Source organism: Anser brachyrhynchus (assembly GCF_964034855.1).
Source record: "Anser brachyrhynchus genome assembly, contig: SCAFFOLD_199, whole genome shotgun sequence".
Lineage (NCBI taxonomy): Eukaryota > Metazoa > Chordata > Aves > Anseriformes > Anatidae > Anser > Anser brachyrhynchus.
The window spans coordinates 82856-153806 of record NW_027663815.1 but is presented as its reverse complement, the minus strand read 5'-3'; the positions used below and the strand labels follow the sequence as shown (position 1 = coordinate 153806).

The 70951-nt window shown below is 54.6% G+C and overlaps 1 protein-coding gene and 2 long non-coding RNA genes across 3 annotated transcripts; all 3 read left to right on the top strand.

The window, feature by feature from the left end:
* The first annotated feature begins 17229 nt into the window (after positions 1–17229).
* On the top strand, positions 17230–20272 carry LOC308186790. Its single transcript, XR_013944298.1, has 2 exons — positions 17230–20015; positions 20051–20272. It is a non-coding gene; the product is annotated as an uncharacterized lncRNA (long non-coding RNA).
* A 20606-nt stretch (positions 20273–40878) lies between these two features.
* On the top strand, positions 40879–41940 carry LOC308186789 (small nuclear ribonucleoprotein E-like; the record flags this gene model as incomplete). The annotated part of the gene is made up of 3 exons (XM_080608958.1): positions 40879–40977; positions 41184–41262; positions 41885–41940. Coding segments are annotated over 3 exons (234 nt in total), but the record flags the coding sequence as incomplete, so codon positions are not given.
* An 11009-nt stretch (positions 41941–52949) lies between these two features.
* On the top strand, positions 52950–54817 carry LOC308186788. The gene is made up of 4 exons (XR_013944297.1): positions 52950–53117; positions 53590–53709; positions 54218–54298; positions 54713–54817. It is a non-coding gene; the product is annotated as an uncharacterized lncRNA (long non-coding RNA).
* Positions 54818–70951: the final 16134 nt, after the last annotated feature.

Here is a 70951-nt window from a genome sequence, read left to right as displayed (position 1 = left end):
CAGTGCAGTGAGTCCAGAGAGTGCACTGGCACCAATGGGGATGCACAGCAGTGAGTCCACAGAGTGCACTGGCACCACTGGGGATGCAGTACAGTGAGTCCAGAGAGTGCACTGGCACCACTGGGGATGCAGTGCAGTGAGTCCAGAGAGTGCACTGGCACCACTGGGGATGCACTGCAGTGAGTCCAGAGAGTGCACTGGCACCACTGATGATGCAGTACAGTGAGTCCAGTGAGTGCACTGGCACCATTGGGGATGTAGCGCAGTGACTCGAGAGAGTGCACTGGCACCACTGGGGATGCAGTGCAGTGACTCCAGAGAGTGCACTGGCACCACTTGGGATGCAGTGCAGTGAGTCCAGAGAGTGCACTGGCACCACTGGAGATGCAGTGCAGTGAGTCCAGAGAGTGCACTGGCACCACTGGGGATGCAGTGCAGTGAGTCCAGAGAGTGCACTGGCACCACTGGGGATGCACTGCAGTGAGTCCAGAGAGTGCACTGGCACCACTGATGATGCAGTACAGTGAGTCCAGTGAGTGCACTGGCACCACTGGGGATGTAGTGCAGTGACTCGAGAGAGTGCACTGGCACCACTGGGGATGCAGTGCAGTGACTCCAGAGAGTGCACTGGCACCACTTGGGATGCAGTGCAGTGAGTCCAGAGAGTGCACTGGCACCACTGGGGATGCAGTGCAGTGAGTCCAGAGCGTGCATTGGCACCACTGGGGATGCAGTGCAGTGAGTCCAGAGAGTGCTCTGGCACCACTGGGGATACAGTGCATTGAGTCCACAGAGTGCACTGGTACCACTGGGGATGCAGTGCAGTGAGTCCAGAGAGTGCACTGGCACCACTGGGGATGCAGTGCAGTGAGTCCAGAGAGTGCACTGGCACCACTGGGGATGCAGTGCAGTGAGTCCAGAGAGTGCACTGGCACCACTGGGGATGCAGTGCAGTGAGTCCAGAGAGTGCACTGGCAGCACTGGGGATGCAGTGCAGTGAGTCCAGAGAGTGCACTGGCACCACTGGGGATGCACTGCAGTGAGTCCAGAGAGCGCACTGGCACCACTGGGGATGCAGTGCAGTGAGTCCACAGAGTGCACTGGCACCACTGAGAATGCACTTCAGTGAGTCCAGAGAGTGCACTGGTACCACTGGGGATGCACTGCAGTGAGTCCAGAGAGTGCACTAGCACCACTGGGGATGCAGTGCAGTGAATCCAGTGAGTGCACTGGCACCACTGGGGATGCAGTGCAGTGAGTCAAGAGAGTGCACTGGCACCACTGGGGATGCAGTACAGTGAGTCCAGAGAGTGCATTGGCACCATTGGAGATGCAGTGCAGTGAGTCCAGAGAGTGCACTGGCACCACTGGGGATGCACAGCAGTGAGTCCAGAGAGTGCATTGGCACCACTGGGGATGCAGTGCAGTGAGTGAAGAGAGTGCACTGGCACCATTGGAGATGCACTGCAGTGAGTCCAGAGAGTGCACTGGCACCACTGGGGATGCAGTGCAGTGAGTCCAGAGAGTGCACTGGCACCACTGGGGATGCAGTGCAGTGAGTCCAGAGAGTGCACTGGCACCACTGGGGATGCACTGCAGTGAGTCCAGAGAGTTCACTGGCACCACTGGAGATGCACTTCAGTGAGTGCAGAGACTGCACTGGCAGCACTGGGGATGCAGTGCAGTGAGTCCAGTGAGTGTACTGGCACCAATGGGGATGCAGTGCAGTGAGTCCAGAGAGTGCATTGGCACCACTTGGGATGCACTGCAGTGAGTCCAGAGAGTGCACTTGCACCACTGGGGATGCAGTGCAGTGAGTCCAGAGAGTGCACTGGCACCACTGGGGATGCAGTGCAGTGAGTCCAGAGAGTGCACTGGCACCAATGGGGATGCACTTCAGTGAGTCCAGAGAGTGCACTGGCTCCACTGGGGATGCAGTGCAGTGAGTCCAGAGAGTGCACTGGCACCATTGGAGATGCAGTGCAGTGAGTCCAGAGAGTGCACTGGCACCACTGGGGATGCAGTGCAGTGAGTCCAGAGAGTGCACTGGCACCACTGGGGATGCAGTGCAGTGAGTCCAGAGAGTGCACTGGCACCACTGGAGACGCACAGCAGTGAGTCCAGAGAGTTCACTGGCACCACTGGGGATGCACTTCAGTGAGTGCAGAGACTGCACTGGCACCACTGGGGATGCAGTGCAGTAAGTCCAGTGAGTGTACTGGCACCACTGGGGATGCACTGCAGTGAGTCCAGAGAGTGCATTGGCACCACTTGGGATGCACTGCAGTGAGTCCAGAGAGTGCACTTGCACCACTGGGGATGCAGTGCAGTGAGTCCAGAGAGTGCACTGGCACCACTGGGGATGCAGTGCAGTGAGTCCAGAGAGTGCACTGGCACCAATGGGGATGCACAGCAGTGAGTCCACAGAGTGCACTGGCACCACTGTGGATGCAGTACCGTGAGTCCAGAGAGTGCACTGGCACCACTGGGGATGCACTGTAGTGAGTCCAGAGAGTGCTCTGGCACCACTGGCGATGCAGTGCAGTGAGTGCAGAGACTGCACTAGCACCACTGGGGATGCAGTGCAGTCAGTCCAGTGAGTGTACTGGCACCACTGGGGATGCAGTGCAGTGAGTCCAGAGAGTGCACTGGCACCACTGAGAATGCACTTCAGTGAGTCCAGAGAGTGCACTGGCACCACTGGGGATGCACTGCAGTGAGTCCAGAGAGTGCACTGGCACCACTGAGAATGCACTTCAGTGAGGCCAGAGAGCGCACTGGCACCACTGGGGATGCAGTGCAGTGAGTCCAGAGAGTGGACTGGCACCACTGAGAATGCACTTCAGTGAGTCCAAAGAGTGCACTGGCACCACTGGGGATGCACTGCAGTGAGTCCAGAGAGTGAACTAGCACCACTGGGAATGTAGTGCAGTGAATCCAGTGAGTGCACTGGCACCAGTGGGGATGCACTGCAGTGAGTCCAGAGAGTGCACTGGCACCACTGGGGATGCACTGCAGTGAGTCCAGAGAGTGCACTGGCACCACTGGAGATGCAGTACAGTGAGTCCAGTGAATGCACTGGCAACACTGGGGATGCAGTGCAGTGAGTCCAGAGAGTGCACTGGCACCACTGGTGATGCAGTATAGTGAGTCCAGTGAGTGCACTGGCACCACTGGGGATGCAGTGCAGTGAGTCCAGAGAGTGCACTGGCACCACTGGGGATGCAGTGCAGTGAGTCCAGAGAGTTCACTGGCACCACTGGGGATGCACTTCAGTGAGTGCAGAGACTGCACTGGCACCACTGGGGATGCAGTGCAGTAAGTCCAGTGAGTGTACTGGCACCACTGGGGATGCACTGCAGTGAGTCCAGTGAGTGTACTGGCACCACTGGGGATGCACTGCAGTGAGTCCAGAGAGTGCATTGGCACCACTTGGGATGCACTGCAGTGAGTCCAGAGAGTGCACTTGCACCACTGGGGATGCAGTGCAGTGAGTCCAGAGAGTGCACTGGCACCACTGGGGATGCAGTGCAGTGAGTCCAGAGAGTGCACTGGCACCACTGGGGATGCACTGCAGTGAGTCCAGAGAGTGCACTGGCACCACTGATGATGAAGTACAGTGAGTCCAGTGAGTGCACTGGCACCACTGGGGATGTAGTGCAGTGACTCCAGAGAGTGCACTGGCACCACTGGGGATGCAGTGCAGTGACTCCAGAGAGTGCACTGGCACCACTTGGGATGCAGTGCAGTGAGTCCAGAGAGTGCACTGGCACCACTGGGGATGCAGTGCAGTGCGTCCAGAGAGTGCACTGGCACCACTGGGGATGCAGTGCAGTGAGTCCAGAGAGTGCACTGGCACCACTTGGGATGCAGTGCAGTGAGTCCAGAGAGTGCACTGGCACCACTGGGGATGCAGTGCAGTGAGTCCAGAGAGTGCATTGGCACCACTGGGGATGCAGTGCAGTGAGTCCAGAGAGTGCACTGGCAGCACTGGGGATGCACTGCAGTGAGTCCACAGTGTGCACTGGTACCACTGGGGATGCAGTGCAGTGAGTCCAGAGAGTGCACTGTCACCACTGGGGATGCAGTGCAGTGAGTCCAGAGAGTGCACTGGCACCACTGGGGATGCAGTGCAGTGAGTCCAGAGAGTGCACTGGCACCACTGGGGATGCAGTGCAGTGAGTCCACAGAGTGCACTGGCAGCACTGGGGATGCAGTGCAGTGAGTCCAGAGAGTGCACTGGCACCACTGGGGATGCACTGCAGTGAGTCCAGAGAGCGCATTGGCACCACTGGGGATGCACTGCAGTGAGTCCACAGAGTGCACTGGCACCACTGAGAATGCACTTCAGTGAGTCCAGAGAGTGCACTGGCACCACTGGGGATGCACTGCAGTGAGTCCAGAGAGTGCACTGGCACCACTGGAGATGCAGTACAGTGAGTCCAGTGAATGCACTGGCAACACTGGGGATGCAGTGCAGTGAGTCCAGAGAGTGCACTGGCACCACTGGTGATGCAGTATAGTGAGTCCAGTGAGTGCACTGGCACCACTGGGGATGCAGTGCAGTGAGTCCAGAGAGTGCACTGGCACCACTGGGGACGCACTGCAGTGAGTCCAGAGAGTTCACTGGCACCACTGGGGATGCACTTCAGTGAGTGCAGAGACTGCACTGGCACCACTGGGGATGCAGTGCAGTAAGTCCAGTGAGTGTACTGGCACCACTGGGGATGCACTGCAGTGAGTCCAGAGAGTGCATTGGCACCACTTGGGATGCACTGCAGTGAGTCCAGAGAGTGCACTTGCACCACTGGGGATGCACTGCAGTGAGTCCAGAGAGTGCTCTGGCACCACTGGCGATGCAGTGCAGTGAGTGCAGAGACTGCACTAGCACCACTGGGGATGCAGTGCAGTGAGTCCAGAGAGTGCACTGGCACCAATGGGGATGCACTTCAGTGAGTCCAGAGAGTGCACTGGCTCCACTGGGGATGCAGTGCAGTGAGTCCAGAGAGTGCACTGGCACCATTGGAGATGCAGTGCAGTGAGTCCAGAAAGTGCACTGGCACCACTGGGGATGCAGTGCAGTGAGTCCAGAGAGTGCACTGGCACCACTGGGGATGCAGTGCAGTGAGTCCAGAGAGTGCACTGGCACCACTGGGGACGCACTGCAGTGAGTCCAGAGAGTTCACTGGCACCACTGGGGATGCACTTCAGTGAGTGCAGAGACTGCACTGGCACCACTGGGGATGCAGTGCAGTAAGTCCAGTGAGTGTACTGGCACCACTGGGGATGCACTGCAGTGAGTCCAGAGAGTGCATTGGCACCACTTGGGATGCACTGCAGTGAGTCCAGAGAGTGCACTTGCACCACTGGGGATGCAGTGCAGTGAGTCCAGAGAGTGCACTGGCACCACTGGGGATGCAGTGCAGTGAGTCCAGAGAGTGCACTGGCACCAATGGGGATGCACAGCAGTGAGTCCACAGAGTGCACTGGCACCACTGGGGATGCAGTACAGTGAGTCCAGAGAGTGCACTGGCACCACTGGGGATGCACTGCAGTGAGTCCAGAGAGTGCTCTGGCACCACTGGCGATGCAGTGCAGTGAGTGCAGAGACTGCACTAGCACCACTGGGGATGCAGTGCAGTCAGTCCAGTGAGTGTACTGGCACCACTGGGGATGCACTGCAGTGAGTCCAGAGAGTGCACTGGCACCACTGAGAATGCACTTCAGTGAGTCCAGAGAGTGCACTGGCACCACTGGGGATGCACTGCAGTGAGTCCAGAGAGTGCACTGGCACCACTGGGGATGCAGTGCAGTGAGTCCAGAGAGTGCACTGGCACCACTGGGGATGCACTTCAGTGAGTCCAGAGAGTGCACGGGCTCCACTGGGGATGCACTGCAGTGAGTCCACAGAGTGCACTGGCACCACTGGGGATGCAGTGCAGTGAGTCCAGAGAGTGCACTGGCTCCACTGGGGATGCAGTGCAGTGAGTCCAGAGAGTGCTCTGGCACCACTGGGTGTGCAGTGCAGTGAGTCCAGAGTGTGCACTGGCACCACTGGGAATGCAGTGCAGTGAGTCCAGAGATCGCACTGGCACCACGGGGGATGCACTTCAGTGAGTCCAGAGAGTGCACTGGCACCACTGGGGATGCAGTGCAGTGAGTCCAGAGAGTGCACTGGCACCACTGGCGATGCACTGCAGTGAGTCAAGAGAGTGCACTGGCACCACTGGGGATGCACTGCAGTGAGTCCAGAGAGTGCACTGGCACCAGAGGGAATGCACTGCAGTGAGTCCAGTGAGTGCACTGGCACCACTGGGGATGCAGTGCAGTGAGTGCAGGGAGTGCACTGGCACCACTGGGGATGCAGTGCAGTGAGTCCAGAGAGTGCAGTGGCACCACTGGGGATGCAGTGCAGTGAGTCCAGAGAGTGCACAGGCAGCACTGGGGATGCAGTGCAGTGAGTCCAGAGAGTACTCTGGCACCACTGGGGATGCAGTGCAGTGAGTCCAGAGAGTGCACTGGCACCAATGGGGATGCACTTCAGTGAGTCCAGAGAGTGCACTGGCTCCACTGGGGATGCAGTGCAGTGAGTCCAGAGAGTGCACTGGCACCATTGGAGATGCAGTGCAGTGAGTCCAGAAAGTGCACTGGCACCACTGGGGATGCAGTGCAGTTACTCCAGAGAGTGCACTGGCACCACTGGGGATGCAGTGCAGTGAGTCCAGAGAGTGCACTGGCACCACTGGGGACGCACTGCAGTGAGTCCAGAGAGTTCACTGGCACCACTGGGGATGCACTTCAGTGAGTGCAGAGACTGCACTGGCACCACTGGGGATGCAGTGCAGTAAGTCCAGTGAGTGTACTGGCACCACTGGGGATGCACTGCAGTGAGTCCAGAGAGTGCATTGGCACCACTTGGGATGCACTGCAGTGAGTCCAGAGAGTGCACTTGCACCACTGGGGATGCAGTGCAGTGAGTCCAGAGAGTGCACTGGCACCACTGGGGATGCAGTGCAGTGAGTCCAGAGAGTGCACTGGCACCAATGGGGATGCACAGCAGTGAGTCCACAGAGTGCACTGGCACCACTGGGGATGCAGTACAGTGAGTCCAGAGAGTGCACTGGCACCACTGGGGATGCACTGCAGTGAGTCCAGAGAGTGCTCTGGCACCACTGGCGATGCAGTGCAGTGAGTGCAGAGACTGCACTAGCACCACTGGGGATGCAGTGCAGTCAGTCCAGTGAGTGTACTGGCACCACTGGGGATGCACTGCAGTGAGTCCAGAGAGTGCACTGGCACCACTGAGAATGAACTTCAGTGAGTCCAGAGAGTGCACTGGCACCACTGGGGATGCACTGCAGTGAGTCCAGAGAGTGCACTGGCACCACTGGGGATGCAGTGCAGTGAGTCCAGAGAGTGCACTGGCACCACTGGGGATGCACTTCAGTGAGTCCAGAGAGTGCACGGGCTCCACTGGGGATGCACTGCAGTGAGTCCACAGAGTGCACTGGCACCACTGGGGATGCAGTGCAGTGAGTCCAGAGAGTGCACTGGCTCCACTGGGGATGCAGTGCAGTGAGTCCAGAGAGTGCTCTGGCACCACTGGGTATGCAGTGCAGTGAGTCCAGAGTGTGCACTGGCACCACTGGGAATGCAGTGCAGTGAGTCCAGAGATCGCACTGGCACCACGGGGGATGCACTTCAGTGAGTCCAGAGAGTGCACTGGCACCACTGGGGATGCAGTGCAGTGAGTCCAGAGAGTGCACTGGCACCACTGGCGATGCACTGCAGTGAGTCAAGAGAGTGCACTGGCACCACTGGGGATGCACTGCAGTGAGTCCAGAGAGTGCACTGGCACCAGAGGGAATGCACTGCAGTGAGTCCAGTGAGTGCACTGGCACCACTGGGGATGCAGTGCAGTGAGTGCAGGGAGTGCACTGGCACCACTGGGGATGCAGTGCAGTGAGTCCAGAGAGTGCAGTGGCACCACTGGGGATGCAGTGCAGTGAGTCCAGAGAGTGCACAGGCAGCACTGGGGATGCAGTGCAGTGAGTCCAGAGAGTACTCTGGCACCACTGGGGATGCAGTGCAGTGAGTCCAGAGAGTGCACTGGCACCACTGGGGATGCACTGCAGTGAGTCCAGAGAGTGCACTGGCACCACTGGTGATGCACTGCAGTTACTCCAGAGAGTGCACTGGCACCACTGGGGATGCGGTGCAGTGAGTCCAGAGAGTGCACTGGCACCACTGGTGATGCACTGCAGTGAGTCCAGAGAGTGCACTGGCACCACTGAGAATGCCCTTCAGTGAGTCCAGAGAGTGCACTGGCACCACTGGGGATGCACTGCATTGAGTCCACAGAGTGCACTAGCACCACTGGGGATGCAGTGCAGTGAGTCCAGAGAGTGTACTGGCACCACTGGGGATGCACTGCAGTGAGTCCAGAGAGTGCACTGTCACCACTGAGAATGCACTTCAGTGAGTCCAAAGAGTGCACTAGCACCACTGGGGATGCACTGCAGTGAGTCCAGAGAGTGAACTAGCACCACTGGGAATGTAGTGCAGTGAATCCAGTGAGTGCACTGGCACCAGTGGGGATGCACTGCAGTGAGTCCAGAGAGTGCACTGGCACCACTGGGGATGCACTGCAGTGAGTCCAGAGAGCGCACTGGCACCACTGGGGATGCACTGCAGTGAGTCCACAGAGTGCACTGGCACCACTGAGAATGCACTTCAGTGAGTCCAGAGAGTGCACTGGCACCACTGGGGATGCACTGCAGTGAGTCCAGAGAGTGAACTAGCACCACTGGGAATGCAGTGCAGTGAATCCAGTGAGTGCACTGGCACCACTGGGGATGCAGTGCAGTGAGTCAAGAGAGTGCACTGGCACCACTGGGGATGCACTGCAGTGAGCCCAGAGAGTGCACTGGCACCACTGGGGATGCGTTGCCGGGAGTCCAGAGAGTGCACTGGCACCACTGGGGATGCAGTGCAGTGAGTCCAGAGAGTGCACTGGCACCACTGGGGATGCAGTGCAGTGAGTCCAGAGAGTTCTCTGGCACCACTGGGGATGCAGTGCAGTGAGTCCAGAGAGTGCACTGGCACCACTGGGATGCAGTGCAGTGAGTCCAGAGAGTGCACTGGCACCACTGGTGATGCACTGCAGTTACTCCAGAGAGTGCACTGGCACCACTGGGGATGCGGTGCGGTGAGTCCAGAGAGTGCACTGGCACCACTGGGGATGCAGTGCAGTCAGTCCAGTGAGTGTACTGGCACCACTGGGGATGCACTGCAGTGAGTCCAGAGAGTGCACTGGCACCACTGAGAATGCCCTTCAGTGAGTCCAGAGAGTGCACTGGCACCACTGGGGATGCACTGCAGTGAGTCCACAGAAGGCACTAGCACCACTGGGGATGCAGTGCAGTGACTCTAGAGAGTGCACTGGCACCACTGGGGATGCACTTCAGTGAGTCCAGAGAGTGCACTGGCACCACTGGGGATGCAGTGCAGTGAGTCCAGAGAGTGCATTGGCACCACTGGGGATGCAGTGCAGTGAGTCCAGAGAGTGCACTGGCACCACTGGGGATGCACTGCAGTGAGTCCACAGAGTGCACTGGTACCACTGGGGATGCAGTGCAGTGAGTCCAGAGAGTGCACTGGCACCACTGGGGATGCACTGCAGTGAGTCCAGAGAGTGCACTGGCACCACTGGGGATGCAGTGCAGTGAGTCCAGAGAGTGCGCTGGCACCACTGGGGATGCAGTGCAGTGAGTCCAGAGAGTGCACTGGCACCACTGGGGATGCAGTGCAGTGAGTCCAGAGAGTGCACTGGTGTTGTCGACGGAGGGAAGACACAAACGCTCAATATGAGTGTTAAGTATGCTTCAGCTTTAATGGATAGCTCAATTGTCTTTTATCGTGTACAGGATAATTAGCTCATACATATTGCAAAAGCCAAGCTCCTTATTGGTTAGCGTAATCTCCTGCCCTACCGGTTAGTTCCGCATTCTTTTAGCCGCTAGTTCCCTTTTCTAGTCTAACTATAACTCCAAGGGCAGTATGCCCTCTACTGTCATTGGTTCTAACTGCCTGGGATTTCTCGCAAGAGTTCCCGGACAAGCCTTGCGTACGTGCCTTTGCTCTTGCTCCTCTAGACCAGCTGGGTGCGGCAATCCGCCACCTCCCCACCCTGCAGCTGCACGAGATCAATGTGACCACGCGCAGCGAGCCAGTCCTCAACAATTCCCCCGTTTTTATTTTGTGCTAGAAAAACCTTATTAGTTAGTTGCTCGAGCCTTTTTGTTAGACAACTAAATATTACTCGCGCCGCTACTATGATTAGTGCGATTATTAGCAGTAAGCGTAGCCCTTCTTTTATGAGACCCAATATCCAGCCTCCCATGTTCCCAAACCAACTCGCAAATAGTTCATCAAGCCAATTATTCTGGACCACTATCTTCTTGGTGTGGTCTCTCAGCCATTTCAGCTGCTCGTGGATTGACTCGCCATGGTCCGAGAGATTAAAACAGCACATTCCTTCGAGCTCTTCACACCCGTGGCCCTGTGCCAGCAGTAGAAAATCAATCGCCGCTCTGTTCTGTAATACAGCGTGTCGCAGGCTATCCAGGTCCTGGGCCATTTCTGTGAGTATCTGCGTAGTCACATTTGCTTGTTTTACAGTCCAACAAGCTAGTTTCCCAAGGCTAGCCATAGCATGGGCTACCGCCACTCCAGGCACAAGTGCCGCCGAAAAGAATCTTTCGGCAGGACCCCAGAGTTCGACCTGGTCATCACAGTCACTCCCCAAAGTTTTTAGACTGCGTCTCGTCCGGCGTCTCCATTGTTGAGTAATGTTTCACAACTCTTGAAACCCCGGTAACTCTTTATAACAATCTATATCTGGTGTCTTACGCTTTTCTAAAAAGCACTTAAGTAAATCAACTGCCGCTTGTTTCTCCATTCTTACTTACGGTGCCGTTGCCCCCGTGTAAAGCTTCTGTTCGCGGCGTTCCGGCGGGACCCACTATGGGTTCGTCCCGGGCGCTCTTCCCGAGTCGCCTTCTGCTCGCCCCAATCTTGTGTTCCGCGGAATCCGGGTTACGTAGTCAGAACCGGCTTTCCCTTTTTCTCCGTCACCTAAGACCGGCTTACTCGTTTCGGGTCCTCGTCCAGCAAGGGTCCCTGTTCGGGCGCCATTTGTTGTCGACGGAGGGAAGACACAAACGCTCAATATGAGTGTTAAGTATGCTTCAGCTTTAATGGATAGCTCAATTTTCTTTTATCGTGTACAGGATAATTAGCTCATACATATTGCAAAAGCCAAGCTCCTTATTGGTTAGCGTAATCTCCTGCCCTACCGGTTAGTTCCGCATTCTTTTAGCCGCTAGTTCCCTTTTCTAGTCTAACTATAACTCCAAGGGCAGTATGCCCTCTACTGTCATTGGTTCTAACTGCCTGGGATTTCTCGCAAGAGTTCCCGGACAAGCCTTGCGTACGTGCCTTTGCTCTTGCTCCTCTAGACCAGCTGGGTGCGGCAATCCGCCACCTCCCCACCCTGCAGCTGCACGAGATCAATGTGACCACGCGCAGCGAGCCAGTCCTCAACACACTGGCACCAAGGGGATGCACTGCAGTGAGTCCAGAGAGTGCACTGGCACCACTGGGGATGCGGTACCGGGAGTCCAGAGAGTGCACTGGCACCACTGGGGATGCACTGCAGTGAGTCCAGAGAGTGCAGTGGCACCACTGGGGATGCACTGCAGTGAGTCCAGAGAGTGCACTGGCACCACTGGGGATGCACTGCAGTGAGTCCAGAGAGTGCACTGTCACCACTGGGGATGCAGTGCAGTGAGTCCAGAGAGTGCACTGGCACCACTGGGGATGCACTGCAGTGAGTCCAGAGAGTGCTCTGGCACCACTGGGGATGCAGTGCAGTGAGTCCAGAGAGTGCACTGGCACCACTGGGGATGCAGTGCAGTGAGTCCAGAGAGTGCACTGGCACCACTGGGGATGCAGTGCAGTGAGTCCAGAGAGTGTACTGGCACCATTGGGGATGCACTGCAGTGAGTCCAGAGAGTGCACTGCCACCACTGAGGATGCCCTTCAGTGAGTCCAGAGAGTGCACTGGCACCACTGGGGATGCACTGCAGTGAGTCCACAGAGTGCACTAGCACCACTGGGGATGCAGTGCAGTGAGTCCAGAGAGTGCACTGGCACCACTGGGGATGCACTTCAGTGAGTCCAGAGAGTGCACGCGCTCCACTGGGGATGCAGTACAGTGAGTCCAGAGAGTGCATTGGCACCACTGGGGATGCAGTGCAGTGAGTCCAGAGAGTGCACTGGCAGCACAGAGGATGCAGTGCAGTGAGTCCAGAGAGTGCTCTGGCACCACTGGGGATGCAGTGCAGTGAGTCCAGAGAGTGCACTGGCACCACTGGGGATGCAGTGCAGTGAGTCCAGAGAGTGCACTGGCACCACTGGGGATGCACTGCAGTGAGTCCAGAGAGTGCACTGGCACCACTGGTGATGCACTGCAGTGAGTCCAGAGAGTGCACTGGCACCACTGGGGATGCACTGCAGTGAGTCCAGAGAGTGCACTGGCACCACTGGGGATGCAGTGCAGTGAGTCCAGAGAGTGCACTGGCACCAGAGGGAATGCACTGCAGTGAGTCCAGTGAGTGCATTGGCACCACTGGGGATGCAGTGCAGTGAGTCCAGAGAGTGCACTGGCAGCACTGGACATGCAGTTCAGTGAGTCCAGAGAGTGCAGTGGCACCACTGGGGATGCAGTGCAGTGAGTCCAGAGAGTGCACTGGCAGCACTGGGGATGCAGTGCAGTGAGTCCAGAGAGTGCACTGGCAATACTGGGGATGCAGTGCAGTGAGTCCAGAGAGTGCACTGGCACCACTGGGGCTGCAGTGCAGTGAGTCCAGAGAGTGCACTGGCACCACTGGGGATGCAGTGCAGTGAGTCCAGAGAGTGCTCTGGCACCACTGGGGATGCACTGAAGTGAGTCCAGAGAGTGCACTGGCACCACTGGGGATGCAGTGCAGTGAGTCCAGAGAGTGCACTGGCAATACTGGGGATGCAGTGCAGTGAGTCCAGAGAGTGCACTGGCAACACTGGGGTTGCAGTGCAGTGAGTCCAGAGAGTGAACTGGCACCACTGGGGATGCAGTGCAGTGAGTCCAGAGTGTGCACTGGCACCACTGGGGATGCAGTGCAGTGAGTCCAGAGATTGCACTGGCACCACTGGGGATGCAGTGCAGTGAGTCCAGAGATTGCACTGGCACCACTGGGGATGCACTGCAGTGAGTCCAGAGAGTGCACTGGCACCACTGGGGATGCAGTGCAGTGAGTCCAGAGAGTGCACTGGCACCACTGGGGATGCAGTGCAGTGAGTCCAGTGAGTGTACTGGCACCACTGGGGATGCAGTGCAGTGAGTCCAGAGAGTGCACTGGCACCACTGAGAATGCACTTCAGTGAGTCCAGAGAGTGCACTGCCACCACTGGGGATGCAGTGCAGTGAGTCCAGAGAGTGCACTGGCACCACTGAGAATGCACTTCAGTGAGTCCAAAGAGTGCACTGGCACCACTGGGGATGCACTGCAGTGAGTCCAGAGAGTGCACTAGCACCACTGGGAATGCAGTACAGTGAGTCCAGAGAGTGCACTGGCACCACTGGGGATGCACTGCAGTCACTCCAGAGAGTGCACTGGCACCACTGATGATGCAGTACAGTGAGTCCAGTGAGCGCACTGGCACCACTGGGGATGTAGTGCAGTGATTCGAGAGAGTGCACTGGCACCACTGGGGATGCACTGCAGTGAGTCCAGAGAGTGCACTGGCACCACTTGGGATGCAGTGCAGTGAGTCCAGAGAGTGCACTGGCACCACTGGGGATGCAGTGCAGTGAGTCCAGAGAGTGCATTGGCACCACTGGGGATGCAGTGCAGTGAGTCCAGAGAGTGCACTGGCACCACTGGGGATGCACTGCTGTGAGTCCAGAGAGTGCACTGGCAGCAGTGGAGATGCACTGCAGTGAGTCCAGAGAGTGCACTGGCACCACTGGGGATGCACTGCAGTGAGTCCAGAGAGTGCAGTGGCACCACTGGGGATGCAGTGCAGTGAGTCCAGAGAGTGCACTGGCACCACTGGGGATGCACTGCTGTGAGTCCAGAGAGTGCACTGGCACCACTGGGGATGCAGTGCAGTGAGTCCAGAGAGTGCACTGGCAGCACTGGGGATGCAGTGCAGTGACTCGAGAGAGTGCACTGGCACCACTGGGGATGCACTGCAGTGAGTCCAGAGAGCGCACTGGCACCACTGGGGATGCACTGCAGTGAGTCCACAGAGTGCACTGGAACCACTGAGAATGCACTTCAGTGAGTCCAGAGAGTGCACTGGCACCACTGGGGATGCACTGCAGTGAGTCCATGTTGAGGACTGGCTCGCTGCGCGTAATCACATTGATATCATGCAGCTGCAAGATAAGGAAATGGCGGATTACCGCACCCAGCTGGTCTAGAAAAACAAGAGCAAAGGCACGTACGCAAGGCTTGTCTGGGAACTCTTGTGAGAAATCCCAGGCAGCTTGTCTGGGAACTCTTGTGAGAAATCCCAGGCAATTAGAAACAATGATAGTAGAGGGCATACTGCCCTGGGAGTTATAGTTAGATTAGAAAGGGGAACTAGCGGATAGAAGAATGCGGAACTAACAGATAGGGCAGTAGATGACGCTTACCAATAAGGAGCTTGGCTTTTGCAATATGTATGAGCTAATTATCCTGTACACGATAAAAGACAATTGAGCTATCCATTAAAGCTGAAGCATACTTAACACTCATATTGAGCGTTTGTGTCTTCCCTCCGTCGACAACAAATGGCGCCCGAACAGGGACCCTTGCTGGACGAGGACCCGAAACGAGTAAGCCGGTATTAGGCGACGGAGTACAAGGGGAAAGCCGGTTCTGACTACGTAACCCGGAATCCGCGGAACATAAGATTGGGGCGAGCAGAAGACGACTCGGGAAGAGCGCCCGGGACGAACCCATAGCGGGTCCCGCCGGAACGCCGCGAACGGAAGCTTTGTACGGGGGCAACGGCACCGTGAGTAAGCATGGAGAAACAAGCGGCAATAGATTTACTTAAGTGCTTTTTAGAAAAGCGTAAGACACGCTTTGCACGGGGGCAACGGCACCGTGAGTAAGCATGGAGAAACAAGCGGCAATTAATTTACTTAAGTGCTTTTTAGAAAAGCGTAAGACGCCAGATATAGATTGTCATAAAGAATTACAGGGGTTAGTGGCCTATGGGGTGGCGAAGGGCTGCTTTATTAACCCTGACACATTGTTTGAGGAGGATGAGTGGCGTAAGTTTGGTGATATATTGTTTGAGGAAATGATTAGTGAGAATAAGACGGCTAAGAAGCTGGCAAAACCGTGGCGGGCTGTTACGAATGCTTTAACAATACATCGGGTAGAACAGAAAGTAGCAGCCGCTGCAACAGAGCGGCTGGGCAAAACGTTGAGGGCGGATGAAGAGGCCAATCCGTACCCCCTCCCTCCGTCGGTCCAACAATTCACCATGAAGGCACCCGGGGGATGGGGAGAGGGGGCACGACCCAGTGCACCTCCTCTACCCCTGGAAACTCCCGAGGGAGAGGCGGCAGGCGAGGGGAGAAATAAGAATCCATTTTTGAAAGATATGCGACTCGAATCAGGGGGGTCGGAGAGAGCAGGACTCTGGGCGAAAATAGCAGGGGAGGCGTTACGTGAAGGTGATGTGGGGGCAGCGACAGAGCTTGTAGGCGCCTTCCCCGTGGTGTACTCTCCACCAGACGCCCAGGGCCAGATAACTGTTACTATGACAAATCTGGACTGGAAAATACTGACCCAATTGCGTGCCACGGTAAATGAGTCAGGAATACGTGGGGAGCCAACGAAACAGATGTTAGACTATCTGTGGTCCACTAACGTGTTGCTCCCCGGCGATATTCGTAATATCATGAAACTAATACTGACGCAGCATCAGATCCTGCTGTTTAATGCCCATTGGCATTCAGCTTGTCAGGAGGCAGTCGCGGTGCAGCGTCAGCCCGGAGATCCATTATACGGGGTCACGCTGGAGGAGCTTTTGGGGGTCGGTGCATACAATCGCTTGGAGGCCCAGGCCCTAATGGGGCCGGATAAGGCAAAAGCGACCATGACGCTAGCTAGGAGAGCACTGGACCAAATTAGGGAGCCTGGAGGAATGCCCTCCTATATGTCCATCAAGCAAGGGCGAGACGAAGCGTTTGGAACATTTATTGATAGGGTTGCCGCAGCTATACAGGTAGCTGGGTTACCCGAATATCTCAAAGGCCCTATTCTTAAACAATGCGCCCTTCAAAATTGTAATCAAACCTCTCGAAATGTTCTAAATACGCTGCCCAGTACCTGGACTATAGAAGAGGCTCTTGATCGATTGTCGCGGATACCGATAGGCTCGCAAGCGCTATTGGTTGACGCTATTCGAAAGGTAGGGGAAAGTATTACTCAGGGACTGCAGGCTAGTCAGTCGCAGGTATTCGCCGCCCTTGCCCCCCTGCAAAGTGGAAAAGGACCTCACTCGTCGAGAAGACCTGCACTACGCTGCTATCGGTGTGGCATCGCGGGTCATATAAAGAGGCAATGTGGGACGGCTAATGTGTGGTGTCCCTCTTGCCGATCTGATACGCATAATGAAACCGCTTGCCGGCGGAAGACCCAGGGAAACGGGAAGACCAGCGGGAACCGCCGCCCCGCGATGACACAAAAAGCGGCTTTCCCCTCAACAGCGGCGGCAGCTGCGGAGACTCCAACCGAGACGAATCCTTTCACCTCCAACCAGCCACCAGAGGGAGCCTGGGGATTGGACTTGGCAACCGCAGTAAATGTGACTTTGATGGACAATAAGCCTGTTGGGGTGAAAACAGGCGTTATGGGACCTGTAAAAATTAATAATGAGCCTGTTGGAGCACTTCTGATTGGAAGGTCATCGGCGACATTAAATGGGGCTTTAGTGTTAACAGGACTTATTGATAAGGACTTTACTGGGGAGATACAAATTATGGTATCAGCCATGTTCCCTCCGCTACATATACCGAAGGGAACTCGATTGGCTCAATTCTGCCTGTCTCTTGCCAAAGCGACTGATCCCTTCCGCACCTGTTTGTTCGGGGTCCCAATAGGGAACAAGGAGGAGCTGAAACAACTGTTAGCACCATATTCCGCAAGTACTGATTTGTTCGATCTTTCGTCCAACCTCTCCGACGCCGTTGTGGCGGCGCTAGTGGCTCTGAACACGAGCTTGCCATGGGATCCCCAGGAACTGGATTTGTTGGGATCAGTGGCGGTAGGGAACACCAGTAATAACTGGACACAGACGTGCTTTATGTGGAATAAAGGAAAACAAAATATGACTCAATGGACTAATGTGACCTCTCACACAAGGGGGTTCGAAGCTAATAGCAGCTATTGCGGGTACAACGACACCACCAACACCACCATGGGGGCATACGGGAACAAGTCAAGCACATGGCCAAGGCAAACTGCTAAGGCCTTACCACCTGGTATATTCCTGATCTGTGGAGATCGAGCCTGGCAGGGAATCCCAGCAAATGCGCACGGGGGGCCATGCTATTTGGGACGCTTGACTTTGTTTGCCCCTGACCTACACAGTCAAGAATTGCGAAACATTACTCAACAATGGAAACGACGGACGAGACGCAGTCTCAAAAACTTTGGGGAGTGACTGCGATAACCAGGTCGAACTCTGGGGTCCTGCTGAAAGGTTCTTTTCAGCGGCACTTGTGCCTGGAGTGGCTGTGGCTCATGCTATGGCTAGTCTAGGGAAACTAGCTTGTTGGGCTGTAAAACAAGCAAATGTGACATTTGAAAAAAAAAAAAAAAAAAAAAAAAAAAAAAAAAAAAAAGGGAGAGAGAGAAACTAGCTTGCACATTTTAGGTCTGTGAAATTTTGTGAGAATTTTTTCCTGCACTGGACAGTTGAGAGAAAAAAAAAAAAAAGGAAAGAAAAAAAAAAAAAAAAAAAAAAAAAAAAAAAAAGCACATAGGGAATTATGTTAATTGTGTTTGTGTCTTTAGGCAAAGCTGTGGAAGTCTTGAAATGTCACAGTAGTAAATAACTTTTATTACTTTTTGGCTAATTCTTTTTCTGTTGGAACACTGAATTCTGTGCATATGTATATATGAACACAAATTGAAGGCCTCTACCTCCTGGAGTATACAACTTGGTTTGTTTACCTCCACATGATTTTTTTTTTTTTTTAAGTTCAGTGTGGAGACTTGAAACTTGAATGTCCCTTCCAACTTTTATATTTAAAACAAGACTAGAAAATTGAAGACTGTTTTTCACCTGTACATAGAAATATTAAAGGGTGGTCTTAAAATTTGAACATTGGTCTGGAGAAAAACCATGGTGTTTGTTATGGACAATTAACTGTTAAAGTTATTGTAAGTTATCTGTATTTAGCAGAGTATTTTCAACGAGTGATCTGAGCTGAAATTGGAGACTATTAGTAAGTTATGTTTGGAAGTTTTAACTTCAATGAAGTAATTATTTGCTGTGAAAGAGACGAACATTGAATGACTGAACAAAGAGGGTGCAATATCTTTGTTTTTTATGAGGCTCCTGAGAATAAAACCAACTGAAGCATTTCAATTCACTTGAATGAGAAACGTGTTTAATTAAAAGAGCCCAAGAAGACACTGGTATGAAAGGTAAAATCTCAGAGGTTGGTCAGTTAATGTGGCACACTTGCTGGTCACTTTGTAAAATGTAGATTTGAAGTACAGTGGTGAAAACATTAAATGTGACTACGCAGATGCTCACAGAAATGGCCCAGGACCTGGACAGCTTGCGACACGCTGTGTTACAGAACAGAGCGGCGATTGATTTTCTACTGCTGGCACAGGGCCACGGGTGTGAAGAGCTCGAAGGAATGTGCTGTTTTAATCTCTCGGACCATGGCGAGTCAATCCACGAGCAACTGAAATGGCTGAGAGACCACACCAAGAAGATAGTGGTCCAAGATAATTGGCTTGATAGACTGTTTGCAAATTGGTTTGGGAACATGGGGGGTTGGATATTGGGTCTGATAAAAGAAGGGCTACGCTTACTGCTAATAATTGTCCTAATTATAGTAGCGGCGCGAGTAGTATTTAGTTGCCTAATAAAAAGGCTCGAGCAGTTAACTAGTAGGGTTTTTCTAGCAACAGTAATAGCATGTGTAAGGTGTAATTGCTCGAAAAAGAAAAAAAAAAAAAAAAAAAAAAAAAAAAAAAAAAAAAAAAAAAGGGGTCAATGCCACACGTGCTCCTTATTGCAATGCATCTCTTTGCTGTCATTATACAAACTATAATAGCATCCTTCCTTGCGCCAGGAGCCGCTCTGCTCGGCTGTGGGATCGACTGTGGAACGGACGCCCCTAGGTGCACCCCGAGCATTTTTTCCTCGGAGGGGTCTCCACTCTCAGCCGCTCACCACGGGAGCAGACAAGGACCTCCTGAAGCTGCACACAAATTATTTTCAGTGATATTGTCTTGTGGTATGAATGAGAAGTGCAAGAGGCCTCTCTGCGTGATTGTGTGATTGTGTGATTGTGCTGTGCGAGTAAGAAGCAGTATCGCTGCGAAGCAACATTCCTAGCGCTTAGTGGCTTGTTGACTGATGTAGATTCTAGTAGGCACACTACTTTACAATCGTAGTTCTGCATGAGATTTTTGACCCTGTTGCTTATTGTACCTTGCTTATTGCAGTGTGTGCGGTGATTGATAGAAAAATCTATAGAAAGCTTTTGGTTCAAAATAAAAACGGGGGAATTGTTGAGGACTGGCTCGCTGCGCGTAATCACATTGATATCATGCAGCTGCAAGATAAGGAAATGGCGGATTACCGCACCCAGCTGGTCTAGAAAAACAAGAGCAAAGGCACGTACGCAAGGCTTGTCTGGGAACTCTTGTGAGAAATCCCAGGCAGCTTGTCTGGGAACTCTTGTGAGAAATCCCAGGCAATTAGAAACAATGATAGTAGAGGGCATACTGCCCTGGGAGTTATAGTTAGATTAGAAAGGGGAACTAGCGGATAGAAGAATGCGGAACTAACAGATAGGGCAGTAGATGACGCTTACCAATAAGGAGCTTGGCTTTTGCAATATGTATGAGCTAATTATCCTGTACACGATAAAAGACAATTGAGCTATCCATTAAAGCTGAAGCATACTTAACACTCATATTGAGCGTTTGTGTCTTCCCTCCGTCGACAACAAGTCCAGAGAGTGCACTAGCACCACTGGGGAATGCAGTGCAGTGAGTCCAGTGAGTACACTGGCACCAATGGGGATGCAGTGCAGTGAGTCAAGAGAGTGCACTGGCACCACTGGGGATGCACTGCAGTGAGCCCAGAGAGTGCACTGGCACCACTGGGGATGCGGTGCCGGGAGTCCAGAGAGTGCACTGGCACCACAGGGGATGCAGTGCAGTGAGTCCAGAGAGTGCACTGGCACCACTGGGGATGCAGTGCAGTGAGTCCAGAGAGTGCACTAGCACCACTGGGGATGCACTGCAGTGAGTCCAGAGAGTGCTCTGGCACCACTGGGGATGCAGTGCAGTGAGTCCAGAGAGTGCACTGGCACCACCGGGGATGTGTTGCCGGGAGTCCAGAGAGTGCACTGGCACCACTGGGGATGCAGTGCAGTGAGTCCACAGACTGCACTGGAACCACTGAGAATGCACTTCAGTGAGTCCAGAGAGTGCACTGGCACCACTGGGGATGCACTGCAGTGAGTCCACAGAGTGCACTAGCACCACTGGGGAATGCAGTGCAGTGAGTCCAGTGAGTACACTGGCACCAATGGGGATGCAGTGCAGTGAGTCAAGAGAGTGCACTGGCACCACTGGGGATGCACTGCAGTGAGCCCAGAGAGTGCACTGGCACCACTGGGGATGCGGTGCCGGGAGTCCAGAGAGTGCACTGGCACCACTGGGGATGCAGTGCAGTGAGTCCAGAGAGTGCACTGGCACCACTGGGGATGCAGTGCAGTGAGTCCAGAGAGTGCACTAGCACCACTGGGGATGCACTGCAGTGAGTCCAGAGAGTGCTCTGGCACCACTGGGGATGCAGTGCAGTGAGTCCAGAGAGTGCACTGGCACCACCGGGGATGTGTTGCCAGGAGTCCAGAGAGTGCACTGGCACCACTGGGGATGCAGTGCAGTGAGTCCAGAGAGTGCACTGGCACCACTGGGGATGCAGTGCAGTGAGTCAAGAGAGTGCACTGGCACCACTGGGGATGCACAGCAGTGAGCCCAGAGAGTGCACTGGCACCACTGGGGATGCGGTGCCGGGAGTCCAGAGAGTGCACTGGCACCACTGGGGATGCGGTGCAGTGAGTCCAGAGAGTGCACTGGCACCACTGAGAATGCACTTCAGTGAGTCCAGAGAGTGCACTGGTACCACTGGGGATGCAGTGCAGTGAGTCCAGAGAGTGCACTAGCACCACTGGGGATGCAGTGCAGTGAATCCAGTGAGTGCACTGGCACCACTGGGGATGCAGTGCAGTGAGTCAAGAGAGTGCACTGGCACCACTGGGGATGCACAGCAGTGAGCCCAGAGAGTGCACTGGCACCACTGGGGATGCGGTGCCGGGAGTCCAGAGAGTGCACTGGCACCACTGGGGATGCAGTGCAGTGAGTCCAGAGAGTGCACTGGCACCACTGGGGATGCACTGCAGTGAGTCCAGAGAGTGCACTGGCACCACTGGGGATGCACTGCAGTGAGTCCAGAGAGTGCTCTGGCACCACTGGGGATGCAGTGCAGTGAGTCAAGAGAGTGCACTGGCACCACTGGGGATGCAGTGCAGTGAGTCCAGAGAGTGCACTGGCACCACTGGTGATGCACTGCAGTTACTCCAGAGAGTGCACTGGCACCACTGGGGATGCGGTGCGGTGAGACCAGAGAGTGCACTGGCACCACTGGGGATGCAGTGCAGTCAGTCCAGTGAGTGTACTGGCACCACTGGGGATGCACTGCAGTGAGTCCAGAGAGTGCACTGGCACCACTGGGGATGCAGTGCAGTGAGTCCAGAGAGTGCACTGGCACCACTGGGGATGCACTGCAGTGAGTCCAGAGAGTGCACTAGCACCACTGGGGATGCACTGCAGTGAGTCCACAGAGTGCACTAGCACCACTGGGGATGCAGTGCAGTGAGTCCAGAGAGTGCACTGGCACCACTGGGGATGCACTTCAGTGAGTCCAGAGAGTGCACTGGCACCACTGGGGATGCAGTTCAGTGAGTCCAGAGAGTGCACTGGCACCACTGGGGATGCAGTGCAGTGAGTCCAGAGAGTGCACTGGCAACACTGGGGTTGCAGTGCAGTGAGTCCAGAGAGTGCACTGGCACCACTGGGGATGCAGTGCAGTGAGTCCAGAGTGTGCACTGGCACCACTGGGGATGCAGTGCAGTGAGTCCAGAGATTGCACTGGCACCACTGGGGATGCAGTGCAGTGAGTCCAGAGAGTGCACAGGCAGCACTGGGGATGCAGTGCAGTGAGTCCAGAGAGTGCACTGGCACTACTGGGGATGCAGTGCAGTGAGTCCAGAGAGTGCACTGGCACCACTGGGGATGCAGTGCAGTGAGTCCAGTGAGTGTACTGGCACCACTGGGGATGCACTGCAGTGAGTCCAGAGAGTGCACTGGCACCACTGAGAATGCACTTCAGTGAGTCCAGAGAGTGCACTGGCACCACTGGGGATGCAGTGCAGTGAGTCCAGAGAGTGCACTGGCACCACTGAGAATGCACTTCAGTGAGTCCAAAGAGTGCACTGGCACCACTGGGGATGCACTGCAGTGAGTCCAGAGAGTGCACTAGCACCACTGGGAATGCAGTACAGTGAGTCCAGTGAGTGCACTGGCACCACTGGGGATGCAGTGCAGTGAGTCCAGAGAGTGCACTGGCACCACTGGGGATGCAGTGCAGTGAGTCCAGAGAGTGCACTGGTACAACTTGGGATGCAGTGCAGTGAGTCCAGTGAGTGCACTGGCACCACTGGGGATGCACTGCAGTGAGTCCAGAGAGTGCACTGGCACCACTGGGGATGCACTGCTGTGAGTCCAGAGAGTGCACTGGCAGCAGTGGAGATGCACTGCAGTGAGTCCAGAGAGTGCACTGGCACCACTGGGGATGCACTGCAGTGAGTCCAGAGAGTGCAGTGGCACCACTGGGGATGCAGTGCAGTGAGTCCAGAGAGTGCACTGGCACCACTGGGGATGCACTGCAGTGAGTCCAGAGAGTGCACTGGCACCACTGGGGATGCAGTGCAGTGAGTCCAGAGAGTGCACTGGCAGCACTGGGGATGCAGTGCAGTGAGTCCAGAGAGTGCACAGGCACCACTGGGGATGCACTGCAGTGAGTCCAGAGAGCGCACTGGCACCACTGGGGATGCAGTGCAGTGAGTCCACAGAGTGCACTGGAACCACTGAGAATGCACTTCAGTGAGTCCAGAGAGTGCACTGGCACCACTGGGGATGCACTGCAGTGAGTCCAGAGAGTGCACTAGCACCACTGGGGAATGCAGTGCAGTGAGTCCAGTGAGTACACTGGCACCACTGGGGATGCAGTGCAGTGAGTCAAGAGAGTGCACTGGCACCACTGGGGATGCACTGCAGTGAGCCCAGAGAGTGCACTGGCACCACTTGGGATGCGGTGCCGGGAGTCCAGAGAGTGCTTTGGCACCACTGGGGATGCACTGCAGTGAGTCCAGAGAGTGCACTGGCACCACTCAGGGTGCAGTGCGGTGAGTCCAGAGAATGCACTGGCACCAATGGGGATGCAGTGCAGTGAGTCCAGAGAGCGCACTGGCTCCACTGGGATGCAGTGCAGTCATTCCTGTGAGTGTACTGGCACCACTGGGGATGCAGTGCAGTGAGTCCAGAGAGTGCACTGGCACCACTGAGAATGCACTTCAGTGAGTCCAGAGAGTGCACTGGCACCACTGGGGATGCAGTGCAGTGAGTCCAGAGAGTGCACTGGCACCTACGGGGATGCACTGCAGTGAGTCCAGAGAGTGCACTGGCACCACTGTGGATGCACTGCAGTGAGTCCAGAGAGTGCACTGGCACCACTGGGGATGCACTGCAGTGAGTCCAGAGAGTGCACTGGCACCACTGGGGATGCACTGCAGTGAGTCCAGAGAGTGCACTGGCACCACTGGGGATGCACTTCAGTGACTCCAGAGAGTGCACTGGTACCACTGGGCATGCAGTGCAGTGACTCCAGAGAGTGCACTGGCACCACTGGGGATGCACTTCAGTGACTCCAGAGAGTGCACTGGCACCACTGGGGATGCAGTGCAGTGAGTCCACAGATTGCACTGGCACCACTGGGGCTGCAGTGCAGTGAGTCCAGAGAGTGCACGGGCACCAGTGGGGATGCAGTGCAGTGAGTCCAGAGAGTGCACTGGCACCACTGGGGATGCAGTACAGTGAGTCCAGAGAGTGCACTGGCACCACTTGGGATGCACTGCAGTGAGTCCAGAGAGTGCACTGGCACCACTGGGGATGCACTACAGTGAGTCCAGAGATTGCACTGGCACCACTGGGGATGCAGTGCAGTGAGTCCAGAGAGTGCACTGGCACCACTGGGCATGCAGTGCAGTGAGTCCAGAGAGTGCACTGGCACCACTGGGGATGCACTTCAGTGACTCCAGAGAGTGCACTGGCACCACTGGGGATGCAGTGCAGTGAGTCCAGAGAGTGCACTGGCACCACTGGGGATGCTGTGCAGTGAGTCCAGAGATTGCACTGGCACCACCGGGGCTGCAGTGCAGTGAGTCCAGAGAGTGCACTGGCACCACTGGGGATGCAGTTTATTGAGTCCAGAGAGTGCACTGGCACCACTGGTGATGCAGTACAGTGAGTCCAGAGAGTGCACTGGCACCACTGGGGATGCACTGCAGTGAGTCCAGAGAGTGCACTGGCACCACTGGGGATGCACTACAGTGAGTCCAGAGATTGCACTGGCACCACTGGGGATGCAGTGCACTGAGTCCAGAGAGTGCACTGGCACCACTGGGGATGCAGTGCAGTGAGTCCAGAGAGTGCACTGGCAGCACAGAGGATGCAGTGCAGTGAGTCCAGAGAGTGCACTGACACCACTGGGGATGCAGTGCAGTGAGTCCAGAGAGTGCACTGGCACCACTGGGGATGCAGTGCAGTGAGTCCAGAGAGTGCTCTGGCACCACCGGGGCTGCAGTGTAGTGAGTCCAGAGAGTGCACTGGCACCACTGGGGATGCAGTGCAGTGAGTCCAGAGAGTGCACTGGCACCACTGGTGATGCAGTACAGTGAGTCCAGAGAGTGCACTGGCACCACTGGGGATTCACTGCAGTGAGTCCAGAGAGTGCACTGGCACCACTGGGGATGCACTACAGTGAGTCCAGAGATTGCACTGGCACCACTGGGGATGCAGTGCACTGAGTCCAGAGAGTGCACTGGCACCACTGGGGATGCACTGCAGTGAGTCCACAGAGTGCACTGGCAGCACAGAGGATGCAGTGCAGTGAGTCCAGAGAGTGCACTGACACCACTGGGGATGCACTGCAGTGAGTCCAGAGAGTACACTGGCACCACTGGGGATGCAGTGCAGTGAGTCCAGAGAGTTCACTGGCACCACTGGGGATGCAGTCCAGTGAGTCCAGTGAGTGCACTGGCACCACTGGGGATGCAGTGCAGTGACTGCAGAGAGTACACTGGCACCACCGGGGATTCACTGCAGTGAGTCCAGAGAGTGCACTGGCACCACCTGTGATGCAGTGCAGTGAGTCCAGTGAGTGCACTGGCACCACTGGGGATGCAGTGCTGTGACTCCAGAGAGCACACTGGCACCACTGGGGATGCAGTGCAGTCAGTCCAGTGAGTGCACTGGTACCACTGGGGATGCAGTACAGTGAGTCCAGAGAGTGCACTGACACCACTGGGGATGCACTGCAGTGAGTCCAGACAGTGCGCTGGCACCACTGGAGATGCAGTGCTGTGACTCCAGAGAGCGCACTGGCACCACTGGGAATGCAGTGCAGTGAGTGCAGAGAGTGCACTGGCACCACTGGGGATGCACTTCAGTGAGTTCAGAGAGTGCACTGGCACCACTGGGGATGGGTTTCAAGCCAACTGCATTAACCGCTCATGCTTCTTTCTTATGAGACGTTAGTAAACCAATTACATAGCCTTGTCAAGACTAAATCACAGGTAAAAATCCTGTACATCTCATGTGGCCAACCACTCCCAACTAGGATTCCAAGAACCAGGAGTTTCGGTGAAAATAGGGCTAGTGCTATTAGAGGGGTGATTATTAGGGTAAGCCCTAAGCTGTCTTTAATGGAGAAGTATGGGTGGAATGGGATTTTGTCGCAGTCTGATACGATTCCTAGTGGGTTATTTGAGCCTGATTCGTGTAGGAAGGTTAGGTGGACTAGGGTGATTCCTGCAATTAGGAAGGGCAGTAGGAAGTGGATGGCGAAGAATCGGGTTAAGGTTGGATTGTCTACTGAGAATCCTCCTCAGGCTCATTCTACTAGAGTTTGCCCAATGTACGGGATGGCTGAGAATAGGTTGGTGATTACGGTGGCCCCTCAGAATGACATTTGTCCTCATGGTAGGACATACCCTACGAAGGCAGTTGCTATTAGGGTGAGTAGGAGGATTACTCCTGTGTTTCAGGTTTCTTTGTATAGGTAGGAGCCGTAGTAGAGGCCTCGTCCGATGTGTAAGTAGATGCAGATAAAGAAGAGCGAAGCACCGTTGGCGTGGAGGTTGCGGATGAGCCATCCGTACTGGACGTCTCGGCATGTGTGAGCTACTGAGGAGAAGGCGAGTGAAGTGTCTGCGGTGTAGTGTATGGCTAGTAGCAGGCCTGTTAGGATTTGTGTGGCTAAGCAGATGGCTAGAAGGGAGCCGAAGTTTCATCAGGCAGAGATGTTGGAGGGGGCGGGTAGGTCGATTAGGGAGTTGTTGATTATTTTTAGTAGGGGATGGGATTTGCGGATGTTAGGGGCCATTAGTGAGTCTGTGTGTTATTAGGATTATTACCAGGATGGAGAGGGCGAAGGATCCTAGGTAGGCCTTAATTAGCCCTGTGTGTATTGAGGTTGCGGCTTTGCTTGCGGCTACTTGTAGTTCAGCAAGGCCCTCTGGCCCTATTTTTTTGAGTCAGGAGAGGTCGATCAAGTGTAGGGCAATGTTTTGTCCCTTTTCTAGTAGGTTTTTGGAGAAGAATCGGTGTACTAGGGGGTTGAAGTACCCTAATGCAGAGGAGAAGTTTATGAGGGGGTTTGGTTTGGGGTGAGTGAGGGTGTGTGTTATGTTCGATAGTTCTAGGGCTAGGATGATTCCTAGGATTGTTATGAGGATGGCAGCAGTTTTGGTGATAAGGGGTATGGTTATTGGGGGGGTTTTGGTTGGTGTGATGAAAGAGGTAATGATTATTCCTGCTGTAATGCTGCCTAGGGCGAGTCGGGTTAGGGGGGCGGTGATTAGTGGGTTGTTTTCGTTTATTGATACTATTGGGGGGATTCGGGTTTGTCCAGCTTGGACTAGGATGGTTATGCGGATGCTGTAGGTTGCGGTGAATGCTGTGGCTATAAGGGTTAGGAGTAGGGCTCAAGTATTTAGGTATGATGTGTTTAAGCTTTCGATGATGAGGTCTTTTGAGTAGAATCCGGCTAGGAATGGGGTTCCTATCAGCGCCAGGTTTCCGATGGTTAGGCAGGAAGTAGTGACTGGGAGTATTTTCTGTAGGCCTCCTATCTTTCGGATATCTTGTTCTCCGTTTAGGTTGTGGATGATAGACCCTGAGCATAGGAATAGTATGGCTTTAAAGAAGGCATGGGTTGAGATGTGTAGGAAGGCTAGTTGTGGGAGGTTTAGTCCGATAGTGACTATTATTAGTCCTAGTTGGCTGGATGTTGAGAAAGCAATGATTTTTTTGATGTCATTTTGGGTTAGGGCGCATGTGGCAGCGAATAGGGTTGATAGAGCACCTAGGCATAGGCAGGCAGTTAGGGCTGTCTGGTTGGTGGCTAGCAGGGGGTGCATGCGGATGAGCAGGAAGATTCCGGCTACTACTATGGTACTGGAGTGCAGTAGGGCTGATACTGGGGTGGGGCCTTCTATTGCTGCGGGCAGTCATGGGTGGAGTCCAAATTGGGCGGATTTTCCTGCGGCTGCGAGGATTAATCCTATGAGGGGGAGGATTGGGGTTTGGTGGGGGTGTACGGCTTGTTGGATCTCTCAGGTGTTGAATGTTGAAGCTAGTCATGCTATGCTCAGGATCAGTCCGACGTCTCCGATTCGGTTGTAGATTACGGCTCGTAGGGCGGCGGTGTTGGCATCTGCTCGGCCTTGTCATCAGCCGATGAGAAGGAAGGACATGATTCGTACTCCTTCCCAGCCTACGAATAGGAGGAATATGTTGTTTGCGGTTGTTAGGAGGAGTATGGCGACTAGGAATGTCAGTAGGTAGGTGAAAAATTTTGTTACGTATGGCTCTGAGGCCATGTATCATATGGCGAATTGTAGGATTGATCATGTTACAAATAGGGCGATTGGAAGAAATGTTATTGAGTATTGGTCTATTTTTAGGCTCAGGGGGATTTTAAAGTTTATAATGAATTTTCACTCCCAGTGGCAGGTGACAGATTCTACTCCCGAGTAGATGAATGCGGTTGTAGGGGCTAGGCTAATTAGGAATGCGGTTTTAACAGCGCGGGTGGTGGCTTGTGGGGTGTTTTTAAAGTTTTTAAATAGAAATGGCAGGATGATTGGGGTTAGGAGGATTGTCAGCGTGAGTAGTGTGAGGGAGTTGATTAGTAGTGTGGGGTTCACTATTTTTACTTGGATTTGCACCAAGATGGGTGGTTCCTAAGACCAGTGGATTGCTGTTATCCTTTAAAAGTAAGGGGGCTGAGGTTTTAGGCTCAGATGTAAGAGTTAGCAGCTCTTGTTGGTTAAACCCTCCCCTCGGCAGGTAAGAAGGTTTGAACTTCTATTCTTAGAATCACAGTCTAATGTTTGGTTTAAACTATACTTGCATGAGGGGATTCCGGAGATCAGTTCGGGTTTGAGGATTAGGAGGAATATTGGGATAATGTGGAGTGTTATGAGCAGGTGTTCTCGCGTGGTTGAGTTTTGCATAGATGTGATGTGGGAGGGGATTGAGCCTCGTTGGGTCATTAGTAGTATGAATAAGGTGTAGGAGGCGGTTAGTAGGGTTGCGATTCCTGTTAGGATGATCGTGAAGGCAGATCAGTTGAATAAGGTGATTATAATGGTTAGCTCTGCTATGAGGTTTGTTGTTGGGGGTAAGGCTATGTTTGTTAGATTGGCCAGCAATCATCAGGTAGCTATGAGTGGTAGGAGAGGTTGTAGGCCTCGTGTGAGTAGTAGAATTCGGCTGTGCGTACGTTCATAGTTTGTGTTGGCTAGGCAGAATAGTATGGAGGAAGTTAGTCCATGGGAAATTATTAGGATCATTGCCCCTGAGAATGATCAGTGGGTTTGGATTATTCCTGCGGCGATAACTAGGCCTATGTGGCTAACGGATGAATAAGCGATTAGTGATTTTAGGTCTGTCTGTCGTAGGCAGATTGAGCTAGTCATTAGGGCGCCTCATAGGGCCAGGGTTAGGAAGGGGTAGTGCAGGAGGTTGGACAGTGGGCCCATAAATAGAGTGACTCGTATAATTCCGTATCCTCCTAGCTTTAGTAGTAGGGCGGCGAGGAGTATTGAGCCTGCGATGGGTGCTTCTACGTGGGCTTTTGGCAGTCAGAGGTGTAGGCCGTATAGTGGGGCTTTTACTATGAATGCTATGAGCAGTGCTAGACCTGATAGTATTCCTGTCCATGAGGTGGATAGGGTTGGGTGGGTTAGTTGTAGGGTTGGCAGGTGCAGGGTGCCAATTTTCACGTATAGGTGTATGATTGTGATTAGCAGGGGTAGAGAGCTTACTGGCGTGTAGAATAGCAGGTAGATGCCAGCGCTTAGGCGTTCTGGTTGGTTCCCCCATCGGGTGATTAAGATTAGGGTGGGAATGAGGGTTGCTTCAAATGAGATGTAAAATAGTGCTAGTTCTGTGGTGGAAAAGGCTAGTAGGATGAATGGCTGGACTGCGACTAAGGTTGAGATAAAGATTCGTTTGCGTTGTAGGGGTTCTTGTTGCAGGTGGTTTTGGCTTGCTATGATTATGAGTGGGAGTAGTCAGCAGGATAGTACTAGGAGGGGGGATGAGATTTGGTCAATTCCTGTTCAGTTGGATAAAAATTTGTAGGGGTAGTAGGTTGGGATTAATCACTGTAGGCTTAGGGCAGCGATTAGGAGGCTGTATAAGGTGGTGTTAGTCCATAGAAATTTTGGTGGAGACAGCAGGGCTGTTGGAAGAAGTATGATTGTGGGTAGGATGATTTTTAGCATTGCAGGAGGTTTAGGTTGTGTAGATGGTCGGAGCCATGTGTGCGGGTGGAGGCTACTAGGATGGCCAGGCCTGTGCCCGCCTCACACGCTGAGAAGGTTAGCATGAGAATTGGTACCATGGTGAATGAGGAGACTTGGTTTTCGATGGATCATATTGATAGGCCTACGAATATCGATAATATTATGCTTTCAAGGCATAGTAGGGCGGATACTAGGTGGGTTCGGTGGAAGGCTAGCCCTAGTCCGCTGAAAATGAAGGCTGAGTAGAAGCTTAAATGTAGGGGCGACATAAGAAAGTTACAGGGTTGGCTGTAATCTGCTGGGTCGAAACCAGCTATCTTTTTGGTTAGACTAACTTTCTGTTATTCTGCTCATTCTAGGCCCCCTTGAATTCACTCGTAGGCCAGTCCGAGTGTTAGGAGAAGGAGGATCACTACAGTTCAGGTGAGGGTCATTAGGGGGGATTGGAGTTGGACGGCTCATGGCAGGGGGAGTAGGAGGGCGATTTCTAGGTCGAATAGGACGAACAGGATGGCTACTGAGGAAGAATCGGACTGAGAATGGTAATCGAGCAGATCCAAGTGGGTCGAATCCACATTCGTACGGTGAGAGTTTCTCTGAGTCGGGGTTTATTTGGGCGAGTCAGAAGTTTAATGCGGTTAGGGCGGCGCTTAGGATTGATGATAGGGCGAATATGAACATGAGTGCGTTCATTGCTCTCCTCTGGGTTTATACCAGATTCTAGAGATTGGAAGTCAATTGTAATTAATATACTAGAAGAGCAAGATCCTCATCAGTAGATGGTTATGTAGAGGAATAGTCAGATGATGTCTACGAAGTGTCAGTATCAGGCTGCTGCCTCGAATCCGAAGTGGTGGTCTGATGTAAAGTGGAACTTGATCAGTCGGAAGAGGCAGACGGTCAGGAAGGAGGATCCGATGATTACGTGGAGTCCGTGGAATCCAGTGGCAACGAAGAAGGTAGATCCGTAGACGCTATCGGCGATTGAGAATGGGGCTTCGTGGTATTCTATTGCTTGTAGGGCTGTGAAGTAGAATCCCATGAGGATCGTTAGGGTTAGGGCGTGGATGGCGTGTTTTCGGTTTCCTTCTGTGATGCTGTGATGGGCTCACGTTACGGTAACGCCTGAGGCTAGTAGGATGGCTGTGTTTAGTAGGGGGACTTCTATCGGGTTGAGTGGTTTAATTCCTGTTGGGGGTCATTGGCCTCCTAGTTCTGGGGTTGGGGCCAGGCTCGAGTGGAAGAACGCTCAGAAGAACCCTAAGAAGAAGAATGCTTCGGATGTGATGAAAAGGATTATGCCGTATCGTAGGCCTTTTTGGACTGTGGGAGTGTGATGGCCTTGGAAGGTGCTTTCTCGTACAATGTCTCGTCATCATTGGAGTATTACTAGGAGTATTGAGATGAGGCCTAGGGTTAGTAGTATGGATGAGTTGTAGTGGAATCACATGATTAATCCTGAGGTTGTGAGTAGGGCGGCAGCTGCCCCGAAGATTGGTCAAGGGCTTGGGTCAACTATGTGGTATGAGTGTGCTTGGTGTGCCATTAGATGTTTTCTTGTAAGTATAGGCTTAGAAGGAGCACGAAGACGTAGGCCTGGATTATGGCTACTGCTACTTCTAGGATGGTTAGGAGTAGTAGGATGATTATTGTTAGGATGGATACTGCAGGAAGGGTGGGTATTAATGCAATGGAGGCTGTAGAGATGAGTTGGATGAGTAAGTGTCCTGCTGTAAGGTTGGCTGTAAGGCGGACTCCGAGGGCTAGGGGGCGGATTAGTAGGCTGGTTGTTTCGATCAGGATTAGTGCGGGGATTAGGGGTGTAGGGGTACCTTCGGGTAATAGGTGGGCTAAAGAGGCTGATGGTTGGTTTCGTAGGCCTGTTAGTAGTGTGGCGAGCCATAGTGGGAAGGCTAGGGCTATGTTCATAGATAGTTGGGTGGTTGGGGTGAATGTATATGGAAGGAGGCCTAGAAGGTTGATTGTAAGAAGTATGATTATTAGGGATGTAAATATTATGGCTCATTTGTGGCCATTTTTGTTGAGTGGGACTATTAGTTGTTTTGTGATTAGGTGAAGGAGTCATGTTTGGATAGTAGAAAGGCGGTTGTTGATTCATCGGTTGTTTGGGGACGGGAATAGTAGGGCTGGGAAGAGTAGGGATAGTAGGATTAAGGGGATGCCGAATAGATTGGGGCTGGAAAATTGGTCAAAGAAGCTTAGGTTCATGGTCAGGATCATGGTGTGGGTTTGGTAGTGAGGGAGGTCTTATTTGATGGGGGGTTGGTTGTGGTGAAGGCTAGTAGTTTTGGTTGGATGAGGAGTGCTAGGGTTAATCAGGTTATAATTATGATTGAAAATCATGGTGCGGGGTTAAGCTGTGGCATATCATTAAGGAGGGGGAAGTCCCTCTTTGGCTAGCTTAAAAGGCTAGTGCTGTTGCATAGCTTCTTAATGATTAGGATGATGATAGAAGGGACGATCAGGCCTCGAAATGTGGGAGTGGGGTTGATTCTACTACAATGGGTATGTAGCTGTGATTAGCCCCGCAAATTTCTGAGCATTGTCCGTAAAAAATCCCAGGCCGGGTGGTAATGAATGAAGTTTGGTTTAGTCGGCCTGGGATTGCGTCTGTTTTAACTCCGAGCGTTGGGACTGCTCAGGAGTGGAGTACGTCTCCTGCAGTAATGATCACGCGGATGGGGGATTCTATTGGGATAACTACGCGGTGGTCAACTTCTAGCAGTCGGAAGTGGCCGTTGGGTAAGTCTGGGGTGGGCACTATGTAGGAGTCGAATGATAGGTCTTTGAAGTCTGTGTATTCGTAGCTTCAGTATCATTGGTGGCCGATGGCTTTTAGGGTGAGGTCTGGTTCATCGATTTTGTCCATTATGTAGAGGATTTGTAGGGATGGGAGGGCGAGGAGTACCAGGACGATAGCAGGTAGGATTGTCCAGATCAGCTCTACTTCTTGGGCGTCTACAGCATTGGACGAGAGTTTTTCTGTTAGTATGTGGGCTAAAAGGTAGAGAACTAGGCTGCAGATAGCTAGGGCAACGATTAGGGCGTGGTCGTGGAATTCAACGAGTTCTTCTATGATGGGTGATGAGGCGTCTTGGAATCTGTTGTGGTTTAACCCGGCTGGCAGCTAAACACCACACAGCCGTTCGCTCACCCTCCCCCCTCCCTCTCTGGGATGGGGGAGAGAAACGGGAAAGTGAAGCCTGTGAGTTGAGATAAAGACAGTTTATTAAGACAGGAAAATAATAATAACAATAATAATAATAATAGTGATAATGGTAATAGTATTAACAATAATAATGTGTAAGAAAACAAGTGATGCACAATGCAATTGCTCACCACCCGCTGACCGATGCCCAGCCTATTCCCGAGCAGCCGGCCCCCCCACCCCGGCCAGCCACCCCTATATATTGTTTAGCATGACGTCAGATGGTATGGAATACCCCTTTGGCCAGTTTGGGTCAGCTGTCCTGGGTCTGTCCCCTCCCAGCTCCTGCTGCACCCCCAGCCTGCTCGCTGGCAGGACAGAGCAAGAAGCCGAAAAGTCCTTGGCCTGGTGTAAACACTGCTCTGCAACAATTAAAACATCAGCATGTTATCAGCGCTCTTCTCATCCTAATCCAAAACATAGCACCCTACCAGCTACTATGAGCTACTTAACTCTGTCCTAACTGGAACCAGGACAGATATCCACCCCTTATTCCATACCATTTATGTCATGCTCAGGTTACACTCTGTCCAATACATTCTAATTAATCACCATTTTCATCTATGATATATAGCAATCATGGTAGTGATGACATACATTATTATATAATAATTAACATACTACAATTCAACTCATGGGCTATTCTCACCCAGTATCAAATCCCCTTGAGGTACACACCGGACCTCCCCATTCTTTTGCATTACCCACCAAGTGCATCCAGGTCCCTGAGCAAAAGCAATTCCACGAATGGGTTTGCCTTTTCCTGAGGCAGGAGTAGCCCAGACTGTTTTACCCAGCATGTTTCTTACGTGCACTACAGGAACTTTATCCCCTTCTACAGTGCGTAACAGGTTTGATTGGGCAGGTCCAGCTCGGTTGGCAGATCCCCTGGTATTGACTAACCAGGTGGCCTTTGCCAAATGTGTATCCCAATTTTTGAATGTCCCAGCACCCATTGCTTTCAGTGTAGTCTTCAACAGTCCATTGTATCGTTCAACTTTTCCAGAGGCTGGTGCATGATAGGGGATGTGATACACCCACTCAATACCATGTTCTTTGGCCCAAGTGTCTATAAGGTTGTTTCGGAAATGAGTCCCGTTGTCTGACTCAATTCTCTCTGGGGTGCCATGTCGCCATAAGACTTGCTTTTCAAGGCCCAGGATAGTGTTCCGGGCGGTGGCATGGGGCACAGGATATGTTTCCAGCCATCCGGTGGTTGCTTCCACCATTGTAAGTACGTGGCGCTTGCCGTTGCGGGTTTGAGGGAGTGTGATGTAATCAATCTGCCAGGCCTCTCCATATTTATATTTCAGCCATCGTCCTCCATACCAAAGAGGTTTTGACCGTTTGGCTTGCTTGATTGCAGCACATGTTTCACAGTCATGAATAACCTGTGCTGTAGTGTCCATGGTCAGGTCCACCCCTCGATCACGAGCCCATCTGTAGGTTGCATCTCTACCTTGATGGCCTGAGGTGTCATGGGCCCATCGGGCTATAAATAATTCACCTTTATGTTGCCAGTCCAGGTCCACCTGAGCCACTTCAATCTTAGCAGCCTGATCCACCTGCTGGTTGTTTTGGTGTTCTTCAGTAGCCCGATTCTTGGGCACATGAGCATCTACATGGCGTACCTTTACAACCAGGTTCTCTACCCGGGCAGCAATATCTTGCCACAATGCCGCAGCCCAGATGGGCTTGCCCCTGCGCTGCCAGTTGTTCTGCTTCCATTGCTGTAACCACCCCCACAGGGCATTTGCTACCATCCATGAATCAGTATAGAGATAGAGAACTGGCCACTTTTCTCGTTCAGCAATATCTAAAGCCAGCTGAATGGCTTTTACTTCTGCAAACTGACTCGATTCACCTTCTCCCTCAGCAGCTTCTGCAACTCGTCGTGTAGGACTCCATACAGCAGCTTTCCATCTCCGATGCTTTCCCACAATACGACAGGACCCGTCAGTGAACAAGGCATATTTCTTCTCATTTTCTGGTAGCTTGTTGTACAGGGGGGCTTCTTCAGCACGAACCACCTCCTCCTCTGGTGATATCCCAAAGTATTTGCCTTCTGGCCAGTCCATAATCACCTCCAAGATTCCTGGGCGACTGGGGTTTCCTATTCGAGCCCGCTGAGTAATCAGTGCAACCCACTTGCTCCATGTAGCATCAGTTGCATGATGCGTAGAGGGGACCCTTCCTTTGAACATCCAGCCTAGTACCGGCAGTCGGGGTGCCAGGAGGAGCTGCGCTTCAGTACCGACCACTTCCGAAGCAGATCGAACTCCTTCATATGCTGCCAATATCTCCTTTTCAGTTGGAGTATAGCGGGCTTCAGATCCTCTGTATCCCCGACTCCAAAACCCCAGGGGTCGACCTCGAGTTTCCCCAGGTTCTTTCTGCCAGAGGCTCCAGGTGGGACCATTCTCTCCGGCTGCGGTGTAGAGCACATTCTTTACATCTGGTCCTGTTCGGACTGGCCCGAGGGCTACTGCATGAACTATTTCCTGCTTAATTTGTTCAAAGGCTTGTCGTTGCTCAGGGCCCCATTCAAAAGCATTCTTCTTACGGGTTACTTGGTAGAGCGGGTTTACAATCAGACTGTAATTTGGAATATGCATTCTCCAAAACCCCACGACACCTAGGAAAGTTTGTGTTTCTTTTTTGCTAGTTGGTGGAGACATAGCTGTTATTTTGTTGATCACATCCATTGGGATTTGACGGCGTCCATCTTGCCATTTTATTCCTAAAAACTGGATCTCTCGTGCAGGTCCTTTAACTTTATTCTGTTTTATGGCAAAACCAGCCTTCAGAAGGATTTGGACTATTTTCTTCCCTTTCTCGAAAACTTCTTCTGCAGTGTCACCCCACACAATGATGTCATCGATGTACTGCAGGTGTTCAGGAGCTTCCCCCTGCTCCAGCGCAGACTGGATCAGTCCATGGCAAATGGTAGGGCTGTGTTTCCACCCCTGGGGCAGCCGATTCCAAGTATATTGGACTCCCCTCCAAGTGAAAGCAAACTGTGGCCTGCACTGTGCTGCTAGAGGGATGGAGAAAAATGCATTAGCGATATCAATTGTGGCATACCACTTGGCTGCCTTTGATTCCAGTTCATACTGGAGTTCTAGCATGTCCGGCACTGCAGCACTCAGTGGTGGCGTGACTTCGTTCAGGCCACGATAGTCCACTGTTAGTCTCCACTCACCATTAGACTTTCGCACTGGCCATATGGGACTATTAAAAGGTGAATGAGTCTTGCTGATCACTCCTTGGCTCTCCAGTTGACGAATTAGCTTATGGATGGGACTCAGGGAGTCTCGGTTGGTGCGATATTGCCGCCGGTGCACAGTTGTGGTAGCGATCGGCACTTGCTGTTCTTCAACCCTCAGCAACCCCACAACAGAAGGGTCCTCTGAGAGACCAGGCAAGGTAGACAACTGTTTAATGTCCTCTGTCTCCAAAGCAGCTATGCCAAAAGCCCAGCGGAACCCTTTTGGGTCCTTGAAATATCCTCTTCTAAGATAGTCTATGCCAAGGATGCACGGAGCATCTGGGCCAGTCACAATACGGTGCTTTTGCCACTCATTACCGGTTAGACTCACTTCAGCCTCCAATACAGTTAACTGCTGGGATCCCCCCGTCACACCATAAATACAGATGGGCTCTGGCCCTTTATAGCTTGATGGCATTAGAGTACATTGTGCACCGGTGTCTACCAAAGCCTTATACTTCTGTGCGTCTGACGTGCCAGGCCATCGAATCCACACAGTCCAATAAACTCGATTGTCCCTTTCCTCCCCCTGGCTGGAGGCAGGGCCCCTCTAGTCCTGGTCAGAATCTTCATTTCTGTGTTTAAAGGACTGCCTGCTGGAAGTTGGAGCAGCAAACCTTTCAGAGAACTCCTTTTTCCCAATTGTTTTCCTTTGCAATTCACGTACCCGTGCCTCTAGGGTCACAGTAGATTTTCCATCCCATTTTCTCATGTCCTCTCCATGGTCACGTAGGTAAAACAACAGGGTGGCGCGGTGTGTGTGCCCACCATATTGTCTTCCTTGCATAGATGAACGTTTACCCCTAATAGCTGAGACACTGGTTTGTACAGGTGGGGAGGAAAATAAACTCTCTTTAAGTTGGTGGATCTCTTCAGAAAGTTTCTCCAAGGTATTCTCTTTTAGCTGGTGGACACTGGTTCGTTCAGGTGAAGGGGAAGATAATCTTTCTTCAAGTTGGTGGATCTTTTCAGAAAGTTTCTCCAAAGCATTCTCTTTTAGCTGGTGGACACTGGTTCGTTCAGGTGAAGGGGAAGATAATCTTTCTTCAAGTTGGTGGATCTTTTCAGAAAGTTTCTCCAAAGCATTCTCTTTTAGCTGGTGGACACTGGTTCGTTCAGGTGAAGGGGAAGATAATCTTTCTTCAAGTTGGTGGATCTTTTCAGAAAGTTTCTCTAAAGCATTCTCTTTTAGCTGGTGGACACTGGTTCGTTCAGGTGGAGGGGAAGATAAATTCTCTTTAAGTTGGTGGACCTCTTCAGAGAGTTTCTCCACAGCTGAGACACAGGCCTTTAGGGAAGAGGAGAGATTTCCTTCGTACTGCCGGAGTATTTTAGTCACTTCATTCACTGTGGGATTCTCCTCCGTTTTCCAGGCTAGTATTGCCAATGAGCTGGCATATGATGATGGTGCACTCCGTACAAACTTCCGCCACATGGGTAGTGTGCACCGGACTGCATCTGGATCTGCGGATGTTTGTGCGTCGTCTAGGTCCTTATAAATTACTTCCCGTACGGCCAATTCCCTCAGGTACTGAATTCCCTTCTCCATGGTGGTCCATTTGCCTGGTAGACATACAAGTTCTTCCTTGAAGGGATACCTTTCCTGCACAGCTGACAGGAGACGCCTCCAGAGGCTGCGAGATCGTGCTCCATCTCCAATTGCTTTGTCAATGCATGCGTCCCTAGCAAGGGATCCCAGCCGCCTGGCTTCCTTGCCCTCTAATTCCACATAATTGGCTCCGGTGTCCCAGCACCGGAGCAGCCAGGTGACAAGCTGCTCACCTATACAGCGACCAAAATCTTTTCGCACATCTCGTAGCTCACGCTGGTATAGAGTCCGGGTAGTTACTGTTGATTTTTCGACATCCCCATCCTCATCTTCAGTCTCCTGCACCTTTGATGGCCCAGCCTCGTCTTCAGTATGCCCAGACTTAGCAGAAGACTGTTTGCGTTGTAAACGACCTGAGCCTCTATACCATTTTTTCACCTTGTCTACAGGGGCAACTTGCACTGCTACAGCTCGTTTCTCTGACCCAGACACAGGGTCTGCCACAGGGGTTGGAATACCCTCTGCGGGGTCAACTTGCACTGCTACAGCTCGTTTCTCTGACCCAGACACAGGGTCTGCCACAGGGGTTGGAATACCCTCTGCGGGGTCAACTTGCACTGCTACAGCTCGTTTCTCTGACCCAGCCACAGGAGTGGGAGCAGCTGCAGGAGCTGGAGCTGCTGCAGGAGCTGGAGCTGGAGCGGCTGCAGGGGCTGGAGTGGCTGTGGGAGCTGGAGCTGGAGCGGCTGCAGGAGCCGGAACGGCTGCAGGAGCTGGAGCGGCTGCAGGAGCTGGAGCTGGAGCGGCTGCAGGAGCTGGAACTGGAGCAGCTGCAGGAGCTGGAGCTGGAGCGGCTGCAGGAGCTGGAGCTAGGTTGCTAGTAGCATCAATTGCAGCTCGATAGGCACAAGCCAGACCCCAGCACGCTACAGTGATTTGTGTCACTTTGGAACTGCCAGAGTCATGACACCTTTTTTTCAAGCATTCTGCCAGCTTTTTAGGATTTTGCAGTTGTTCAGGGGTGAATGTCCAAAACACTGGAGGTGACCACTGCTCTAGAAACCTGCCCATATCCTCCCACACTCCCTGCCACTCGCAACTATCCCGCCTCAAGAGAGATCTCCGGATGAGATTCCTGAGTAGTTGTTTAACCCTCCACAAAACCTGAAGCGCATTCAGGAGACATAACAACAAGAGCAGGCTGGTCTGAGTATCCCAAGGATATTCAACATCTCGGAGAACCACCGTAACTAGCTCGGGGGATAAGAGGGTGGTGGTGAAGTAGAAAGGGAGAGTGAACAGGTAGGGAAACATGTCTTCCCCTGTCCCCTTCACAGATTGGCTCCCTAACGAAAACAGGCAATAGGTGTAATTGCTAATAGTTTCCGAGATATGGGTTCCAAAGTATAGAGTCGACGTCAGTGCTGAGTACAAATACCAGGTTAGAGTCGTGACCAGATATTTCATCATTTCATAAGCCATTGCTACACCGCACAGTACCATAACAATCTTAAACCAGGGCCCGGAAAGGATAAACAGTGCAACAGGGAGCACATACAGAAAGTAACGCACCATAAAACTCAATTTGGAATACAGGTACAGCAGACTGGAGATTAAGGCAATCAACATCGTGACTAGCAACTATTAAGCAGGTCCAGTACTTATACCAATTTTAGTTTAACACACTCTGGTCAAATCTGTCGATATCTCAACCCTTCGAGCCCCACGTTGGGCGCCAAAAGGGCTGTTGTGGTTTAACCCGGCTGGCAGCTAAACACCACACAGCCGTTCGCTCACCCTCCCCCCTCCCTCTCTGGGATGGGGGAGAGAAACGGGAAAGTGAAGCCGGTGAGTTGAGATAAAGACAGTTTATTAAGACAGGAAAATAATAATAACAATAATAATAATAGTGATAATGATAATAGTATTAATAATAATAATGTGTAAGAAACAAGTGATGCACAATGCAATTGCTCACCACCCGCTGACCGATGCCCAGCCTATCCCCGAGCAGCCCGGCCCCCCACCCCGGCCAGCCACCCCTATATATTGTTTAGCATGACGCCAGATGGTATGGAATACCCCTTTGGCCGGTTTGGGTCAGCTGTCCTGGGTCTGTCCCCTCCCAGCTCCTGCTGCACCCCCAGCCTGCTCGCTGGCAGGACAGAGCGAGAAGCCGAAAAGTCCTTGGCCTGGTGTAAACACTGCTCTGCAACAATTAAAACATCAGCATGTTATCAGCGCTCTTCTCATCCTAATCCAAAACATAGCACCCTACCAGCTACTATGAGGAAAAATTAACTCTGTCCTAACTGGAACCAGGACAGTTGCAGTCGTGCCTGTTGCCACTGTCGAGGATCCAGGAGTGGCTTTACGAGCAAGTGAACATGCGGATAGAAGGCTGCATCATCGTGAGTATCAGCACGACCCCGCGTTACGTCGTTAGTTTGTTTTCCCTCATTCACAATCCTATTTTCTCTTGTCAAGAAAAACTAGCACAAGGGAAAAAAAATTCGTACTTCTCTAACAATTAGTCTTCATTGTCCAGCCTGGGTCAGCAAAGCTGATGATGGTTTGTGTTGTTGCTGAACTAATTGCCACTGTTGCTGCTTTCTAGGGCTTTGACGAGTACATGAATTCGGTGCTGGACGACGCAGAGGAGATTCACTCCAAGACAAAATCAAGGAAACAGCTGGGTATGTCGTGTGTCTGTGCAACCCGAGTGACGCGCGGTCTGAAACCTGCCCGGGTGAGCCTTCTAGGTAGCAGCACTGAGAGGTACCAACCATGTGACGAGCCTTGATGTTGAAGTTCCGTGAGCAATTACTGGCTACATCTCTGTCCCTGATGAGTTTTGAGCTGCTGATTTTGCTGGATGAAGGAGAATCTGTCCCTGCCTGAGGCCAGTTCTGGTCTTTGAAACGTGTAATACCAGGCGGCCTGCACTGGCTGGAGGAGTCTGGTCACAGCTCCTTTCAGCTGCATCTAAAGCCGGTGGCCCTGGGCGATTCTCACACTTGCTGTGATCTCTGAGTCAAAGCCGGGAGCCACGGTAGCGGCAGTGTTTATTTACCACCTGCTGGTGGACAGAAGCAACGATGTGCGCCCAGTGCTGGGGTTTTCAGCAGGGAGAGCGTGCTGCTGGAACGGGGACGGTGGCTGGCGTGGGACTTGTGAGTGTGGGGCAGCTGGCAGGAACAGGACTCTGCGTGATGGGCAAAACCCTGCTCAACCACACAAAATACTTTCTGAAAACATGAGATTATTCTCGGATTCTGGGCTCTCTCTAATCCCCTCTTTCCCTTCTCTTTGCTGCAGGCCGGATCATGTTAAAAGGGGACAACATCACTCTTCCACAGAGCGTTTCTAAGTAGAATTTGCCATCCTTAGAACAAAGGTGGCTGCCGTGCTGCGGAGTGACTGAGTGCCAGGGGAACGCGGCCCGCTGGTAGATAGGAAGTTGGGGTAGATAGTAACTGGGGTTGCATGCTGAGGACAAAAGTCCTTCCTTTGTGGGAGAGAGTTTTTTGTAGCTTGAAACAATACGTGATGTATTTCACAAATAAACATTTTTCACATTAACTGTAAATGTAAACCACTAATCTGCTTGTTTTCAGTCTCTTCCTTCCGTGAATGGAGAAGGAGGAGAAATATAGAAGCGTGGGCTTTTCGTTTAGCTGTGGATCTGATAAGTTTCGATAACGCTATGTGCTTTCTTGACCATTACATCTGCATTATGTGGCCAGGGTGGACTCGTTCAGGGCACGGAAGCCCCACACAGTCCTTGAGCTAGCAGGGTGCTAAGGAGGGTGTTGGAGATTTTGCATGCAATTGCAGCCCTTTGTTGCCGCAGTGACAGGTTCCTCAGATTCTTTCTAAACAGGGTTTAGCTTGTTGAGAATCTTTTTGGGAGTGTTTATTGTGGATCAATCGGTAAGAGTATCTTAGTGGGCCTGTGAGGGATTTGGGGCTGTGGTGCAGTAACCCAGCGTTTACAAGTGTTACTGCTATGCATGCTTGTCAAATAACATCTCCAGATCAGAGAGTGAGAGCGGGCAACTGGTTTGGATTAAATCTGTCACTTCTTGCTGCTTTGGACAGAGCCTGTAGATTAAACCCATGTGCTGTTCAATAAGCTGGGGTATCAGATGTGTCGGTTGGGTGTTTATCATTTGATTTATTTTTTTTATCCGTTTGGAGATCTGTCTGTTCTATTTAAGTTTCCCCAAGAGAGCTGAGTTGCTTGGTGCATCGACCAAAGATAAGTTCCCTGGCTGACTTGGGACAACCAGTCCCCTCATTTTCTGATCACAAAAGAAAAAAAAAAAAAACAAAGAAGAAAAATTTTGACTGTAACTGTAACTCAGAAACTAAGATTACCTGAATGGAGAGAAATGAATTTTGATGCACAGGCTGTGCTACAAATCTGTTAATCAGCATTCAGTTTTTCAAAACTTCCATTTGTGTATCATCATCGTGAAAATTAATAAATTCAAAGTGGGAGATCCTTTCCTGAAAGGGAAGGACAGAAATACGAGTCTTGCTGTGGGGCCTACCCAGCGCAGTTCTGCCGCTCCGAGAAGTAATACGTCAGGAGTGTCAAAGCAGACGTTCACTTGCCCTGCCCTACCCTGCTGCTCCTCAGCCCTTGCTCAGGCCTTTTGGGCCATCTGGCCGTCCGTCTGGCCGTCTATCCATCCATCTGGCTGTCTGTCCGTCCGTCTGGCCCTCTGTCCCTCCGTCCCACCGCCCTGCCCCGTCCCTGCCGTCTCCCTAGGGAAGCAAAGAGTCCCTGGGCTGCCTTCAGGGGGGAGGTTCTGCTCAGGAAATTAAAGCTTCCCCCTTAACGGGCGCCTTGCGAGTTATTTTGAGTTCCAACCTTCTGCCTTCCTTTCGTAGCAGTGCCTCTGAGGGGTGCGCTGTAAGGTAGCCGTCATCTGGCGCGCTGCTCCTGCGTTTCCCAAAGGAACTGCCTTCGGGATCTGACTAACTCTGGATGCACGCGGTTGTCACCTTAATTTCTCTGTTAGTTTGCTGAAAACAACCCGCTTGGGTGACCTTGGTGTTTGTTTCTTAAACCTTGGATCGAGGAGGTCTCTGTTTCCTTATGCTGATGTTCACGATGAAAGTGCAGAAGGGATGCTTACTGTTGCCCGGGTCAGTCCTGTTGCCAGGATGGGAATGTTTAGCCTACCGGCCCTCTGGTGCTGTTAGGCTGCACTCGGAGTGTGAGCTCTGGGCCTTATTTCGAAAAGACTGCGTTATTTGAGTGTACAAACCCGAGATATTCTGCGGATAGGTGATTCTCAAAGCACGTCAGAACCACCACTGTGGCGTGTCCTGGAGTCGGACGCACGTTTGACTGATCAGGCGGAGCAGGTGAATTGAATTTGTTGCTGGATGGCGAGGTGTTCTGGGGGAAGAGCTAGTCTAAGGAAAACTTCCTCTTACTGCCCCTTCCCATCTCAAATGGCCACTGCCTGGGGAAATTGCTTCTTTATGACATTAACTACAACGTTACAGTGAGGATGAGGAATCATCATTACTCCCATAGTTATTTGCTGCCAAGCCGCAGCGTTGATTTCAGAGACTTAAAAAAAAAAAAAGGAAAAGAAAGGAAGTATGTATTCTTTCACATACTCTCTTTTCCCTGAGAGTAAAGGTTGTAGCTTCTGCAGTACCCTTCCTCTGGAAACGATTCCCAGTGCCTGCTCAGACACTGGGGAGGAAAATGACAGAGAGAACAATGGAGGAGAGCCACCCGATACAAAGAAAGGAAAAAAGGGGTTATGGATGAACGGAAAGCCACTACATAAAAAATTGGTGCTATCTAAAAATTGGTTAACGGTTTGGGACCTGCAGGTGCTGCCTACACGTGCGTGTGTTGCAGTCGTGCCTGTTGCCACTGCGCAAAATGGAGAGAGCTTCTTTGTCGAATGCAGCATGTTAAAGCATGCGCCATTGCCTGGAAGAAATGCACGGCCTTCCCTCGTGTGGGACTTCTTCCCCATTGATCTGTGGTTTACCTGAAGGTTTACCATAACCTACATAAGTTTCAAAAGCAAGCAAGCAACCAACCAAAAAACAACACCAACATTAAAGAGTGGCAAGGCAGATGCTCATCTGGGGACTCTGACTCATCGGTGACATCACCAAGCAAAGCATTGTGAGCGCTTCGGGTCGGGGCTGCTGTGGCGAGCCTCGCAGCCGGGAGGGAGAGCAGGTACGGTTCGCCTCTGGCGGGTCTGTGTCAGCCCTCTGCCCTGGTGGCTTCGTTAGCAGTGAGAGTTTGACTGCTGTGTTCCCAGCTTTCGCTTCTGCACCGACCGTGTGGCAGAGCCCGCAAGCTGCTTCCTCAGCTGGAAGAGGAAGAGGAGTGACCTCAACTGTGCCGAGGTAAAGCAGAACCGTTGAAAAGATTTGTCAAAGATGCGGGTTGTACCAGCGCAGCCGCTGCAGCTGCAGCAGGTCCTGGAGCATTGCAGAAGCTAGAGAGGGGTTTCTTTGTGAAAAGAATGCTGTAAAAGTGTTTTCACGCCAGAAATTAGGACAAGCGCCTCTGTTGTTTGGATATCCTCTATTGACCTGGCACACTGGCATTACAGCATACCTGGCACACTCTTTGTATTGTTGGTTAAAAAAAAAAAAAAGTGTTTTAGGGCAGGCCAAAAACCTGCCTTGGCACTTCCACATCGCAGCAGTGCTTGCAGGCCGTGCATCCTGGATGCCAGGTGTCCTGGTTCCAGTTAGGACAGAGTTAAGTAGCTCATAGTAGCTGGTAGGGTGCTATGTTTTGGATTAGGATGAGAAGAGCGCTGATAACATGCTGATGTTTTAATTGCTGCAGAGCAGTGTTTACACCAGGCCAAGGACTTTTCGGCTTCTCGCTCTGTCCTGCCAGCGAGCAGGCTGGGGGTGCAGCAGGAGCTGGGAGGGGACAGACCCAGGACAGCTGACCCAAACCGGCCAAAGGGGTATTCCATACCATCTGGCGTCATGCTAAACAATATATAGGGGTGGCTGGCCGGGGTGGGGGGGCCGGCTGCTCGGGAATAGGCTGGGCATCGGTCAGCGGGTGGTGAGCAATTGCATTGTGCATCACTTGTTTCTTACACATTATTATTGTTAATACTATTATCATTATCACTATTATTATTATTATTGTTATTATTATATTCCTTATATTCCTTATATTATTATATTCCTGTCTTAATAAACTGTCTTTATCTCAACTCACCGGCTTCACTTTCCCGTTTCTCTCCCCCATCCCAGAGAGGGAGGGGGGAGGGTGAGCGAACGGCTGTGTGGTGTTTAGCTGCCAGCCGGGTTAAACCACAACACCAGGCCAGGATCTAAATCCGATGGTGCTGTTGGTAACGTGAAGTTCAGGAAGCTCTTCTGGGTTTTTCTGCTCTTCCATGTGGATTTTTGCCCTGTGAAGGTGGTGTACTGAGCTCTTTTCTTACCAACAAATAGGTTTAAAAGCAGTTACAGTTTAACATCTACATGCTTGGGTGTTATTAACACAGCATTGCATACTGAGCTGGTGCTTGGTAGGAGAAAACATAAATCTTACCTGGGAAACTCGGACACTCTCAACTACATACTGCTATGAAGAAACTCAGCTGTAAGAGTGCCCTTAATTAACACATCACCAGAGCTATTGTGCTACTGACGGTTGAAGGCACCTTTTTCCAACGCTGTCTTATTGGAAGTCGATACAGACTGGCAGTATGCAGTTGGTTCCCATCTTCTGCTCCAGCAGAAGTCCTATTTTAATTAACCAGCAGGTCCCTCTGAGTGGCTTTGCTAAAACTCCTGCAGTAGGAAGTATCCTACGAGAGCCAAGTTACTAAACTGATGTGTGGTTTTCCCTTAATCCCCTCACCCCTGACTTTCTAGCTCCTGACGACACTGCCAACGTGTGCAGTGCTAGGTGCCAGCTGCCATGGTTTATATGTACTGTAAAATTAGTGATTTGGGACTTGTGAGCACTGAGAACAGGTTAGCAATTGCTTAAGAGCTTTACTTTCTCGTTCTGCTAATGCACATGAAATTCTTCAGGAACTGCAGCACAAGAACCGTCTTGCACAGGATCTCTGGAAGCAGGAAATAGCCGCTCTGTGGACCTCTCTCTTCCTTTGATATGTTAAGGGCTCTTTAGAAGAGCAGAAGATGGAGCAGCTCTTCCTGGGAGGGAGAACGGGGCTATTCGCAGCTCGTTCCAGTGGTCCCAGGTGTCTCATGGTTGTGACATTTGTGGCTGGGGGAGACCGCTCAGTCGAGTCATTGGTCACCTCCTGGCTTTGCAGAACACAGACTTTCAGAGTAAAGGTGTCGCTGTCGCTCTGGGCCTGGGAGATGGGCGAAACATCTTAGGCTTGAAACTGATTCTCTGCAGAGTGGCGTGCTCAGATCTGAGCACATCGTCTTGGCCTGTTCTGTGCTTCGACCATGGGAAGATGAATGGTTTACCTATGCACCGTTAAATATAATTTGACACCTAGCACACAACACTTTCAGCCCGTGGGGTGCTTTAACAAGCAGGTAAATCAGCGGGGACTGTTTTGCAGCCAGGGCGATGCTGGGTGATTAAAAAGCAGGGTCAGAGCAAGGAGTTTATGGTGTTCTTTCTTGCTTGTCATCCGACTGTCCGCTTACACTGTTCTAAAAAAAAACAAAACAAAAAATCCGAAACGGGGTAAGCATCTTTAATATCTTTATTATAAATGGAAGGCACAAAACAGGCCAGCAACAGAGACTGTCCAAGAGAAATACTTTATGCTTTATAAACAAACAAGAAAGTACCCTTAGGTAGGTGTGATAATCCTTCTCTAATGCATTCTTTGGAGTGCAAAAATATTTTGTTCCCTTCTTGCTCTTCTCTCCAGGACAAAGGCAGAATAGCCAACTGGAAAGTTAGACCAGGGAGGTCAGTTTGTTCCATACTGAGAAAGACAAGCCTGTAAAACAAACCAGACAGATTTTCTTTGGACTATTTATCTTCCTTCAGCAAAGGCATGGTTTATGATACTTGTTGGCATGTATTTCCAGACCCCCAGCTACCGTGACTGTAGTGCATCTGTAATTCTTTTGTACAAAAAGAGTTCAAAATCTCGTAACGCAAAAACTTTACTAGCACCCTGGAGAAAAAAGAAATCTAAAAATCTTGCCAACTTCAATTACAGACCTGCTGAGTGCACCAGAGTTACTCATTTTTATTCAGGCTTTCAGGGGCTAGTTCAGTTGGTTTCTGTTCAGCACTTGGATCGCCATATTGGCAGATGTCAGTTAAAAAAAAAAAAAAAAAGCTTTTGAGATCTTTTTTAAAATGAGACTGCTTTTATGGCATTTAGGGCTGTGAGGTATCCTTGGTTTTTGCTTTCTTCCCATTCCTTAGACCAGATCCGTTCATATCCTGAACAGCGTTCTGGGTCTCTTCAGGAAAATGGAAGGCAACAAGCAAAATGATGAGCTCCTTGGGCATTCAAAAGAGCTCAGTCTGGAAAAGATTTCAAGTCCAACTTCCATGCTAAGGAGCACCAGTAATTTTTAGAAGTAGATGCAGAGGAACCTGCATGGCACTAAGTGTGTTTCTGAAGGTGCTAAAGGTCAGAAGTGACGATTCCTGTCGATACTAAAGAAGAGAAGGAAACCTTGCACTTAACTTCTGTTTTTATTCCCTTTGTCAAGCAGTCAAAACCAATACCTAATATGAGAACCCAACTTTTCCTCTCTTTACTTTAGATTTGGGAAAATTCCCTGCCAAAAAAATATTTCCTGGAAAATTCACTAGTGTTTGTGTGAGTAAAAGGTTCCAACCTTTTATTATTAATTTGTAAGAACTATTTCATCCGCTTTTGTCCAGAAGAGTCCGAAATAATTTGCACAGAAATGTGCAGCATTTTAATGAAAGGATTCAGAATCACTCTAATTTGAACTTTATCTGGTCTGGTTGCAGGTTTTATGACATTTAGTGTCTTAAAAAAAAAAAAATCAAAATATCTGACTTCACATCAGAAAAAAAAAACCTGCTTGCGGCTAAATAAAATCTGTTGCAGCTCTGGTCATTGAAAAATCATTGGCTGTTAAATTGGACCTAAGTCATCTTTTCTAACCTTTCATGATCTTGCAGCAATGGATGATGACGGATATATGGATTAGGGAACAGCACGTGATGGCAAACCTGCGGTATTTGCTACAGCGCAGAAAGAAAACAAATTGCTTCCAAAAAATCAAACTAATTCAAAATTCTTGGTATCATGCAGCCATGCCACTGGCAAAGTGAGCATTGCCCTGCCTCTCAAAGCTTGCTGTATCCTTGGTCTGCTGTCTTCCTGCTGTTAATTGATTGCAACTCTACGTGTCTGATCAGGGCTACGAGTTGTTCTCGATATGGATACCATACAACATATACTGTGCACGCTTGTGTGTATAGATATGTTTATCCTGTATGCATGTACATATGTATGCATATTTGTGTGTTGGCCCCCAGATCATTCATGTTATAAAGCATTGGCCTCGAAGGCATACTCATCAAAATATTTTGTAGATCCTCCATTTTTTTCTAGCTCCCTCAAAATGAGAGAGTTTTTACGCGCTCTCTGCATCAAAAAGGCAAAAATTCTGATTTCCACTGTCGCTCTCGCTAACTTTCTATCACTCACTCCTCGTGTGTGTCTAAACACATATGTGTGTATGCGTATGCACATTTGTGTATTTATATGCACTGGTGCATTTTTTGCTGTACAGGTAATAAAGACGGGGAAAGGTTTTTGTCTTTTCTTAATAGGTGAAGAAATCTTGAAGACCAGAGATTGGAACATACTGAATTTTAAATTAAAAAAAAAAAAAAAAAGTTAAATTGTCCGGCTGTGGAAGATGGATCCTCATTTTTGCAGCCACTTTGAATCACGAGTTCATCTCTAAATGCGCTGTTTTTTTTTGTTTTTGTTTTGTTTTGTTGGGTTTTTTTTTTTTGGTTTTTATTTTTTGAAGAGCTAACTAACCCTGGCTGTCTCCAGTCTGAGAGAGTATTCAAATGGACTTGCTTCCTCCATTAGTTATAAGCTGTTTAAAAGCACATCCTATGTTTGAATTGTGGATGAGAGGCTCCCTTGGCAAAGTGAGGAGGCAAATTCTTCCTACCCCTTTATCATTAATTCACGGATTCAGTGTTGGTTCGGCCTCCAGGAGAAGTTCACTGGAAGTCTTTGAAGATCGATAACTTTGCTGAGGTTGTCCAGGTAGGTGAACTCGAAGACCCACAGTGACTGGAACATGCTATTTAACGCGTCATACTGCGTTCTGTAGCAGTTACTGGTAGCCATAGTTGATCATTGCCTTGCACGTATGATCAGGTGTTTTTTTAAAAAGTGACTCCATTTTCAGGCTTTTTTTTTCCATTTTTTTCACGAAGGGGTAGAGTAGGAGGAGGAAGCAGAATGGTCTTTGGTTAACGTGATAACCAGATAGATTCTGAAGTCTGATAGATTCTGGGCCCCATAGGACCCACCCCTGTGACCCCCGGAGGGCCCCCGGGCGCAGCATAGAACCCACCCCGGTGACCTGTGGTGCTTGTACACAGTGCACTGAGCTGCTTGTACACAGTAGGGGCTTGCATTTGGGGGGGTGTTGGGAGCTGCTTGTACAATATAGGGATCTGCATCTGGAGGGGGTTGGGAGCTGCTTGTACACCTTTGGGACTTGCATCTGGGGGGTGCTTCGGAGCTGCTTGTACACTGTAGGGTCCTGCCTTGTGCAGGGTTTGTAGCTGCTTCTACACCTTTGGGGTCTGCAGCTGGGGGGGGGGGGGGGTGACAGGTGCTTGTCTGCTGTAGGTGGCCACGTTGGGGGAGTTGGGAGCTGCTTGTACACTGTAAGGGTCTGGGTCTTGGGGGGGGTTGCGGCTGTTTGTACACCTTTGGGGCCTGCCTCTGGGGAGGGTGGGGAGTTGCTTGTATGCCTTTGGGGCCTGTGTTTGGGGGGGGGGTTGGAGTCTGTGCCGGGGGGGTTGGGAGCTGCTTGTACACTCTAGGGTCCTCTGGCGGGCTTTGGGGCCTCCCTTTGAGGGGGGTGGTGGGAGCTGGTTGTACACCTTTGGGGCCTGCGTCTGGGGGGTTGGGGCTGGGGCCGGGACCTGGGGCCTGCATCTGGGTGGGGTGGGGTCCAGTTCATGGGGGGGGGGGGGGTTGGGAGCTGCTTGTGGACAGTTGGGGTCTGCATCCAGGTGTGGATAGGGTAAGGGGATAGGTAAGAGGATAGGTAAGGGGATCGAGGTTGTGGGAATAAAAATATTTTTGCACAGTTACATCGTTTAGAGGGAAGGAAGGTGGTATTGAGATATGCTCACAGTGATAAGAAAGCTTAACAGACAACCTTGTAAAATGCAGACAACCAGAATCCTTAGAGCAATTGGGTAGAAATCACGGTGTAAGAAACATTACCACCTCAAAGAGGAAAACAGTCAAGAAAAAAAGAAAATTGACTTGTAACAGGCCAGCAGCTGTGTATTTTCTGTGAAGCACCGGATAGATTGTGAACCTGGATTACCCAGTCAATGGGGAAACAGGGGAGGGTCCCGGTCATCAAGAGGAAAAAAAAAAATGTATATAAACTGTGTTAGGGAACTAGTAGGTGGCTTGTGGGACGCCTGCCATTGCAATCGTGAATAAAAATGCTACTTCACTGAGATCCTTGCCTGAGCCTATGGTATTGGTTACAGAGTGTTTCTAACAAGGTGTTAGGGTTTTAAGGTTTCTTTTTTTTAAGGTTAACGTGATAAGCAGCTAGATTGTGACTTCAATTGTAGCAACCTGAGGCAGTAGCACGGACGTTTTTGAGGCTGTACTATATTTTCCTTGTTGGTTTCCTTTTGGTTACAGGGAGACAACTGTTCCTTCCGCCACTGCGAAGCTGCTCTGGGGAACGAGACGGTCTGCACGCTGTGGCAGGAGGGTCGTTGTTTCAGGAATGTCTGCCTGAATGATTCAGACACATGGAAATTGATGTGAGTGCCTAAAGATGTGTTCTCAAAATAAATCAACAAAAGCATTTTTCAGTGCCGTAGGTGTGCTGATTGTGCTTTTGCAGGACAGATTCATTTGCTTTGAAATGACACTGGTTTCTGTTACCAGGAGAGGGGGTGGGAGGAAGGAGAGGGAAATAAAATCAATGCCTTAGGTACGTCTTAGCAAGATTTTCTTTTATTAGATGCCGACAGTATTTTCTCAACAGATGCAGAATAACTGCTAACTAGACTGCTAAAACCTGCTGGAGCAGGGGGGTAATAAACAGGCTGTACTAGCCTCCTGAGAGCAGGCTTGATAATGATCTATCAGGTCTCTTGTGTCCCGGAGTCCTTCAGATAATGCTGTTCTAGCTGCCTGGGCTAGGAAGCAGTGGGGAAAGTTAAAGGTGCAGAAGAACGACGTCTCCAAGAAGTAGTTCTGGATAGAGTTAACCTAGGCAATTTAAGATGTTCTTTTTCCCTCTGAATAATCCTAGTATAATCCTAGGTGTATTAGTTTAACCCACCCTAAACTGATGTCTGAGAGTGCCTGTCTTCTCAAACTGAATGATGACAAAGCTAAACGTGCATAGTGGTTACAGCTTCTGCAAACTTTGTGAATATGCCCGGAAATACTATACTTGAGTGATAAACTGACCTTTGGAATGATGTTTCAGCACTGTATTGTGACAGCCCTATCGCTGTCGTGACCTGGAACTGTGCATCTCTTTGCAAACCTTAGGTGCATGTTATCACGAGCTTGTCTTTCTTTCTGTCTTCAGAAAAAGCGCAGTGAGATTCCCTGCTACTGGGAGAAGCAGCCAGTAGGCTGTCAGAAAGCCAACTGTGCTTTTCATCACGCAAAGGGACGTTACATCGATGGAGTCTTCGTTAGAGTGAGTTTAGGTCCTTTTTCTTTAAGTATTGAGGAATTAATTTTGAATATTCCTTAGTGGGTGCCAATACTGTAGGAGACATCAGGTACCCGTTCATTTGTGAGTGCAGGAAAAGGTCTGCAGTCCTAGGTGGTCAGCTAAACCGAGTGTCCTGCTGGTGTACTGCTGGTATTTGTTTTCTGCTTTCATGCTCAGCTTCTCTCTGCTTTGTGTGATATTTGCCTTGCAGTTTGCTTTCTGTTGTTTCATCTTCTGCTGGGTGGCAGGGAGATGTGTTGTTGTTTGAAGGCAAGTCATTGTTCACGGTGTAAACAGTGGCGGGATGGGCAAAAGGAGATGCTGCATTCATTGCCTGTGCAGGTTATCTGCCTTACCTACCAATGCTCTTCGTGCATTGTGGCCAAAGTTTTAAACTGCCATGTTACTGATGATCCTCCTCTTCCTCTAGCTACACTGCCAAGTGTATCAAATCACGATGATTTGAAAGTGGCTCAGATGTCACTGCAGCAAAACAAACTTTCTGTCCAGTCCAATGCCTCTCCATAGCTAAGGGGGGTGACGAAAGTGGAAAACTCGGAAAATGTCCCAAGCCCTACACACCCTCCAGTTGTAATCAATGCTGCAGATGATGATGAAGATGACGATGGTGAGCATGCTTTGGTTCTTGGAAGGACTTTGTGCTGTAAATGAATGTATAAATCACAGATGAGCTGAGGTCTGACTAGCGATAGGGCAGGCAGTCTGGTCAGCTCGCTGGTGGCTTTGTCTGGCGGTCAGTGGACAGAACCTGAAATGCTGGAGGAAAGCTTAGAACCACTCTTGGCTTTAGCTGGTCTGTTGTGTAAAGCTCTATGTGAAAGTAGGAGGGAAATTCCTTTTTCTTCTGTCTGAAGAGTAATATGTTGTGTAGTAGTTAAAGCTGCAGAGAGAATCTAGAGTCCGAGATGTTTTGTCCTAGTGTAGTCTCCTTACGAGTTCATCAGGTCAGCGTAGCTGTATTAAAAAAAAAGAAAAAAAAAGCTTTTTTATATGAGCCATGGACTGGAGTGTCATCGCATGAGCTACATAATCATGAACAATCTGGTCTATGCATAGCTGAACAGATTTTTCCCCTTCAGACCAGCTTTCTGAGGCAGGAGAAGAAACTAAAACTCCCATCCAGCAACCAGCTGAGGAAGGCCAAAATGGATTACGGATGATTTCCACTCGGAAAGCCAGTGCTACTACTGCTAAGCAAGGTATTCCGGCACCTGTAGTAGGATAAATCGGAAGGAGAACTTGCCAATGAACTCGAAAGCAATGTGGCGTAAAAACACAACAGAATGTAGGGGTGCTGAATGGACTCGGTTATTTCCATGATCTCATTTCTCCCTAATAGCATCATGTGCCCATTGGGTCAGAAAGTTGAACTGCTTTTCTTTCCTTTTGGAGAACAAAACAGGGCCACAGCATGGAGTTTAAATGGCTGCACGTGCAGCCTGGCAACCACTGTTGAAAGCCATATCTAACGATAGAGGGATCTAATATCGTGTCAATGGATTAAAATTAAAACTACAATTTTTACCCTGAAGGGGGAAAGGAGGGGCAAAATGCCATTGATTCTACGGTTCTTTCAGTTGTGAGGAGTGTTGACGGGGTTTATTGTAAATGCTTCTGAAAGTTCCTGAGCACTAAGAAGCCTGAGGATCTGTGGTCCTCAGTGAGTGCCTCTAAGCCTTAGTCTCATTAAGTGTTTTCTGTTTTCAGAGGACGGTCTGAATTTTGGAATAAAAACACTTGAAGAAATCAAATCGCAGAAAATGAAGGAAAAAACTAAGAGACACGGTGGTGAGTTAATATTCCCTACTTTCTTACCCTGTTCACCTTCATCCCGTTTGACGTTCTTTTTTAAAAAAGAAATTCTTCCAGTAATACCGGGTAGCTGGCTATGCTTTGGTGAATCCAACTATTTGCCAAAGAAGTGAAATTTGATTGGCTTCAGAATGGCAGGTGATGGTGGCTGGGAGCTGCTTGAGGGAGAGACTTCCATTTTTAGCTGGGGGCATCGAGCAACCTGATTCTCAGCCAGCTGGTATTCTAGATGGGAATTGCAAGGGCAACCAGAGGCAAATTAGTCACCTCTCTTATTTACATGCTCTGGTCACTGTATGTTTGACAGTAACGGATAATTAAAGTTCTGTGTTCTTTGCGATAGTTTGTTATGTTTGGTAAACTTCCTTATGTTTTGCTTGCTCTGAACAGAAGGTCCTTCAAGATCTTCTCTTCCTCCCGTCGATTCTATGATTTTTCCTGCTCCGGAAAAGGAAAATGTCCGGGCAGGGGTGAGAACTGTGACGCCGTCTACAGAGGAAGGTAATAATTAATGCTTTTGTTTTGATTTCATTCCTCCTAAACTGGAAGGTTAAAACAGGAGCTCCGGAGCTCCCGGGGTCCCGCCAGGGGTCACCGGGGTGGGTCCTCGGGGGCACCTGGGGGCTTGCCGGGGGTCACCGGGGTTTGTACTCGGGGGCGCCTGGGGCTTGCCGGGGGTCACCGGGGTGGGTGCTCGGGGGCGCCTGGGGTCCCGGCGGGGGTCACCGGGGTGGGTCCTCGGGGGCGCCCGGGGGCTTGCCCGTGGTTACTGGGGTGGGTCCTAGGGGGCGCCCGGGGTTTTCCAGGGGTCACCGGTATGGGTCCTTGGGGGTGCCCGGGGGCTTGCCGGGGGTCACCGGGGTGGGTCCTCGGGGACGCACGTGGGCTTGCCGCGGGTCACCAGCGTGGATCCAAGGGGGTGCCCGGGTGCTTGCCGGGGGTCACCGGGGTGGGTCATTGGAGGCGGCCGGGGGCTTGCCGGGGGTCACCGGGGTGGGTCCTCGGGGGCGCCCATGGTCCCGCCGGGGGTCACCGGGGTGGGTCCTCGGAGACGCCCGGGGGCTTGCCATAGGTCACCGGGGAGGGTACTCGGGGGCGCCCAGGGTCCCGCCGGGGTTTACCGGAGTGGGTCCTAGGGGGCACCTGGGGCTTGGCGGGGCTCACCGGGGTGGGTCCTCAGAGGCGCCCGGGGGCTTGGCGGGGGTCACCGGGGAGGGTCCTCGGAGGCGCCCGGGGGCTTGCCGGGGGTCACCGGGATTGGGTCCTCGGGGGCGCCCGGGGGCTTGCCGGGGGTCACCGGGGTGGGTCCTCGGGGCTCCTGGGGTGCCGCCGGGGGTCACCAGGGTGCGTCCTTGGGGGCTCCCGGGGGCCTGCCGGGGGTCACCGGGGTGGGTCCTCGGGGGCTCTCGGGGCCTTGTCGGCGGTCACCGGGGTATGTCCTCGGGGGCGCCCCGGGGCTTGTTGGGGGTCTCCGGGGTGGGTCCTCGGGGGCACCAGGGGTCCCTCTGGGGGTCACCGGGGTGGGTCCTCGGGGGCGCCAGGGGTCCCTCCGGGGGTCACCGGGGTGGGTCCTCGGGGGCGCCCGGGGACTTGCCATGGGTCACCGGGGTGGGTCCTCCGGGGCGCCCAGGGTCCCGCCGGGGGTCACCGGGGTGGGTCCTCGGGGGCGCCCGGGGTCCCTCCGGGGGTCACCTGGATAGGTCCTCAGGGGCGCCTGGGGTTTGCCGGGGGTCACCAGGGTAGGTCCTCTGGGGCGTCCGGGTGCTTGCCGGGGGTCACCGGGGTGGGTCCTCGGGGGCGCCCGGGGGATTGCCGGGGGTAACCGGGGTGGGTCCACAGAGGTGCCCGGGGGCTTGCCGGGGGTCACCGGGGTGGGTCCTCGGGGGTGCCCAGGGTCCCACCAGATGTCAGCAGGAGTGGGTCCTCGGGGGCGCTCGCGGTCCCGCCGGGGGTCACCGGGGTTGGTATTCGGCGGCGCCTGGGGGCTTGCCGGGGGTGACTGGGGTGGGTCCTCGGGGGCCCCCGGGGTCCCACCGGGGGTCACCGGGGTGGGTCCTCGGGGGCACCCGGGGCTTGCCGGGGGTCACCGGGGTGGGTCCTCGGGGGCGCCCGGGGGCTTGCCGGGGGTCACCGGGGTGGGTCCTCGGGGCTCCTGGGGTGCCGCCGGGGGTCACCGGGGTGCGTCCTTGGGGGCTCCCGGGGGCCTGCCGGGGGTCACCGGGGTGGGTCCTCGGGGGCTCTCGGGGCCTTGTCGGCGGTCACCGGGGTATGTCCTCGGGGGCGCCCCGGGGCTTGTTGGGGGTCTCCGGGGTGGGTCCTCGGGGGCACCAGGGGTCCCTCCGGGGGTCACCGGGGTGGGTCCTCGGGGGCGCCAGGGGTCCCTCCGGGGGTCACCGGGGTGGGTCCTCGGGGGCGCCCGGGGACTTGCCATGGGTCACCGGGGTGGGTCCTCCGGGGCGCCCAGGGTCCCGCCGGGGGTCACCGGGGTGGGTCCTCGGGGGCGCCCGGGGTCCCTCCGGGGGTCACCTGGATAGGTCCTCAGGGGCGCCTGGGGTTTGCCGGGGGTCACCAGGGTAGGTCCTCTGGGGCGTCCGGGTGCTTGCCGGGGGTCACCGGGGTGGGTCCTCGGGGGCGCCCGGGGGATTGCCGGGGGTAACCGGGGTGGGTCCACAGAGGTGCCCGGGGGCTTGCCGGGGGTCACCGGGGTGGGTCCTCGGGGGTGCCCAGGGTCCCACCAGATGTCAGCAGGAGTGGGTCCTCGGGGGCGCTCGCGGTCCCGCCGGGGGTCACCGGGGTTGGTATTCGGCGGCGCCTGGGGGCTTGCTGGGGGTGACTGGGGTGGGTCCTCGGGGGCCCCCGGGGTCCCACCGGGGGTCACCGGGGTGGGTCCTCGGGGGCACCCGGGGCTTGCCGGGGGTCACCGGGGTGGGTCCTCGGGGGCGCCCGGGGGCTTCCCGGGGGTCACGGGGGTGGATCATCCGGGGCGCCCGGGGGCTTCCCGGGTGTCACCGGGGTGGGTCCTCAGGGGCTCCCGGGGTCCCACCAGGGTTCACTGGGGTGGGTCCTTGGGGGCGCCCGGGGCTTGCCGGGGGTCACCGGGGTGGGTCCTCGGGGGCACCTGGGGGCTTGCCGTGGGTCACTGGGGTGGGTTCTCGGGGGCTCCCAGGGGCTTGCTGGGGGTCAGCGGGGTGGGTCCTCGGGGGCGCCCAGGGTCCCACCAGATGTCAGCGGGGGAGGGTCCTCCGGGGCGCTCGGGGTCCCACCGGGGGTCACTGGGGTTGGTACTCGGGTTCGCCTGGGGGCTTGGGGGGTGACTGTGGTGGGTCCTCGGGGGCGCCCGGGGTCCCACCGGGGGTCACCAGGGTGGGTCCTTGGGGTCACCGGGGTCCCGCCGGGGGTCACTGGGGTGAGTCCTCGGAGGCGCCCAGGGGCTTCAAGGGGGTCACTGGGGTGGGCCCTCGGGGGCGCCCGGAGGCTTGCCAGGGGTCAACGGGGTGGGTCCTCGGGGGCGCCCGGGGTCCCGCCGGGGGTCTCCAGGGTGGGTACTCGGGGGCGCCCGGGGGCTTGCCATAGGTCACCGGGGAGGGTCCTCGGGGGCGCCCGGGGGCTTGCCAGGGGTCACCGGGGAGGGTACTCGGGGTCGCCCGGGGGCTTGCCGGTGGTCACTGGTGTGGGTCGACGGGGGCGCCTGGGGTCCCGCCGGGGGTCACCGGGGTGGGTCCTCGGAGGCAGCTGGGGGTTTGCAGGGGGTCACCGGGGTGGGTCCTCTAAGGCGCCCGGGGGCTTGGCGGGGGTCACCGGAGTGGGTCCTCGGGGGCGCCCGGGGTGCCCCCGGGGGTCACCGGGGTGGGTCCTTGGGGGCTCCCGGGGGCCTGCCGGGGGTCACCGGGGTGGGTCCTCGGGGGCGCCCGGGGGCTTGCCCGTGGTTACCGGGGTGGGTTCTAGGGGGCGCCCGCGGGCATGTCGGGGGTCCCCGGGGTGGGTCCTCGGGGGCACCCAGGGGCTTGTCGGGGGTCTCCGGGGTGGGTCCTCGGAGGCGCCAGGGGTCCCTCCGGGGGTCACCTTGTTGGGTCCTCGGGGGCGCCCGGGGACTTGCCATGGGTCACCGGGGTGGGTCCTCCGGGGCGCCCAGGGTCCCGCCGGGGGTCACCGGTGTGGGTCCTCGGGGGCGCCCGGGGTCCCTCCGGGGGTCACCGGGATAGGTCCTCAGGGGCGCCCGGGGTTTGCCGGGGGTCACCAGGGTAGGTCCTCTGGGGCGTCCAGGGGCTTGCCGGGGGTCACTGGGATGGGTCCTCGGGGACGCCCGGGGGATTGCCGGGGGTAACCGGGGTGGGCCCACGGAGGTGCCCGGGGGCTTGCCTGGGGTCACCGGGGTGGTTCCCGGTGACTCCAGAGAATCCACTGGCACCACTGGGGACCCACCCCGGTGACCCCAGAGAGTCCACTGGCAGCACTGGGGACCCACCCCGGACACTCCAGAGAGTCTACAGGCACCACTGCGGACCCACCCCGGTGACTCCAGAGAGACATCTGGAACCTATGTGGACCCACCCCGGTGACTCCAGAGAGTCCACTTGCACCACTGGGGACCCACCCATGTGACCCCAGAGAGTGCACTGGCACCACAGGGTACCCACCCCGTTTACTCCAGAGAGTCCACTGGCACCTCTGGGGACCCACCCCGGTGACTCCAGAGAGTCCACTGGCACCACGGGGGACCCACCCTGGTGACAAAAGAGAGTGCACTAGCACCAAAGGGGACCCACCCCGGTGACTTCAGAGAGTCCACTTGCACCACTGGGGACCCACCCCGGTGGCTCCAGAGAGTCCACTTGCACCACTGGGGACCCACCCAGGTCACTCCAGAGAGTCCACTTGCGTCACGAGGGACGCACCCCGGTGACTCCAGACAGTCCATTGGCACCACTGGGGACCCACCGTGTTGACTCCAGAGAGTCCACTGGCACCACTGGGGACCCACCACGGTGACTCCAGAGAGTCCACTGCCACCACTTGGGACCCACCCCGGTGACTTCAGAGAATCCACTTGAACCACTGGGGACCGGCCACGGTGACTCCAGAGAGTCGACTGGCACCACTGCGGACCCACCCCGGTGACTCCAGAGAGTCCACTTGCACCACTGGGGACCCACCCAGGTGACTCCAGAGAGTCCACTTGCATCACGATGGACCCACACAGGTGACTCCAGAGAGTCCAGTTGCATCACGAGGGACCCACCCTGTTGACTCCAGAGAGTCTCCTGGCACCACTGGGGACCCACCCCGGTGACAAAAGAGAGTCCAGTTACATCACTGTGGACCCACCCCGCTGACTCCAGAGAGTCCACTGGCAGAACTGGGGACCCACCCTGGTGACTCCACTGGCACTACTAGCACCACTGGAGACCCACCCCGGTGACTCCAGAGAGTCCATTTGCACCACTGGGGACCCACCCCGGTGACTCCAGAGAGTCCATTTGCACCACTGGGGACCCACCCCGGTGACTCCAGAGAGTCCACTGGCACCACCGGGGACCCAGCCTGGTGGCTCCAGAGAGTGCACTGGCGCCACAGGAGACCCACTCCGGTGACTCCAGAGAGTGCACTGGCGCCACCGGGGACCCTCCCTGGCGACTCCAGAGAGTGCACTTGCGCAACTGGGGACGTACAACGGTGACTCCAGAGAGTGCACTGGCACCACTGGGGACGCACCGCCGTGACTCCAGAGCGTGCACTGGCGCCATTGGGTACGCACCGCCGTGACTCCAGAGAGTGCACTGGTACCACAGGGGATGCACCCGGGCGACTCCAGAGAGTGCACTGGCACCACCGGGGATGCACCCCTGGCGACTCCAGAGAGTGCACTGGCACCACCGGAGATGCACTCCGGTGACTCCAGAGAGTGCACTGGCACCACTGGGGATGCACCCCGGAGACTCCAAAGAGTGCAGTGGCATCACCGGGGATGCACCCGGGTGACTCCAGAGAGTGCACTGGCGCCACCGGGGACCCACCCAGGTGACTCCAGAGAGTGCACTGGCACCACCGGGGACCCTCCCTGGCGACTCCAGGGAGTGCACTGGTGCCCCTGGGGACCCACCCCGGCGACTCCAGAGAGTGCACTGGCACCCCTTGGGACGCACCCCGGTGACTCCAGAGGGTGCACTGGCGCCACTGGGGACGCACCGCGGTGACTCCAGAGAGTGCACTGGCTCCACTGGGGACGCACCCCGGTGACTCCAGAGAGTGCCCTGGCGTTACTGGGGACGCACCGCGGTGAGTCCAGAGTGTGCCCTGGCGCCACTGGGGACGCAGCGCCGTGACTCCAGAGAGTGCCCTGGCGCCACTGGGGACGCAGCGCTGTGACTCCAGAGAGTGCCCTGGCGACACTGGGGACGCACCCCGGTGACTCCAGAGAGTGCCCTGGCGCCACCGGGGATGCACCCGGGCGACTCCAGAGAGTGCACTGGCGCCACTGGGGACGCACCGCGGTGAGTCCAGAGAGTGCACTGGCGCCCCTGGGGACGCACACCGGTGACTGCAGAGAGTGCACTGGCACCACCGGGGATGCACCCCGGTGACTCCAGAGAGTACACTGGCGCCACCGGGGACCCAGCCCGGTGACTCTGGAGAGTGCACTGGTGCCACTGGGGACGCACTCCGGTGACTCCAGAGAGTGCACTGGCGCCCCTGGGGACGCACACCAGTGACTCCAGAGAGTGCACTGGCACCACCGGGGATGCACCCTGGTGACTCCAGAGAGTGCACTGGCACCACCGGGGATGCACCCGGGCGACTCCAGAGAGTGCACTGGCAAAACCGGGGACCCACCCCGGTCATTCCAGAGAGTGCACTGGGGCCACCGGGGACCCACCCCGGTGACTCCAGAGAGTGCACTGGCGCCCCTGGGGACCCACTCCGGTGATTCCAGAGAGTGCACTGGCGCCACTGGGGACCCAGCCTTGTGACTCCAGAGAGTGCACTGGCACCACCGGGGACTGACCCCGGTGACTACAGAGAGTGCACTGGCGCCACCGGGGACCCTCCCTGGCGATTCCAGAGAGTGCACTTGCGCAACTGGGGACGTACAACGGTGACTCCAGAGAGTGCACTGGCACCACTGGGGACGCACCGCCGTGACTCCAGAGCGTGCACTGGCGCCATTGGGTACGCACCGCCGTGACTCCAGAGAGTGCACTGGTACCACAGGGGATGCACCCGGGCGACTCCAAAGAGTGCACTGGCACCACCGGTGTTGTACCCTGGCGACTCCAGAGAGTGCACTGGCGCCCCTTGGGACGCACCCCGGTGACTCCAGAGGGTGCACTGGCGCCACTGGGGACGCACCACGGTGACTCCAGAGAGTGCACTGGCGCCACTGGGGACGCACCGCCGTAACTCCAGAGAGTGCCCTGGCGACACTGGGGACGCACCCCGGTGACTCCAGAGAGTGCCCTGGCGCCACCGGGGATGCACCCGGGCGACTCCAGAGAGTGCACTGGCGCCACTGGGGACGCTCCGCGGTGAGTCCAGAGAGTGCACTGGCGCCCCTGGGGACGCACACCGGTGACTGCAGAGAGTGCACTGGCACCGCCGGGGATGCACCCCGGTGACTCCAGAGAGTGCACTGGCGCCACCGGGGACCCAGCCCGGTGACTCTGGAGAGTGCACTGGTGCCACTGGGGACGCACCCCGGTGACTCCAGAGCGTGCACTGGCACCAGTGGGGACGCACCGCCGTGACACCAGAGCGTGCACTGGCTCCACTTGGGACGCACCGCCGTGACTCCAGAGAGTGCACTGGCACCAAAGGGGATGCACCCCCGGAGACTCCACAGAGTGCCCTGGCACCACCTGGGATGCACAACCGGTGACTCCAGAGAGTGCACTGGCGCCCCTGGGGACGCACACCGGTGACTCCAGAGAGTGCACTGGCACCACCGGGGATGCACCCTGGTGACTCCAGAGAGTGCACTGGCACCACCGGGGATGCACCCCGGTGACTCCAGAGAGTGCACTGGCGCCCCTGGGGACCCACTCCGGTGATTCCAGAGAGTGCACTGGCGCCACTGGGGACCCAGCCTTGTGACTCCAGAGAGTGCACTGGCGCCACCGGGGACCGACCCCGGTGACTACAGAGAGTGCACTGGTGCCACCGGGGACCCTCCCGGGCGACTCCAGAGAGTGCACTTGCGCCACTGGGGACGTACACCGGTGACTCCAGAGAGTGCACTGGCACCACTGGGGATGCATCCCTGTGACTCCAGAGAGTGCACTGGCACCACTGGAGATCCACCCCGGTGACTCCAGAGAGTGCACTGGCACCACTGGGGATGCACCCCGGTGACTCCAGAGTGCACTGGCACCACCGGGGATGCACCCTGGTGATTCCAGAGAGTGCACTGGCGCCACAGGGGACCCACCCCGGCGACTCCAGAGAGTGCACTGGCGCCACCCGGGACCCACCCCGGTGACTCCAGAGAGTGCACTGGAACCACCGGGAACGCACCCGGGCGACTCCAGAGAGTGCACTGGCACCATCGGGGACCGACCCCGGTGACTCCAGAGAGTGCACTGGCGCCACCCGGGACCCACCCCGGTGATTCCAGAGAGTGCACTGGCGCCACCGGGGACCCACCCCGGTGACTCCAGAGAGTGCACTGGCGCCACAGGGGACCCACCCAGGTTACTCCAGAGAGTGCACTGGCGCCACCGTAGACGCACCCCGGTGACTCCAGAGAGTGCACTGGCACCACCGGGGACCCTCCCGGTGACTCCAGAGAGTGCCCTGGCGCCCCTGGTAATGCACACCGGCGACTCCACAGAGTGCCCTGGCGCCCCTGGGGAGGCACCCCGGTGACTCCAGAGCATGCCCTGGCGCCACTGGGAACGCACCCCGGCGACTCCAGGGAGTGCCTTCGCGCCACTGGGGACGCAGCGCCGTGACTCCAGAGAGCGCCCTGGCGCCACTCGGGACGCACCCCGGTGACTCCTGAGAGTGCCCTGGCGCCCCTGGGGACGCACCTCGGCGACTCCAGAAAGTGCCCTGGCGCCCCTGGGGACGAACCCCGGTGACTCCAGAGAGTGCACTGGCGCCCCTGGGGACGCGCCCCGGCGACTCCAGATAGTGCACTGGAGCCCCTGGGGACACACCCCGGCGACTCCAGAGAGTGCACAAGCGCACCTGGGGACGCAACCCGGCGACTCCAGAGAGTGCACTGGCACCACCGGGGATGCACCACCGTGACTCCAGAGAGTGCACTGGCAGCACCGGTGATGCACCCCCGGTGACGCCAGAGAGTGCACTGGCACCACTGGGGATGCACGCCGGAGACTCAAAAGAGTGCAGTGGCACCTCCGGGGATGAACCCCGGTGACTCCAGAGAGTGAACTGGAACCACCGGGAACGAACCCGGGCGACTCCAGAGAGTGCACTGGCACCACTGGGGACCGACCCCGGTGACTCCAGAGAGTGCACTGGCGCCACCCGGGACCCAGCCCGGTGACTCCAGAGAGTACACTGACGCCACCGGGGACGCACTCCGGTGACTCCAGAGAGTGCACTGGCGCCACCGGGGACCCACCAGGGTGACTCCAGAGAGTGCAATGGCGCCCCTGGGGACCCTCCCGGGCGACTCCAGGGAGTGCACTGGCGCCACCGGGGACGCACCCCGGTGACTCCAGAGAGTGCACTGGCGCCCCTTGGGATGCACCCCGGTGACTCCAGAGAGTGCCCTGGCGCCCCTGGGGACGCATCGCGGTGACTCCAGGGAGTGCCCTCGCGCCCCTGGGGACGCAGCGCCGTGACTCCAGAAAGTGCCCTGGCGCCCCTGGGGATGAACCCCAGTGACTCCAGAGAGTGCGCTGGCACCAGTGGGGATGCACCCCGGTGACTGCAGAGAGTGCACTGGCGCCACCGGGGACCCAGCGCGGGGACTCCAGAGAGTGCACTGGCGCCACCGGGGACCCAGCCCGGCGACTCTGGAGAGTGCACTGGCGACCCTGGGGACGCGCCCCGGCGTCCAGAGAGTGCACTGGCGACCCTGGGGAAGCGCCCCGGCGACTCCAGAGAGTGCACTGGAGCCCCTGGGGACGCACCCCGGCGACTCCGAGAGTGCACCGGCTCCCCTGGGGACGCACCCCGGTGACTCCAGAGAGTGCACAAGCGCACCTGGGGACGCAACCCGGCGACTCCAGAGAGTGTACTGGCACCACCGGGAATGCACCACCGTGACTCCAGAGAGTGCACTGGCACCACTGGGGATGCAGTGCAGTGAGTCCAGAGAGTGCACTGGCACCACTGGGGATGCAGTGCAGTGAGTGCAGAGAGTGCACTGGCACCACTGGGGATGCAGTGCAGTGAGTCCAGAGAGTGCACTGGCGCCAGTGGGAATGCAGTGCAGTGAGTCCAGAGAGTGCACTGGCAGCAGTGGGGATGCAGTGCAGTGAGTCCAGAGAGTTCACTGGTACCAGTGGGGATGCAGTGCAGTGAGTCCAGAGAGTGCACTGGCACCAGTGGGGATGCAGTGCAGTGAGTCCAGAGAGTGCACTGGCACCACTGGGGTTGCAGTGCAGTGAGTGCAGAGAGTGCACTGGCACCAGTGGGGATGCAGTGCAGTGACTCCAGAGAGTGCACTAGCACCAGTGGGGATGCACTGCAGTGACTCCAGAGAGTGCACTGGCACCAGTGGGCATGCAGTGCAGTGAGTTCTTATAGTGCACTGGCACCAGTGGGGATGCAGTGCAGTGAGTCCAGAGAGGGCATTGGCACCAGTGGGGATGCAGTGCAGTGAGTCCAGAGAGTGCACTGGCACCAGTGGGGATGCAGTGCAGTGAGTCCAGAGAGTGCACTGGCACCAGTGGGGATGCAGTGCAGTGAGTCGAGAGAGTGCACTGGCACCACTGGGGATGCAGTGCAGTGAGTCCAGAGAGTGCACTGGGACCAGTGGGGATGCAGTGCAGTGAGTCCAGAGAGTGCACTGGCACCACTGCGGATCAGTGCAGTGACTCTAGAGAGTGCACTGGCACCAGTGGGGTTGGAGTGCAGTGACTCTAGAGAGTGCACTGGCACCAGTGGGGATGCAGTGCAGTGAGTCCAGAGAGTGCACTGGCACCAGTGGGGATGCAGTGCAGTGAGTCCAGAGAGTTCACTGGCACCTCTGGCGATGCAGTGCAGTGACTCCGGAGAGTGCACTGGCACCACTGGGGATGCAGTGCAGTGAGTCCAGAGAGTGCACTGGCACCAGTGGGGATGCAGTGCAGTGACTCCAGAGAGTGCACTGGCAGCAGTGGGGATGCAGTGCAGTGAGTCCAGAGAGTGCACTGGCACCACTGGGGATGCAGTGCAGTGACTCCAGAGAGTGCACTGGCAGCAGTGGGGATGCAGTGCAGTGAGTCCAGAGAGTGCACTGGCACCACTGGGGATGCAGTGCAGTGAGTCCAGAGAGTGCACTGGCACCACTGGGGATGCAGTGCAGTGAGTCCAGAGAGTGTACTGGCACCACTGGGGATGCAGTGCAGTGACTCCAGAGAGTGCACTGGCACCACTGGGGATGCAGTGCAGTGAGTCCAGAGAGTGCACTGGCACCAGTGGGGATGCAGTGCAGTGAGTCCAGAGAGTGCACTGGCACCAGTGGGGATGCAGTGCACTGAGTCCAGAGAGTGCACTGGCACCAGTGGGGATGCAGTGCACTGAGTCCAGAGAGTGCACTGGCACCACTGGGGATTCAGTGTAGTGAGTCCAGAGAGTGCACTGGCACCAGTGGGGTTGCAGTGCAGTGAGTCCAGAGAGTGCACTGGCACCACTGGGGATGCAGTGCAGTGAGTGCAGAGAGTGCACTGGCACCAGTGGGGATGCAGTGCAGTGAGTCCAGAGAGTGCAATGGCGCCAGTGGGGATGCAAAGCAGTGAGTCCAGAGAGTGCACTGGCACCAGTGGGAATGCAGTGCAGTGAGTTGAGAGAGTGCACAGGAACCAGTGGGGATGCACTGCAGTGTCTCCAGAGAGTGCACTGGCACCACTGGGGATGCAGTGCAGTGAGTCCAGAGAGTGCATTGGCACCAGTGGGAATGCAGTGCAGTGAGTCCAGAGAGTGCACTGGCTCCAGTGGGGATGCAGTGCAGTGACTCCAGCGAGTGCACTGGCACCAGTGGGGATGCAGTGCAGTGACTCCAGAGAGTGCACTGGCAGCAGTGGGGATGCAGTGCAGTGAGTCCAGAGAGTGCACTGGCACCACTGGGGATGCAGTGCAGTGACTCCAGAGAGTGCACTGGCAGCAGTGGGGATGCAGTGCAGTGACTCCAGAGAGTGCACTGGCAGCAGTGGGCATGCAGTGCAGTGAGTCCAGAGAGTGCACTGGCACCAGTGGGGATGCAAAGCAGTGAGTCCAGAGAGTGCACTGGCACCAGTGGGGATGCACTGCAGTGAGTCCAGAGAGTGCATTGGCACCAGTGGGGATGTAGTGCAGTGAGTCCAGAGAGTGCACTGGCACCAGTGGGGATGTAGTGCAGTGAGTCCTTAGACTGCACTGGCACCAGTGGGGATGCAGTGCAGTGAGTCCAGAGAGTGCACTGGCACCACTGGGGATGCAGTGCAGTGAGTCCAGAGAGTGCCGTGGCACCACTGGGGATGCAGTGCAGTGAGTCCAGAGAGTGCGCTGGTACCAGTGGGGATGCAGTGCAGTGAGTCCAGAGAGTGCACTGGCACCACTGCGGATCAGTGCAGTGACTCTAGCGAGTGAACTGGCACCAGTGGGGATTCAGTGCAGTGACTCTAGAGAGTGCACTGGCACCAGTGGGGATGCAGTGCAGTGAGTCCAGAGAGTGCACTGGCACCAGTGGGGATGCAGTGCAGTGAGTGCAGAGAGTGCACAGGCACCAGTGGGGATGCAGTGCAGTGAGTCCAGAGAGTGCACTGGCACCAGTGGGCGTGCAGTGCAATGAGTCCAGAGAGTGCACTGGCACCAGTGGGGATTCAGTGCAGTGAGTCCAGAGGGTTCACTGGAACCACTAGGGATGCAGTGCAGTGACTCCAGAAAGTGCACTGGCACTACTGGGGATGCAGTGCAGAGAGTACAGAGAGTGTACTGGCACCAGTGGGGATGCAGTGCAGTGACTCCAGAGAGTGCACTGGCACCAGTAGGGATGCAGTGAAGTGAGTCCAGAGAGTGCACTGGCACCACTGGGGATGCAGTGCAGTGAGTCCAGAGAGTTCACTGGCACCACTGGGGATGCAGTGCAGTGAGTCCAGAGAGTGCACTGGCACCAGTGGGGATGCAGTGCAGTGAGTCCAGAGAGTTCACTGGCACCACTTGGGATGCAGTGCAGTGACTCCAGAAAGTGCACTGGCACCAGTGGGGATGCAGTGCAGCGACTCTAGAGAGTGCACTGGCACCAGTGGGGATGCAGTGCAGTGAGTCCAGAGAGTGCACTGGCACCAGTGGGGATGCAGTGCAGTGAGTCCAGAGAGTGCACTGTCAACAGTGGTTATGCAGTGCAGTGACTCCAGAAAGTGCACTGGCACCAGTGGGGATGCAGAGCAGTGAGAGCAGAGAGTGCACTGGCACCAGTGGGGATGCAGTGCAGTGAGTCCAGAGAGTGCACTGGCACCACTGGGGATGCAGTGCAGTGAGTCCAGAGAGTGCACTGGCACCAGTGGGGATGCAGGGCAGTGAGTCCAGAGAGTGCACTGGTACCAGTGGGGATGCAGTGCAGTGAGTCCAGAGAGTGCACTGGCACCACTGCGGATCAGTGCAGTGACTCTAGAGAGTGAACTGGCACCAGTGGGGATTCAGTGCAGTGACTCTAGAGAGTGCACTGGCACCAGTGGGGATGCAGTGCAGTGAGTCCAGAGAGTGCACTGGCACCAGTGGGGATGCAGTGCAGTGAGTGCAGAGAGTGCACTGGCACCAGTGGGGATGCAGTGCAGTGAGTCCAGAGAGTTCACTGGCACCACTAGGGATGCAGTGCAGTGACTCCAGAAAGTGCACTGGCACTACTGGGGATGCAGTGCAGTGAGTCCAGAGAGTGTACTGGCACCAGTGGGGATGCAGTGCAGTGACTCCAGAGAGTGCACTGGCGCAAGTAGGTATGCAGTGAAGTGAGTCCAGAGAGTGCACTGGCACCACTGGGGATGCAGTGCAGTGAGTCCAGAGAGTTCACTGGCACCACTGGGGATGCAGTGCAGTGAGTCCAGAGAGTGCACTGGCACCAGTGGGGATGCAGTGCAGTGAGTCCAGAGAGTTCATTGGCACCACTTGGGATGCAGTGCAGTGACTCCAGAGAGTGCACTGGCACCAGTGGGGATGCAGTGCAGCGACTCTAGAGAGTGCACTGGCACCAGTGGGGATGCAGTGCAGTGAGTCCAGAGAGTGCACTGGCACCACTGGGGATGCAGTGCAGTGAGTCCAGAGAGTGCATTGGCACCAGTGGGGATGCAGTATAGTGAGTCCAGAGAGTGCACTGTCAACAGTGGTTATGCAGTGCAGTGACTCCAGAAAGTGCACTGGCACCAGTGGGGATGCAGAGCAGTGAGTGCAGAGAGTGCACTGGCACCAGTGGGGATGCAGTGCAGTGAGTCCAGAGAGTGCACTGGCACCAGTGGTGATGCAGTGCAGTGAGTGCAGAGAGTGCACAGGCACCAGTGGGGATGCAGTGCAGTGAGTCCAGAGAGTGCACTGTCACCAGTGGGGATTCAGTGCAGTGAGTCCAGAGTGTTCACTGGCACCACTAGGGATGCAGTGCAGTGACTCCAGAAAGTGCACTGGCACTACTGGGGATGCAGTGCAGTGACTCCAGAGAGTGCACTGGCACCAGTAGGGATGCAGTGAAGTGAGTCCAGAGAGTGCACTGGCACCACTGGGGATGCAGTGCAGTGAGTCCAGAGAGTTCACTGGCACCACTGGGGATGCAGTGCAGTGAGTCCAGAGAGTGCAATGGCACCAGTGGGGATGCAGTGCAGTGAGTCCAGAGAGTGCCCTGGCACCACTGGTGATGCAGTGCAGTGACTCCAGAAAGTGCACTGGCAGCAGTGGGGATGCAGTGCAGCGACTCTAGAGAGTGCACTGGCACCAGTGGGGATGCAGTGCAGTGAGTCCAGAGAGTGCACTGGCACCACTGGGGATGCAGTGCAGTGAGTCCAGAGAGTGCACTGGCACCAGTGGGAATGCAGTGCAGTGACTCCAGAGAGTGCACTAGCAACAACTGGGGATGCACTGCAGTGTCTCCGGAGAGTGCACTGGCACCACTGGGGATGCAGTGCAGTGAGTTCAGATAGTGCACTGGCACCAGTGGGGATGCAGTGCAGTGAGTCCAGAGAGTGCACTGGCATCTGTGGGGATGCAGTGCAGTGACTCCAGAGAGTGCATTGGCACCACTGGGGATGCAGTGCAGTGAGTCCAGAGAGTGCACTGGCACCAGTGGGGATGCAGTGCAGTGAGTCCAGAGAGTGCACTGGCACCACTGTGGATAAGTGCAGTGACTCCATAGAGTGCACTGGCACCAGTGGGGTTGGAGTGCAGTGACTCTAGAGAGTGCACTGGCAGCAGTGGGGATTCAGTGCAGTGAGTCCAGAGAGTGCACTGGCACCAGTGGGGATGCAGTGCAGTGAGTGCAGAGAGTGCACTGGCACCAGTGGGGATGCAGTGCAGTGAGTCCAGAGAGTGCAGTGGCACCAGTGGGGATGCAGTGCAGTGAGTCCAGAGAGTGCACTGGCACCAGTGGGGATGCAGTGCAGTGAGTCCAGAGAGTTCACTGGCACCAGTGGGGATGCAGTGCAGTGAGTCCAGAGAGTGCACTGGCACCACTGGGGATGCAGTGCAGTGACTCCAGAGAGTTCACTGGCACCACTGGGGATGCAGTGCAGTGCAGTGAGTCCTTAGAGTGCACTGGCACCAGTGGGGATGCAGTGCAGTGAGTCCAGAGAGTGCATTGGCACCAGTGGGGATGCAGTGCAGTGACTCCAGAGAGTGCACTGGCAGCAGTGGGGATGCAGTGCAGTGAGTCCAGAGAGTGCACTGGCACCACTGGGGATGCAGTGCAGTGAGTCCAGAGAGTGCACTGGCACCACTGGGGATGCAGTGCAGTGAGTCCAGAGAGTGCACTGGCACTACTGGGGATGCAGTGCAGTGAGTCCAGAGAGTGCACTGGCACCAGTGGGGATGCAGTGCAGTGAGTCCAGAGAGTGCACTGGCACCAGTGGGGATGCAGTGCAGTGAGTCCAGAGAGTTCACTGGCACCAGTGGGGATGCAGTGCAGTGTAGTGAGTCCTTAGAGTGCACTGGCACCAGTGGGGATGCAGTGCAGTGAGTCCAGAGAGTGCACTGGCACCACTGGGGATGCACTGCAGTGACTCCAGAGAGTGCACTGGCACCAGTGGGGATGCAGTGCAGTGAGTCCAGAGAGTGCACTGGCACCACCGGGGATTCAGTGCAGTGAGTCCAGAGAGTTCACTGGCACCACTAGGGATGCAGTGCAGTGACTCCAGAAAGTGCACTGGCACTACTGGGGATGCAGTGCAGTGAGTCCAGAGAGTGCACTGGCACCAGTGGGGATTCAGTGCAGTGAGTCGAGAGAGTGCACTGGCACCAGTGGGGATGCAGTGCAGTGAGTCCAGAGAGTTCACTGGCACCAGT